Below are 72,089 nucleotides of genomic sequence, written 5' to 3' on the forward strand. Positions count from 1 at the left end.
GCTCAGGATTCCCTCAAGCCCATCATCCAAGTCATTGATAAAGATGTTGAACAAGACTGGGCCCAAGACAGAACCCTGTGGCACCCCACTAGTCACTACTCTCCAGGATGAGGAGGAGCCATTGATGAGCACCCTTTGGGTTCGGTCAGTAAGCCAGCTACAAATCCACTGAATGGTAGCATTGTCTAGCCCACATTTTACCAGCTTCTTTACAAGAATATCATGGGGCACCTTGTCAAAGGCCTTGCTGAAATCAAGATAGGCTACATCCACAGCGTTCCCTTCATCTACCAGGCTTGTAATTCTGTCAAAAAATGAGATCAGATTAGTCTGACATGACTTATTTTTCAGGAACCCATGCTGACTTTTAGTGATCACAGAGTTTCTTTCTAGGTGCTCACAGACTGTTTGCTTAATGATCTGCTCTAGAATCTTTCCTGGTATTGATGTCAGGCTGACTGGGCGGTAATTGTTTGGGTCCTCTCTTTTCCCCTTTTTGAAAATAGGGACAACATTTGCCCTCCTCCAGTCTGCTGGAACTTCGCCTGTTCTCCAGGAATTTTCAAAGATTATTGCCAGTGGTTCTGAAATCACCTCTGCCAGTTCTTTTAATACTCTTGGATGTAGTTCATCTGGCCCTGGAGACTTAAATACATCTAAACTAGCCAAGTATTCTTGTACTACCTCCTTACTTATCCTGGGCTGTGTTTCCCCTGCTGAATCATCTGCTCCATATTCTTCAGGTCGGGCGTTGTTTTCTTTCTTGGAGAAGACTGAGGCAAAGAAGGCATTGAGGAGTTCTGCCCTTTCTCTGTCCCCTGTTTGCATTTCACCATCTTCTCCTCTGAGTGACCCCACTGTTTCCTTGTTTTTCCTTTTGCTACGGACATACCCATAAAAGCCCTTTTTGTTGCTTTTAACCTCTCTGGCGAGCCTGAGTTCATTCTGTGCTTTAGCTTTTCTGACTTTGTCTCTACACGTGCTGGCTATATGTTTGAATTCCTCTTTGGAGATTTTCCCCCTTTTCCATTTTTTGTACATATCCCTTTTAAATCTTAACTCAGTCAAAAGTTCTTTAGATAGCCAGCCTGGCTTCTTTAGGCACCTTCCATGTTTCCGTCTCATTGGTATTGCCTGAAGTTGTGCTTTTAATATCTCCCTTTTAACAAACTCCCAACCATCATGAACTCCCTTCCCTTTTAGTATTACTGTCCATGGGATTTCACCCAGCGTTTCCCTAAGTTTTTGATGCTTATCAGTATCATATTGATGCTGTATGTCATGTCTTAAATACAAAATAAAGCCTCGTTGTTGTAAGTTCAATGCCAACAAATTAATAAGAAAAAGAAGAAACAATGTATAGAGTGTGACTCCTGCTTAATATTCTAATGATTGCAATGCTGCTCTTTCTACATGGGTAATTCCTTTTTCTTCATTCTTTCCTCCAGTCTCTTTAGTTAAACTTAATTCTCTAGCCTTTTATTTTAAAAGAATTTCAAATGTTTTCATTAGCACTTCATTATTCTGGAGTTGTCTGTTAGAAGCAAAATTATCAAAACTCTGTTGCTGCAATTAACATATAAATTATCTTCCATTTTACAATAAGAAGCTCCACAACCCCAAGGTTGGGTTTATTCCAGTTTCCTTTAGACTCTAATTTTCCTGGGTGCATTTTAAAGTTTGTCCAGACATAATCGTAGTAAACAGGCTCACACAATATGTGTGCATAAGTGTGTGTAAGTATGCACCCTCTAGTAGAGAACTCAGATAGTGTGCACTAACAGAACTGGAACAAAAAAGAAACATAAGAATGCTTTAAAGAAGTGAATAAATAATAAATCCTGAGGTTTCAGTAAGTAAGATATATTTTGATTAACTGTCAACAATTTATTGAAAATAATTTGTTTGGAATGGCAAGTTTGAGAAAAAGAAACGGGAACCTTTACAACCTTCCTATGTCAGGTTTGTAGGAGATAAGTGTTATGAGGATGTGAGACACTAGTGAGAGTCTTGGAGGTAGTAACTAATGGTGGTCCAAATCATAGCACTACACTCCCTGTGCAGTGGCTATAGTTAAGGTGTAATGAACAAACTCAATGAAGAAACTCAAGCAGACGACAATGTGGTCTAGAAATGACAACAACTTTATTGATTACAGGTGTAAGTGGAATTTTTTCTCAGGCATTGGGTGTATATCCATTTCAGCCTCCTGCCAGAGGGCTGAAGAAGCTTCAGCATTGTGCCAAGGAATGCCTAGGTTTAGTTTTGTTGCAAGAAGACTTTTCACCCATGTTGTATTTATTTATTTTATTTTATAATGATGTATTTATTGTTAATATTGTGTGTGTGTGTGTGTGTGTACATATGCACAGTTACCATAGTTATATTTATTGATTTTGGGGTTTTTATGCTAAAAATACTGCAGTTTTGTGTGTTTCCTCTAATAACTTTTGCACTTCACCAGGAGGAAATGCTTAAGAAGTGACATTGATGTAGAATAGAATGTCTCTATTTTCACCTGAGGAATGTTGGCAGAAGACAAGAGTTTGTTGGCAAAGGAGAGTAGTGAAAGGAGCAGGCCTCATCCCATTTCCGATTAGTATTGTTGGTTGTTTTGGCTTGGTTATGTTTCCTTGAGTGCTTGGGCTTGGAGGCTCAGACCTGGTGTTACGGGGACAAAGATGAGTCATCTTCAGTTGCCTGGAAACCAGTGGAGCTGCTGGTGGGTTGGCTTAATGCTGTGGGTCAAACTGTTGCTGTTGCTTCAGCAAGAGCTGAAACATGAGCAGTTTCCCTGGTGCTTTTCATCTGTCTTGGAAAAATTGACCTAGGTAAAATATCTGGTCTTCAATAAATCAGCAACATCTTGAGGGATGTTGGGCCCATTAAATTGTTGTTTTAGGGGAGTTAGGATAGCTTGTGAAAAATAGTCTCTGGGAAGGATTGATGAGAGGCTATGAATCCTGCTGGATTTAATTGGTCAAGGAAGAAGTCAAACTGGGACAAAAGCAGGATTGTTGTATGACAGGGGATGTGTCACTGAACAGCTTTAAACATCATCTTATCTGGGGTGATATTTGTTCTTTAAGAAAGGATGCAGCAATTGTTTAAAGTCCTGGCAATTGGGATTGGGGAGGGAAAAGAAACAGGAAAGCTCTAGGCTGCCTCCTTCCATGCCAGAAGCACTGGTTGCTGTGATGTTTGTTGTGTGTCTGCAGCTACCGTCTTGCTAGAGGACTAGTAAATAGATGCCACTGCTTGGATGGATTGCATGAGGAATGGGCCTGTTTTAAATTACCAAAGGGAGGGGAGGGAATAGGAGCGAGGCAGATAACAAACTGCAATTGAATGACAATGATGCAAATATTTCATAAATGCTACACCATTTGAGATAGAAAATTAGAGGCTGAGTTTGGTGTTTTGTTAGTTTTGTTTGGTGCAGCAGTTTCAAAAACTTTTTTTTGTGGGGTGGGAGTTTCAGGCATTAAATCAGTGCATGTTACTCTTCTTTTATTTTGCCAACCATTCTGACAGTGTCAGTGAAAGTCCCCTAGGTGGCTGTCTCTTGTCTCCCCAGAATACCTAGGATATATCATTCCAGAACATTCTGGGAAAAATTGGCAGCCACTAGGAAGCAGCTTCCAAGAGGTACTATACCTACATTTAAAATGCTTAAAGTATATTAATAAAGTCAAGGTTGTAAGCTTATGCTAAAATTTATAGTGCAAGCAAACAAACACTAGATGATTTAATGTAAAATATTACATAGTGATTTCCTCCTTTTGGTATTTTTGTTCATAAAGAAGCAAGTTATAGTATGAGTTGTATGATTTCATCATAGTAGTTTGAGCTAATTAGATTGCCCCACAGGAGACTTATTGACTAATACAGGAATTAGGGCCTCATAATTGCTGACGCTTACCAATAAACTCTGATTTAGCTGGCTGCACACACTTACACATGAGTACGTCTCATTCATCCCAAAGGAGTTTTCTTATGAAAAAGCATCATTTATATCTTACAGAACTATCTTACTCAAAAAGATTCCATTACCACATTTGGCAGTATAGTTTTAAGAGAAGCAAGGTTCACGTCATAAGAACACAGTGCAATAAAGTGCCCCTGACATAAAGGCATATAAAATTAGCATTTGATCTGGGAATCCTTAGCTTGTGCAAGCACGCCAATTCCTAGGAGCAGAGGTATCTTTGGCCCTCTCAATCTTGAGGAGGCTGAGCATAGAGCCAAGCACGGCAAGATTCAGTGGCTGGCTCCTCCTTAGCATAAGAGAGGAAGCTGCACTGTGCTGGGCTCCACGCTCAACCTCTCTCGATGATGCAATATTGTGCAAGCGCCACACATCACATGCATGACATCACCCACACCATGTGCATGATGTCACACATTTGAGATGCGTGCTGGGCCCCCTCAATCTTAGGTGCAAGATGGTGCTTCTGAACCTGCGGCTAGTGGAAGAGTGATACATCTGCTATAGAAATATATTCATGGTAACTTGGTTTGGACCTCCCAGTTCAACGTATCTTTTGGAATGTTCCTCCCTGTGTAAAACCTCTGCCTCATAATTTCATTTAGGATAATAAGAATGACCTCCAGTGGTAGACTCTCAAGTTTTGGTCTTCAAGAGGCAAGGACAGGATGTTTGTCTTCTAGAAAGATTTTGACTGCTGTTCTAACTTTGGTTTTAGGGTTGAGTCCAATGAAGTTATTTTGTTCACAGAATAGTTTCTACTTGTTAAACTATCCCTCCTCTGTAAAAAAGGTAAAGGGACCCCTGACCATTAGGTCCAGTCGTGACCGACTCTGGGGTTGCGCACTCATCTCGCATTATTGGCCGAGGGAGCCGGCGTATAGCTTCCAGGTCATGTGGCCAGCATGACAAAGCCGCTTCTGGCAAACCAGAGCAGCACATGGAAACGCCGTTTACCTTCCCGCTGTAGCGGTTCCTATTTATCTACTTGCATTTTGACGTGCTTTCGAACTGCTAGGTTGGCAGGAGCTGGGACCAAGCAACAGGAGCTCACCCCATCACAGGGATTCGAACCGCCGACCTTATGATCAGCAAGCCCTAGGCTCTGTGGTTTAACCACAGCGCCACCCCACAAAATCTGTTCCAGAGGATTGGGGGAAGGGGAGATTCCACTGCGTAAGCAGGGACATTTTAATTTATTTAGAATATTGGGTATTTTTTTTAAAAAAACCAGCTTTCTAAGTTCAACTGACATGATTTGTTAAAGAAAAGGTGAGAAAAATTCACTAACTAAACATATAGCAATCAATGTTCGAATGTACAATACAGTCCTGAAACTATAGTTAGGCAGTTAAGCATTTAGCTGTATTCTTATGTTCCATCAACTTTAATGAGACTCAAGTACAAGCAATTTTACTCCTGGAACATATTCCCTTATTCCACATTCTTCAAGGCATTGTGCTGCTCCTTTTTTATTGGTTGGTGGTGATGGAGCACTTTAAGATCACAGCTAAATTCAACATATCCACCCTCCAGTTCTCTACAACTGGAAAGATGGAATGATTCAGTGGAATATGAATTATTTTACAAAACTTTTTTGTACATGCAAATCACTGTTTAATATAAACTATTGATTCTTTGGAAATTTAGCAGTACCACATATTCCACTCTATTTTATTTGTAGGATTTTGCTGAAAGTGCATCTTTCTCTTAGAGTAATTCTGCACACCACTTATATCAGGAGTGGAGGGAGAAAAACACCTCTGCTCTGCCAGATGTATGGCAGCTGTACGCGATATGTTTTCTTTAGGGGAGGGGAAACAAAAACCACACAGCCAGCAAATACAGCCTGAAAAGGCAGGTGTGACTCCAGTGTCCTTTGAAACTCTACCAGGGCCCACAAATCAAGCACTGGGTGCCAGCCCTGATGTAAGGTTACCAGAATTTTTTTAATGAATCCGGGGACACTTTTCAACTTCAATAGGAATGATAGGATTTTGTCAGGAAACTGATTTGTAAATCTGGGGACTGTCCCCAGGAAACGGGGACATCTGGTAACCTTACCCCGATGCCCATATTCCACTCACTTAGAGGGAGAAAATGAACTTGCAAGGAGAGGAACATACTCTCTCACACACAACACTCCCTGTATCTCTATAGCAGGCATCCCCAAACTGCGTCCCTCCAGATGTTTTCGCCTACAACTCCATTGATCCCTAGCTAACAGGACCAGTGGTCAGGGATGATGGGAATTGTAGTCCAAAACATCTGGAGGGCCGAAGTCTGGGGATGCCTGCTCTATAGCCAGTCTACTGGAAAAAGGGCTTTAGCCCCTAGATAACAAGTGGGAAGGCCTTTTAGGACATACCCTGTTCCACCAGGAATATATTTCATGCTGGTGTGTATTTCAAGTTCTACTGGAGTAATGGGGCTTCTGTCAAAACCTGCACCCCTCTCAGGAAGCAGAAAACAAATATAAGATTGTGCTCAAAACAGGAGTGCTTTTTGACTATTCGACTGAGGGAGACTACTTGGGGAAACACCACGACTCGGAAGAAAAGAAAAGCAGAAAGATATAGAGCCAGAAACTGATATAAGTTAAATGGGCTATGTGATTCAAAATAAGCCCCAGTATTGGTATGTAACAGATATGTTTTGTTATCTGTTACATACCAATATGTTTCTGTGCTGAAAATACAATATGCAAAAGAGACTTGTATGTAGTTCTGGTTGAACAGTTCATCATAAATATTTGATGCTGAGAGCCTTTTTTTCTCCACTTTATAAATTATATATGGAGGATACCATAAACATTTTGATTTGCTATAGAAATAGATACTTACCAACCGATATTCACTTATGTGCAGATATTCACTTATGTGCAGATATTCACTTATGTGCAGATATTCACTTATGTGCAGATATTCACTTATGTGCAGATATGGCCAGCTTTCATCTTGTCTTCCTGAAGATTTTGCTTAGAGGGAGCTCCTGTGGAATCTGTCTAATACGTGCAACCAAACTCGTGTGTCCTGGAAGTATAGGATCATCAAGGTTGAATTTGCTGATCACATGATGTCGCAGGTGCTAGAGAAGACAAAGAGAAGGAGGCAACATTTCAAGTATCATTCTGGATTGCTCCCCCCATTCTACTATACAGGTACACATGCTACATGTGTTGAAGCAAAGGTGTTCTATGAATGGTCACTTAGCTGGTGGCTTGGTAGGAGTAACTAATTTTTTTGTGTGTTTTAGCAGACTGCAAGCTAAACAGCACCATAGTATAAGAGGGATAGAGACAAAATGGAGCATCTGCACAGAAGGGTAGGGAAGGTGTTGAGTGGCCTGGAGCCAAGGCCTGTGAGGAAAGTCTTAAGGGGTTGGTATGTTTAGCCTAGAGAAGAGGTAATCATGAGATGATATTTCCATTTATTTAAAGGGCTGTCACACTGATGGACTAAACCTTTTCCTGTTGTTTCAATGGGTTTAAATTTTGAGAGGGTTTTTGTTTTGTTTTTTTGACTGAACTAAATCAGCTTTCCATGCTAGAATGCTGGAACGGATGGCCTTGGAAAATAGTGGCCTCTCCTTTCTTGGAGTTTGCACTCTGCTCCTTAGGCAGCTGGTTGGTTGCTATGAGAACAGAATGCTGGATAATATGGGCCTTTGGCAGTAGATTTCCAGCATAGGTGGGGGACTAGGCTAGATGACTTTTGAGGTCCCTTCCAACTCCATGGACCTATGATGTGGGATGCTGCAGATCTGGCCAATGAGATAAAAGCATGCAGGAGGAGCTGGTGTTATGATATAAAGACTATGTTCTCAGACAAATATTATCTGGTGCTGCTATACTGGCTTCCTCATAGATTATGTGAATAGTGTTCTGAGGCTGAACTCCCATGTGCAGTCACCTGGGGTAAGCCCAACTGAACACAGGTGGATATACAGGTACTTCCAAATAAATATGCATTGGATTGAGCCTCCAGTGCTGCATTTTGTATTGGTAAGCATGTCAGCCTTTCCCAAGATCTGGCTGATGGTGTGCGCAGTGAAGAGGGATATGGGACTGGCAACTTACCATAGATATGTGATATACCAAGTCAGATGATGAGAGAGATAATATGCAGACTAGCATGATAGCTTTCAGGTGAGGAAGAAAAGATAAAATCACTGGCGGCTGTTCATACAGAATAGTTTGTTGTCATAGATTTGGGATCCTCAGCTGCTCTCTATGTGCATGTGCCTGTGCACATCTCTCTGCAGTGGAGAGATCTGAGTCAGCCACACCTCCACATTCTTATTAATAGATACACTTTAGTTCTCTCATCTCCTGCTGTCAATTCCTTAGATTGTTAGACAATCCTACATAGTGTCAAGAAAGGCAAGGAGACAGAATTGAGGGAAACCCACTCAGAGATTTCAGCTTCTTTCTGCTCTCCTCTTAAATGTCACATAATTGCATGCTGCTTTCTTTCCCCATTCTTTAGGGCACAGAGAATGGAAAGGTGCGCACACACAATCAGGGAGTTGCTGCAGCAGCATATGAACCTGTGAAGATGGCTTGTGCTGTGTCAACCCTTTGGCCCATCCGGTACAGTCCTATTACATCACACTGGCAACAGCTTTCTGCCAAGAGTCCAGACACAGGTATTTCCTAGCCCTGCTATCTGAAATGCTTGAGTGAAGATGCTACAAACTGAACTGGGATCATCCACATTAAAGCGGCCCCCTAATCCCAAGTAAGTTTCATCACGCGCAAGAAAACCTTTTCAATATTTATAGCAGGTGCCCTCCCTCTGCAGAATGGTTTGCATCCTCCCAGAAGTGAAGGGAGGACAAAGGAGATCAGGAACCAAAGTCCTGGCTATATTCTACCTCCATCAGCTATGTTTCACCTGCACTGTCAGAAGCAGTATGCCTCTGAATACCAGTTGCCGGGAACTGCAGGTGAGAGGAGTGCTGCTTGCAGACTTCCCAAAGGCAATTGGTTGGCCACTGTGACAATATCCTGGACTAGATGGCGCATGTGTGCACGCACGCACACACAGTGCTTTAGCTGAGATTCCTGCATTGCAGGGGATTGGACTAGATGACCCTTGGGGTCCCTTCCAACTCTATGATTCTTGTCTGTGATCATAGGCTCAGGTTGTATATATGTGTAATTAAACTATATATCATAAATGTCACACTCTCTGTTGTCCTTCATTTCAAGGAACTCGAACACTGGTTAAGCACTTGAGGTGGTGTTCAACAATATCTTTGAGTTTGCAAACTCAATCAACCCAAAAGCCTTGGGAAGACCCTGAATTCCTCTGAAGCAACCTCCTTCAGTTTGGAACTTGTATGAACCAAATACACACCCCTAATAGTCACAGAAAGCTGTGGGAAACTCTAAAAAAAAGGAATTGTAAGGGTAGGTTTCTAATTCCATAGACACCAGTGATTAAGCATATACAACTAGGGTAACAGATGTTTCAATTAATTAACAAGCGAGTAAGAAACAATACGCTTTTTAATACTTTTCAGCTAAGTGTGCCCAGCTGAGTTCACAGCTCAGGCAAAGTTCCACTCAAAATGTGCTTGATATAAAAAAAGAGGATTATGTCATATTCTTCTCTCTCTCCACCCCATAGCTTGTCCTCCTACTCACACTTCTATTTAAAGGCTCATAAATCAGTTCAAACTTTTCACTTAAAAAAATACCATTCTATTTCTATAAATGACTATTTCTTTAAATGATGATGCCTCATATTATTACGAAGAATGGTATTAGAAGACAAATGGATTCCTTTCTTCAAAATGCTCAGCATTTCATTGTTTTTTATTCCATTTTGTATTTCTTTCTGACATCATTTTATTTTTCCCATAGAAAGAAAGGAAATATTTTTATTTTTTCCAAAAACATTTATCCAATTATACAAATAATGGTTTGTATTCCAAAGAACCACATTACTAGGCTATGCTTGAAAAGTGTCCCAAAACTGCAACTAGTACAAATGCTGCAGTCAGGTGGCTGCCAGGTGCTAGGCATTTTGAGTCTATCTTCCAATTACTGGTCACAGTTTCCTAGTCACAAATGGTAAAGTGATATTAAGAGTGCTATGCCTACAACCATCTGCTTTATTCCACCATGCTACTTCCTTCTGTGTCCATAATCATAACATCTGATCACCCCTTAGATATGCATCAAGCAATATCATGAGCATAATTACATATGGATTTTATTTCACCTGACACGTCCCTAAGGTTTGCAGTCACAATCACAGCCCTAACAGCTCTCAAAAATAGGATGTCTACTTAACAGAGGACACTCCAAGAGGAAAACCTATGCTATAAAGAAAAATCTGCCAAACAGCTCTACAGGTCAACTTGATCCCAATGTTTGGGCATCAATTTGAATTGAAATTGTATGCTGTCAGTGACAGTTTAATTTAAGTCAAGCATCTTGCACTTCCAAAGCATAAGGCTTAAATTGCTAACGTCTTGTTTACAGATAGCAACCATTTTCTCTGCTACTAAAGCTGAAACAAAAGGAAAACATATACTTTATAAGCCGCACAGACTCAAAAAAAAAATGTTATGAAGGTGAAAAGCACTATCTATATAAAGGTAAAGTTAAGGTAAAGGACCCCTGGATGGTTAAGTCCAGTCAAAGGCGACTATGGGGTGCGGCACTCATCTCCAGGCCAAGGGGGCTGGCGTTTGTCCACATGACTAAACCACTTCTGGTTCAACAAAACGCCATGACGGAAGCCAGAGCACATGGAAACGCCGTTTACCTTCCTGCCACAGTGGTACCTCTTTATCTATTTGCACTGGTGTGCTTTCAAACTGATAGGTTGGCAAGAGCTGGGACAGAGCGATGGAAGCTCACCCAATCATGCAGATTCGAACCGCCGACCTTCTGCTCAGCAAGCCCAAGAGGCTCAGTTGTTTAGGCCACAACTGGTAAGGAATAGGGATCATTGAGGAATTTGCACATACCTGAACTGACCTGATCTGTACTTCTTGGATTAATCTATTCAATGCATTTTTCTGAATGCTGTGACATAGTTCTGCCTCTCTGTTTAGAAATGCATAGTTTGAGGGAGAAATTCTGCATAAATGTTTGCATACAAATACATATTTATATGTGATCCTTCCCAGCAGAAACAAGATGGTAGATTTTCAAGTAAACTTATGCGAATGACATGGAGCATGGACCAAATACATTATCTATCTAGCTATCTATCTATATGTAAACTGGCCATGTGGGTGTGTCTCCACTTTTCTCCGAAACCGCTTGACCAATTGTGTTCAAATTTTGATACAACGTCCCAAGCGAATATGTGAGTGACCATATACAGTTCGCGTAGACAGATGTCACACCTGGGCCATGTAAAAAAACCTAAACCCCATGTTCTAGAACTCACAACTCAGACGAAAGTGCATGCTGGGATATAGAACCCAGAAGCTCCGTCTCCAAGGCCAGGCTGAGATCGTGACACCACCAACCGACATGCTACTACCACAAAGGCCATTTCTCCACAAAGGCCGACACCGGAATCCTGCCCCTAGCCCCCCATGTCCAACTGTCACAGAGCGAGCACACCACGCGGAGACTGCGCTGAAAAGCAGACCATGCCCCGCCGTTCCCTCCCCGCCAACGCTGAATACCTGACATACAGGCTGGGATACGCTGCCACCGCCACCGGGGGGCTCATAGGGATGAGCTGGGGGGACCTTGGAGGGGGTGGGGGAAGTCACAGGAATGAGCTAAGGGGTGGGGGGAGGGGACATGATACCTCATGGGTCAGGACAGGATGGGGATACTCACAGGGATGAACTGGGGGATGGGGGGAGGAGGGGACAAAATATCTCAAACAAAATGAAGGGGGACTCTGAAACTGAGGGCAGTCTCAAGGGGGACTCTGAGGCTTCATTTAACAGACTGAGCCACAGCAACGTGTGGCCGAGCCAGCTAGTTAATACCGGTATATATGAGAACTTCCAATTAATAGTATATACAAAATCCAGTTTAACACCATGAAACATCTATTAATTTATCCCCACCACACAAATTCCTAAATACAAGCCTACATAACTAAAGGTGGCTCAAATGGAAAGTACTTATACTGATTTTAAATTATCAAATTAATGTTCACATTTGAGGTTTTTTTTAAAAAAATTAAAAAGTTAGAACCGATACAGTATTCAAATATTTACTAATGAGAGCAATTGTGTCTTGATTCCCTTTTCAAAGAAATATACCTACTCACGGTCACAGTTCATGATCCCAGTCTGAGGACACACAATGCTGAAGCTAAGCAGGCCTGTATCTGGCCTGTGCTGAGATGGGAGACCTCCTGGGAATGTCAGCTATGCTTGGCTTGAGTTCAACTGTGGAAGAAAGGTGGGAATATAAATGTACTTATTAATTTGATCTGTATATGCCCTGATACATCTGGGATGTTCCATTTATATGTTAATAGCACCATAACTTGTTACCATGGAAACACCTATGATGTTTTAAACAGTAAATGGTTAAAATTAAATCACTGAAGAGATCATCCCGAAGCAAACAAGAACACCTGTAGATATCTGTAAAAAAACACACCAAAAAACCCCAAGATTTCATAAGTCTGTTGTTTTTTTTAAAGGAACAGCACAAACAAGAAAATTAAGCCTGCAGTTATTTTAAAATGCATTTAAAAAAAGTTTGTTTAAGTCTTTGAGTTCTGGAGAAACACTGACATTGACAGATGTATTCACCCGTCAGTCTCTCTTAACTGACACTTCATCTCACAGTATTTAAATAACTTTGTATGGTACCATATGCTACATTTGGTACAAAATGCAAGATATTCTATAGATAACATTTCTGTTAGCGCAAGCAGGGAAAGAATGTCTGCACCAATGATGTGGTTGCCTTCATTGATGTGACTGCTGGCAGACTTGGAAAAAAAAATACTATAAATGCTGAATAGTCTCAATCCACATGTGTTATTTTGATTGCCATCAGCAATGTGTGGTTTAGCTGTCTGCTGCTGCGACATCTATTTTTTGCTTCCACCATCATTCTTTATATACTAGTTTCCTAATTAATTTTCCATTACACTCAGTGGTGGCTGCAGTCACGAACCACATCCTACTTGTGGTGAATGTGTGCATGTACCAAGATGAAGGTCTACCAGGCTTGCACGCTGAGCACACTGCTTTATGGAAGTGAGTTGCAGGCAACTTACAACCATCAAGAGTGACGGCCTCAACATCTTCCACATGGGCTGTATCAGGAGGATTTTGGGTATCACGTGGCAGAACAGAATTCCAAACAAAGATGTGCTCTCTCAAGTCCACATTCCCAGCATGTTCACACTCCTGTCTGTGACAGCTACACTGGCTTGGTCGCGTCCACAGAACATTCTACAGGGAGCTGGTTTCAGGCACCAGGCCCATTGGCAGACTGACTCTGCGATACAAAGATGTACGCAAACATGACATGAAGGTTGGCAGCATCAACCCTACCCTGTGGGAATCCCTTGCAGATGACAGCAGAGCCTAGAGACAGACAGACAGGTTGTGTGTCCGTAGCAATGGCCAGAGGAGGAATGACTGCTGGGAGTAGTGCAGAGAGAAGAAAAACCATGGTGCTTTAAAAGGTAAAGGGACCCCTGACCATTAGGTCCAGTCATGATTGACTCTGGGGTTGCAGCACTCATCTCGCATTATTGGCCGAGGGAGCCGGCGTACAGCTTCCAGGTCATGTGGCCAGCATGACAAAGCCGCTTCTGGCAAACCAGAGCAGCACACGGAAACGCCCTTTACCTTCCCACTTGGAGCGGTACCTATTTATCTACTTGCACTTTGACGTGCTTTCGAATGGCTAGGTTGGCAGGAGCTGGGACCGAGCAACGGGAGCTCACCCCGTCACAGGGATTCGAACCGCTGACCTTCTGATCGGCAAGCCCTAGGCTCTATGGTGCCACAGTGCCACCTGCTTTAGAAGATGATAAATGCCATCCACAGTCACTTTAGAATCACAGAGTTGGAAAGGACCAGAAGGGTCATCTAGTCCAACCTCCTCCTGAATCTTTTTGCCCAATGTGGGGCTCAAACCCAGAACCCTGAAATTAAGAGCCTCATGCTCTACTGGCTGAGCTATCTCTCTCTCGGTTGTGGTGTGTGTGTGTGTGTGTGTGTGTGTGTGTGTGTGTATTGCCAGTCTTAACAATACCCTTCATTACTTTCAGTTTCTTGCGTGTATTGCTCATCCAAACACATTCAGGAATGAAATGTCAGAGGTATTTTGTGTGAAGAATATAAGCAACATAAAGTGCACATTATCTCATATTGTCAAGTAGTATTATGAAATCATTGCCGTGGCACACTTTTAACTTCAGCTTACTTCAAGTGCTACACAATGAAATTGTCTTGGGAAAGTTTGGAAATGTTGAATATATGGATAATGAGAAGCATCTGACAATTATTCATCCCTTTGAGGAGTTTCAAAACTTGGGAAATATGCTGCTAGATTCTATGATGAATAAGGCAGAGAAAAGGCATCTAAAAAGACATGGTGAAGCATAGACAGAAATGTAGTTTTCTTTTTCAGCTACTCATTATATAAAAAGTGAAGTTATATTCAAGAACAAGACTTAAATGTAAATGAGATTCTATGTAGTGTCATAAGCTGCCTGCAGGCCCAAATATCTGCAGTATCAATATTCAGAATCTGATATGAAAAGAATAAATAATTATTTTGCTGAATCATAACTGTTGTATATGATACTTTCTACTATACTTCACAATATGAAAGGATCATTTTGAACACCTGAAGAGTATTATCAGAGCACAACTTGGATGACAAACCAAGGCAGGTTTGTAAGACTCACCTCAATATGAAGCAAACATCACAATCCTGAAAATCCTTTTCCAATTAGGTAGGGTTGCCAACTTTGGCTGAAGAAATTCCTGGATATCCCCCCCCCCCCCGCACCAAACCCAGATCAAATTTCTACATACTGCTGTACTCAGCTAAGTGCTGATTATCAGCAGTCATGATGCCTGGTTTGCTCATTTTATTTTTCCTCCCATAGCTATTTGCTACGGCTGTGCATCAACTTTGGACAAATCCCAGATCCCCAACTGAATCAAGCCCAATTGGGATTTGCTAGGAACATATTAAGGCAGCCCCAGATCACCTTGGGTCAGGCTGGGTCCACGCAGAAGGATCTGAGGCTAACAAAATGGGGGTGGCAAGCATATGTTTTGAACCCTAATTAAACATGTCATTGATGATGGGGGAGGAAAGGAGGAGATACAGGCAGAGACTCTCACCTGTCCTCGCCCTGCCAACTGCATGTTTAGTTAGAGTTTCGAACCTTGATTGAACACACAGGAGGAGAGTCTTTGCTTGCCTTCCCTTCTCTCCCTCTTTCCTTGATACCAACTGCATGTTTAATTTGGGCTGGAAGCCCTAAGTTAGACGATTAGGGCTCTGCAAGTGCCCAATTTGGTTTGGGGCCCAGATCAGACCTAATCTGAGGTTGCCCAATCAGGCTCTAAACCAGATCTGGGCTGTAAGTGACCAGCCCTTGCATTTACAGTGTAATTGTTAGAGAGTGCCACACACATAGCATCAAGCATAGACTGGATGGATCATTTACATATTAAAGATGCTACAAAATTCTCCTTAGGGATTGCAGGGTGATTCATGTCCTGAAGCACCAGCTGTTTTGAGTTTTAAAACCTTTCAAAGCTCATTTCAAAATGCCACAAACTTTTGCAATCTTAAGAGCATACACTGGAGTCCAATCTTATCCTAGAGTTAGGCTAGCTGAAGGGCTTTATGAGGCGCCACTATGCTGGCAGAACAGTAGATTTAGCATTTACATGCTAACGCTTTCGGAACAACCGTCATACATTGACAGAATGAACATAGCATGGTGGAGAAAGAAACTTATGCCTTATCCTGTACTCCTTCAATCTCCTTGATGGTGCAACTTTTACACCAGCCCAAGAATTGCCAAAAAGAATTTACCACTCATTTTCTTCAATGGGAAACACACACACACACACCCCTCCTGTGTTAATTGCTATCCCATCCACATCACAATGGCACAGCACAAAATATGGTGCAACTCGGCACCCAATCTCAGTATACCAGCACAAGTACATGAAACTCACACGGTGACAGCGGCGGAGTGTTCCCTGCCTGCGCCCGGGATGTGAAACTGACAAAAATGATGCTGGCCTCATGGGGCGCCACAAGCAGTTGCGTGCCCTGGCCCCCGCGAGCATAGCACCGCTCACAAAAGCTGCACTGGACTCGCAGGGACCAGGGCACATGCCTGTTGCATCCTTCTCAGCTGCCCTCCAGCTGGAGGGCGAAGATAAGGACACAAATGCTCATGATGGGGCAGGGCACTGTGATGTGCCTCCCCAACTGTGCCCATGGTGATGCCCCTCTCAGCCTCCCCCACACTTTGCCATTGCATGGGGTTACAATAACATGGAACATTTCTCTAGGGGGCTCTATTGAAGGTGGAGGAAGTCTACAAGGAAAAACATTTATGCACCACAGGGCAATGCAGGCAAACAGTTGTAAACAAGCTGGGCATTCTGTATTGGACTTTGTATTGGACTTACTTTCATTGGACTTAATGATTTTACAAAATATTTTGGTTATTATACCGTAAATTCATACAAAGCAACCTAACTCTTCCTACTCACTATTTCCCAGATTAAAGTCTTGATCTACCATTGTTAAGAAAGGATAAATGTTTTACCTACCAAGGTGTCCTTTTCCCCCCTCTTTGTCACTGCTGAAATTCCTCATGACCGATCTTAAACCTGGGCATTACACAAGTACCTTATCAATCAAAATGATTTCAGTAATTGTAAAAAAAAAAAGCATTGTAAAATCATAACTGACAACACAATTTCCAAGAAAAGGACAATATGGGGGGGCGGGGGCGGCAGTGCTCATGCTCGATACAAACCATTTTGTCAAGGCAATTGACAGAAATCAGTGTGTCTACAAAAAGGATGATGGATGGTGTCACTACACTTGGGAGACGGATTGAGAATTTCATGAGTAGCTGCAAATAATTAAATTATTGATTAAGTGGCAAAACTATATGTAAAATCCACCAGTTTTCTACATAGTGTGTGCTTGAGGATAGTTGGGAGTTGCATGTTATTTCAAGCACTGTGGCTATTAAACAAAATGAATTAATCTCTAACATGGGTTTACTTGAATGTCACTGGTGATATATTTGGCTCTTATTTCTGTCTATTCAGAGTTGGACACACACTGGAAAGATCCCGAGAAACAGGCTTCTGGGCAATCTAGTTTGAAAGTGGCATTTTGCTCTTTCATTCATCATGAACTAGGGCTTTACTAAAGTTTTGAGTCTCAAAGGAAACCCATTACATAGGAGACTGGCCTTTCGTATATGACTTTCTTCAGTGCATGATCTCAAACCATAGGAGTCGACTGATGTTCAAAGAGGCTTTGTTCTAAGGGTACTAGCTTCTGGGTGTTTTTACATTATGCTGTACTACAGGAGAGGGGACCACTCCAAGAGAATGGAATTAAAAAGTGAGAAGGAATATACTGGTATATTTTTAAAGTCTGTTAATCAGAACTGGCATACTTCAGCTTTAATAAAAATCAGATAAATGAAAGACAGCTGTTACACTGGGGCATACATTAATTTCACTGTAAAGGAAATCTGTAAAAGAATGGCCACACTTCCTAGGTATTATATGTTTGCTAAAGCCCAAACAGCTGATGAGCATAAGCCAGTGGAATTACTTTGTGATTTGATCAGAAGACACATTTGTTTCCATGGCAAGCTGTTTTCGTTGTGTATTCAGAAGTGGCAAAGCAAGTGCAGTAAAACCCTGATGCAAATGTTTATTATATGCATTTAATATATATAAGGGTTTGTATCCAATGTTAGTCATACTTAGAGTAGACCCACTTAAATTAATGGACACAATTAACTTAGGTACTTTGGGTGTTATTCAATGCTAGTTCTACTCAGCGTAGACTCATTGAAGTTAATAGACATGACTAACGTAGGTTCATTAATTTCAGTAGGTTTACTCTGAGTAGGATTTTGTTGACTTTATTAGGTCTAGTCTATGTAGATCATGAGTTTGACCAAACTGCGGGAGGCAGTGGAAGACAGGAGTGCCTGGCGTGCTATGGTCCATGGGGTCACGAAGAGTCGGACACGACTAAACGACTAAACAACAACAATGTAGAACTTAGTTGGATACAACTCAGGCTCAATGGACATTTTATTAATCCATGCCACAAAATAGATTGATGGTCATCACGATGCTAATTTTAGATTAAAACTTCATGATATTATAGATGGTGCTGTTGGATGGAGCCAACATTAGAGGACCTTGTGTTGCAAAGTAATTATATATAACATATATAACACACCACATACACACATATATATTCCACATTTAGTGAAATTGCTGCCATGCTAATAATAATCCATGTGTTACGTAACATCTCTCAAGACAATGTACATAAATAAAAGATTAAAAAAACAAATAATCTATTTAAAACATAAATACATCAAAATAGAATCAGAAGACTATCTATCCTCACAAAGCAAGAATTCAGAAATCATGCTATCATACACAAACTCTCAACTATCACACTATCTTTGCATGTACTACATCACCCACCCAACTCAGCGTTTAATGGAATAAAATGCTTAAACAATTAACAAACGATAATTCAGAAGGATATGTCTTCTGAATAACAATTCAACCAAAGGCAACAACCCCAAACAAAGTGATTTTTCACTTCATTTCTTACCTGGGGCAATACAAACACGCACTGCAAAGTTCTGAGGTTAGTGATAATTGCCTCTCTGTCTGCCATTGTTTGCAAAAGATGGAAACTGATCAGCTCAGTAATGATCCACTTTAGCCCTTGTCCTCTGGTTCTTGCCATTCATTTCATCCCTCTGTACGAGCAGCTCCCAGCTACATGCCAGAGGGAGGAACAAACAAACACATGCTTGTACCCAGCAGTCTCCCAGTTGTTTTCAATCCTCCTGATGTTCACCTGCGCAGGCATACATTCTAGGCACATGCATACATTCTGGTGATTTCTTTCCGAATTATTCTGTTCAACAGATTCTTCAGATATACGTTTCAAATCAGGCTTCATAAATCAATCTTGCTTTACACACTATCTGTTTCATGGCCCTGGTTGGCAATTACGTTGTTTGAGCTTGATCTTTACAGGCGTCACTTTGGTGCTGTTTTACGAGAAGCCTTTCTGTTCAGTATTTTCGTTGTAAATTGATGGAACCTGCTCATTCTTTACAACGTAAGAGAATGGCGGGAACATTTAGTAAAATTACTGAGGTGTGACAAATATCAAGACACAAATAGTGCATAAGCTGTTGCTATATCAGCATAAAATCAGCAGACTGAGTACCTTCGGTATATTAATCGTAGACATAAAATGTAGTCATGTGGTGGTGGTTGGAGGAGCGGGGTCGGAAGATGGAGTAATTTAACACAACATGAATACAAGGAGACCTTGCTAATAAAATGCCATGAAATGTAGTTCCCCATCAAGATGCAGCTTTTCCTTGATAGGAAACGGGGTGGCATGAAACACTATGATCCACTCCTATAGATTTATGTCATATCCAGAAGAAATCAGTCATCTATTTAAGCATCTATAGCTTAATTCTGAGTTCTATAATTGATGAAAACATGACTATCAGGAGGGATGATACAAAATAAAAAATTTCCTTCCAGTAGCACCTTAGAGACCAACTAAGTTTGTCATTGGTATGAGGTTTCGTGTGCATGCACACTTCAGATACACTGAAACAGAAGTCTCCAGACCCTTATATATAGTGAGAGGGTGGGGGAGCGGTATTACTCAGAAGGGTGGTGGGAATGGGTGATTGGCTGATAGGTGTGGTAAACCTGTTGACGACTGTTAACGACTGCAATTGGTCTTACAGGAAAAAGCAAGGGGTGAGATGGCTAAAAATAGCTTTATCATGTATAATGAGATAAGAATCTAATGTCTCTATTCAGACCAGGTCTCTCCATGGTTTTAAGTTTGGTAAGTTGCAATTCAGCAACTTCTCTTTCCAGTCTATTTCTGAAATTCTTTTGTAATAAGACAGCTACTTTGAGATCTTGTATAGAATGTCCTGGGAGTTTCAAGCGTTCTCCTACTGGTTTCTCTGTCTTGTGAGGGATGATATGCAGATTCATAGATCTATACTTTAATTCGGCACCACTGATTCTGTGCTTGTCTTTAAATTACTGAAATAATGGAACTAGCCATGTGAGTAAGCTTCAGCAATTACATAATGCTTTGGAGACAGTTGTTTGCTTGGACTAATGTTACATGCTTCATCTCCTTGATATGATCAATTCTTCAGAATTATTTAAAGTGAAAACTATTGTGCCATAATTTCATTTCATTTTTATTTCAGGAGGTAGAGTATTTAAACCTGAACCATCTTATCTCATTTCGGTTTCATTGCTGATTACAAAAGTGGTGCACCCATCCGTGTTAGCGTGCTGCTATACTTATCATACTTTGAACTGAAATTGTAATTGGGAGAGGAGAAACAAAATCTCTGGGTTTCCTTTACAAGTAGTAGATATATTCACTTGTACACTAACTGCATTTTCTTTTCTATTAGCAAGGAGAGTGTAAACATCATTAAAACAAACAAATCTGCATAACTGTATTTTACTTGAACTTATTTCCATTTCAGTAAAACAATATCCTTCTTCATGCTTTACTTAGTGAAGTCAGTTTGGCTACAGTGTTGAACTTGGACGTGGGAAACCAGGGTTCAATTCCCCACTCAGCCATGAAATTTTCCTTGAGCCAGTCCTCATTTATCATTAACCAGCATTTTAGTGCAAATTTCTCCAAAATATACACATTTATCCTGGGCATTTTCCCCTAACATAATGCATTTCTGTTTGACAGTTTCATTAATATATGCATTTCTATGGACACTTTGCTCCAGGATATGAGTTTCTGTAAAGATTACTTTGCTGGAGAACTGAATTACAGAATTCAGAGAAGCATGACTTTTGAAGGTTGGCTGTGTTTTGGTTTGTATAATGTTCCAGAATGTTCCGATTTGGTAGGTTAGCCTTTAAATGTGAACTGAATAGAATTCCTCCCCCATCCCTAGTAGTCACAGAATCATAGAACTGTGGAGTTAGAAGGGGGCCTTCCTGTCCAACCCCTTGCAGTGCCAGAATCTCAACTAAAGCATCCATGACAAATCCAATCTCTGCTTTAAAACCTCCAATGGAGCAGAATCCACAACCTCTCAAGAGAGTCTTTTCCACATAGTTCATTGTGGCCCAATTTGTGTTGAGAAGATAACTTCAAAAGTGAGAAGCCTTTTCTATTCATGGAGGGAACCTGCATGGTTTTGAGTCCTTCATGGTTAAAAAGAAAGTCTTTGGCTAGGAAGAGCCACACAGACTCAGTGGGGCTGAATGTGCAGCGCCACTTTTCCTTGTATCTGTGTTGTTCCTTTATGTGAATAATACATGAAGTGTGCTAATGTTATCCAAGTAAGTACACTGGCAAGATTAACAGCAGAAAAAACTTTCTAAGATAGGGGGGAAGCATGTTTCTATATACTTCCAAGACAACAGTTAGAAATAAGGGAGAAATTTGATCTGGCTCACATCTTAAGATGAACCTACCTAATATGTAATTTCCAAAACACAACTATCTTTTGAAATTTTCAGTTTCTGAATTTTGCAGTAAATCTCTCCAAAAAAAATGTGTGGGAGAAAAAAAAATTAAGGGAAAGGGTGCATTAAAATGCACATCTTGGTGAAAATAAGATATAAAAAAATCCACTGTAGTATGACTATAGTATGGGAAATTGCTTACGAAAAAATGTGCATATTAAATATAGACCTTTGTATATTAGGGGAAATGTGCAATAAAATGGCCTGGAATGCAATTCTTGTTCAAAGTCCACTTGGAGGCTGAAGTGGCTTGATGCCTGGCCTATTAAAGTCAATGGGAGGCAGGTCACTTAGCTAGTACCCTGTCTGTGGCTATACTTGAGTATGCAGCTATAAGCAAATCATTACTCCATCTAGTGCAGTACCATTATTGGGCTACCATTGAGGGCTGCTGCCTCTTGGATTTGGGTGACTGTCCAGGCTTGTGTGGGTGTTTGTTTCTGGCTGTGACCTTGTTTGTTTCTGGCTGTGACCTTTCACCTAGAAGTGTGAGTCAGGAAGTTCAGGTGATTAGCTGTGGGCGGAGCTAGTCAGAGCTTGGAGTGCAGTGACTGAGGAAGGAGCAGAAGGTGAGCTGAGCTTGGGAGACACTCTGTAGGTTTTGTGGTTTTGTCTTTTGGGGCTGTGTGTGAGTAAGTTTGTGTGCTTATTTGTTTTCTTACTTGTTTGTGTGCTTGTGCTGGTTTTCTAGGGCTGCTGCCTCTTGGATTTGGGTGACTGTCCAGGCTTGTGTGGGTGTTTGTTTCTGGCTGTGACCTTGTTTGTTTCTGGCTGTGACCTTTCACCTAGAAGTGTGAGTCAGGAAGTTCAGGTGATTAGCTGTGGGCGGAGCTAGTCAGAGCTTGGAGTGCAGTGACTGAGGAAGGAGCAGAAGGGCTGCTGCCTCTTGGATTTGGGTGACTGTCCAGGCTTGTGTGGGTGTTTGTTTCTGGCTGTGACCTTGTTTGTTTCTGGCTGTGACCTTTCACCTAGAAGTGTGAGTCAGGAAGTTCAGGTGATTAGCTGTGGGCGGAGCTAGTCAGAGCTTGGAGTGCAGTGACTGAGGAAGGAGCAGAAGGTGAGCTGAGCTTGGGAGACACTCTGTAGGTTTTGTGGTTTTGTCTTTTGGGGCTGTGTGTGAGTAAGTTTGTGTGCTTATTTGTTTTCTTACTTGTTTGTGTGCTTGTGCTGGTTTTCTAGGGCTGCTGCCTCTTGGATTTGGGTGACTGTCCAGGCTTGTGTGGGTGTTTGTTTCTGGCTGTGACCTTGTTTGTTTCTGGCTGTGACCTTTCACCTAGAAGTGTGAGTCAGGAAGTTCAGGTGATTAGCTGTGGGCGGAGCTAGTCAGAGCTTGGAGTGCAGCGGCGCGCGCCTATCGGCGCGCGCAGTTTTACCCATCTTTTTGACCTAGGGCAGCAAGTCTCATACGTTTGTTAGGGGGGACCTAGGCCTCTTCCTCTTTCCCCCTTGACCTCAAGGTTTTCAAGATGGAGGTGGAGGGAACAACCATTGTCACCTGCAATTCCTGTGCAATGTTTGTTTTCTTGCCAAAGGATGTGGGTAGCTACACTTGCAACAATTGCAAGTTGGTTGCCCTACTAGAAAACAAGGTTGCCCTTCTGGAAGAGAAGGTGCAGCAGCTTCAGGGGCGTGTATCTACGCTCCAGAGAATTAAAGAGCTGGAGCTTTTCTTGGATGCAGCAGAGCACACTGTCTGCACCAAGGAGGAGACAGGGGATCTCCCTGAGGAGGAGGTCAGTTCCCCAACACAGCAGCCAGATGTATGGAGGAACGTGACTCATAGAAGTAGAAGGCCCAGGGATCGCTCTGAGTGCTTAGAATTAAACAACCGTTTTGAAGTGCTCATGGAAGACGAGGAACAGACTCCACCTGAGGATCTCTCCCTCATCACAGTTGATGAGGAATATGAAGACGAGCAACCAAGTCAGTCCTCTGGAAATATGCAGGTAACCTTGGAAGGGACAGCACATAGAAGAATCCCAACCAAGCCTCTGAAGAGGCGTGTAGTGGTGATTGGGGATTCCCTACTGAGGGGTACAGAAGCAGTGATCTGTGGGCCTGACAAGATGTCTCGAGAGGTGTGCTGTCTACCTGGGGCCAAGATCAAAGATGTAACAGAACGGCTGCAAGGAATAATAAAACCCACCGACAAATACCCCTTCCTTTTGGTGCATGTGGGAACCAATGACACTGCAAGCCATAGCTTACAGAAGATCAAAAATGATTATGAGGCTCTGGGCAGGAAGTTGAAGCAATTAGATGCACAAATTGTCATCTCTTCTGTCCTCCCAGTTGAACGACATGGCCCAGGGAGAGAGGGAAAAATAGGGGAAGTGAACAACTGGCTTCGCAAATGGTGCAAACAGGAACGGTTTGGATTCCTAGATCACGGTCTGCAGTTTCTTGATGATGGACTTCTGGCAAGTGATGGACTGCACCTCACAAAAGTTGGGAGGAATGTTTTTGCCACAAAACTCAAAAACCTCATCAGGAGGGCTTTAAACTGACTTATGTGGGGGAGGGAGACAGTGGTCCTGAAGGTAGGAGTCTATCAAATGCTGAAGATGATCATCCAAATGTCAAGGACCAAATGGAGCAAGCAGCATGCAGACCTAGTGGTGGGACGAAAATATCCTTAAATAAGAGACATGGGGGAATGATCAACGGTCTTCAATGTCTGTATACTAATGCACAGAGCATGGGAAATAAACAAGATGAACTTGAGCTCTTGGTACAGCAAACTAAATATGACATAATAGGCATCACTGAAACCTGGTGGGATGAGTCTCATGACTGGAATGTAGTAATAGAGGGATACAATCTATTTAAGAGAAATAGACCAAACAGGAAAGGAGGAGGAGTAGCTTTATATGTTAGGGATATGTATACCTGTGAAGAGATCCAGGATTTAAAACTTCAAAGCCAAATTGAGAGTATCTGGGTCAAAATTAAGGGAGAGAAAAACAACAGTGATCTCATTGTGGGAGTTTACTATAGATCCCCAAGCCAAACTGAGGACACAGATGATGCCTTCCTGGAACAGATGGCCAAGCATTCCAAAGGAAGTGAGATAGTAGTAATGGGGGATTTCAACTATCCTGATATTTGTTGGATGTCAAACTCAGCCAAGAGCATAAGGTCGAACAGATTCCTCACTGGCCTTGCAGACAACTTCATTGTCCAGAAAGTGGGAGAAGCAACAAGAGGATCAGCCATTTTAGATCTGGTCCTAACCAATAGTGATGACTTGGTTAGTGGGGTAGAAGTGGCAGGATCATTAGGTGGGAGTGACCATGCTCTTCTGGAGTTTATTATCCAGCGGAAAGGAGCAACCAAGCATACTAAGGTCCAAATTCTAGACTTTAAGAAAGCCGACTTCAGAAAACTTAGGGAAACGCTGGGTGAAATCCCATGGACAGTAATACTAAAAGGGAAGGGAGTTCATGATGGTTGGGAGTTTGTTAAAAGGGAGATATTAAAAGCACAACTTCAGGCAATACCAATGAGACGGAAACATGGAAGGTGCCTAAAGAAGCCAGGCTGGCTATCTAAAGAACTTTTGACTGAGTTAAGATTTAAAAGGGATATGTACAAAAAATGGAAAAGGGGGGAAATCTCCAGAGAGGAATTCAAACATATAGCCAGCACGTGTAGAGACAAAGTCAGAAAAGCTAAAGCACAGAATGAACTCAGGCTCGCCAGAGAGGTTAAAAGCAACAAAAAGGGCTTTTATGGGTATGTCCGTAGCAAAAGGAAAAACAAGGAAACAGTGGGGTCACTCAGAGGAGAAGATGGTGAAATGCAAACAGGGGACAGAGAAAGGGCAGAACTCCTCAATGCCTTCTTTGCCTCAGTCTTCTCCAAGAAAGAAAACAACGCCCGACCTGAAGAATATGGAGCAGATGATTCAGCAGGGGAAACACAGCCCAGAATAAGTAAGGAGGTAGTACAAGAATACTTGGCTAGTTTAGATGTATTCAAGTCTCCAGGGCCAGATGAACTACATCCAAGAGTATTAAAAGAACTGGCAGAGGTGATTTCAGAACCACTGGCAATAATCTTTGAAAATTCCTGGAGAACAGGCGAAGTTCCAGCAGACTGGAGGAGGGCAAATGTTGTCCCTATTTTCAAAAAGGGGAAAAGAGAGGACCCAAACAATTACCGCCCAGTCAGCCTGACATCAATACCAGGAAAGATTCTAGAGCAGATCATTAAGCAAACAGTCTGTGAGCACCTAGAAAGAAACTCTGTGATCACTAAAAGTCAGCATGGGTTCCTGAAAAATAAGTCATGTCAGACTAATCTGATCTCATTTTTTGACAGAATTACAAGCCTGGTAGATGAAGGGAACGCTGTGGATGTAGCCTATCTTGATTTCAGCAAGGCCTTTGACAAGGTGCCCCATGATATTCTTGTAAAGAAGCTGGTAAAATGTGGGCTAGACAATGCTACCATTCAGTGGATTTGTAGCTGGATTACTGACCGAACCCAAAGGGTGCTCATCAATGGCTCCTCCTCATCCTGGAGAGTAGTGACTAGTGGGGTGCCACAGGGTTCTGTCTTGGGCCCAGTCTTGTTCAACATCTTTATCAATGACTTGGATGATGGGCTTGAGGGAATCCTGAGCAAGTTTGCAGATGACACCAAGTTGGGAGGGGTGGCTAACACCCCAGAGGACAGGATCACACTTCAGAATGACCTTAACAGATTAGACAACTGGGCCAAAGCAAACAAGATGAATTTTAACAAGGAGAAATGTAAAGTGCTACACTTGGGCAAAAAAAATGAAAGGCACAGATACAGGATGGGAGACACCTGGCTTGAGAGCAGTACATGTGAAAAGGATCTAGGAGTTTTGGTTGACCACAAACTTGACATGAGTCAGCAGTGTGATGCAGCAGCTAAAAAAGCCAATGCAATTCTGGGCTGCATCAATAGGAGTATAGCATCTAGATCAAGGGAAGTAATAGTACCACTGTATTCTGCTCTGGTCAGACCTCACCTGGAGTATTGTGTCCAGTTCTGGGCACCACAGTTCAAGAAGGATACTGATAAGCTGGAACGTGTCCAGAAGAGGGCAACCAAAATGGTCAAAGGCCTGGAAACGATGCCTTATGAGGAACGGCTTAGGGAGCTGGGTATGTTTAGCCTGGAGAAGAGAAGGTTAAGGGGTGATATGATAACCATGTTCAAATATATAAAAGGATGTCATATAAAGGAGGGAGAAAGGTTGTTTTCTGCTGCTCCAGAGAAGCGGACACGGAGCAACGGATTCAAACTACAAGAAAGAAAATTCCACCTAAACATTAGGAAGAACTTCCTGACAGTAAGAGCTGTTCGGCAGTGGAATTTGCTGCCAAGGAGTGTGGTGGAGTCTCCTTCTTTGGAGGTCTTTAAGCAGAGGCTTGACAGCCATCTGTCAGGAATGCTTTGATGGTGTTTCCTGCTTGGCAGGGGGTTGGACTGGATGGCCCTTGTGGTCTCTTCCAACTCTATGATTCTATGATTCTATGATTCTATGATTATAGTCTATTTTAGTGATACGGTTGTGTCTGAAGTGTCTCAGCCAAATATTTTCCCTAGACCCAAAGATCCTTTCGTAATGATAGTTAAAATCCATGGCACTTTAAATATGGAAAGCATTTGTACCATTATTGAACTTCGGCTCCTTTATCCAGTAAACATATACACAGAGAAGCCCAGACAGTATAGCAAGCATCCTTGACAGAGCCCCGCTCTTCTCTGGACCCATCGTTGAAAGAGCCTTCCCTAGTCTCATAATATATAGAAATTGATATGCAAATCAGAGGTCAACATATCAGACCAATGGGGTATTGAACATGAAAACACTTCAATTAAGGTTTACTTAGAGTAGACATATTGAAATTAATGGACCTAACTTAGTCATGTTCCTTGATTTCAGTGAATCTAATCTGTGTAAAACTTCATTGAATGCCACCCGAAATGCTATAAACACCCTCAAAGTGGTGTGTGTGTGTGTGTGTGTGTGTGTGTGTGTGTGTGTGTGTGTGTGTGTAAAGGTAGTAATAGAAAGACTGTTTGTTTCAGGTATTCCCCCATATACTTCTTGGTGAATACTTTGGGTTATAACAATTAGAATGATATGGCCTGATTTAACAATGCTGTCTATTATTTAATATAATGCACCAGCATTTATTGCAACTGCCAGCCGAGTTAAAGTTCATTCTTCAAAATTTCATTCTCCAAAGTATTATATAGTATGTAAAGATTCATTGAACAGAAACAACATTTAGTTTGATTTAATTCTCTGCTTCCTTTTAAAGGTCAAATATAGTTTGCAGCTTCTGAGCCTCATTATACCTTGTGGTTGAAGAATCAGAGGGGGATAGATTCCCTTTGACTTAATCCATTTTCCTGTATCAAGTTCAATGCCTTGTACCATTTCATTTCACCTTTTCCCATTAAAATAATCACATGTATATGGTAGATTGACTAAATGATCTACATTTTTCTCTGAGAGTTCTTCAGTGTGAAAAAGTACCAGTAGGATAATTCATTGGCCCATATTTCTGTTGCCTTGAGCAGAAATACCACTAAGCAATATAAAGGAGAGCTTTCCACTATGACAATCTGATGCATATACATCCACACAGAAGAAACCCAATGCCATTTCCACCCTATGTGGTCTGTGACATTTCTAAGGCTGCAGTCCTATATCTGGGAGGAACTTGATGGGCCATACTTATGAGTGGACACATATAGGATTGTGCTGTGAATTTCTTACTGCATGTACCAACCTAATCACTTTGAAAGTCTTTGCAACAGCGCCACTCATTCCTGATGAAATAGTAATTCATGGATATTTCAGGGCAGTATTTTAATCACATGAACAACTAGCCATTTCTAAATGTAACTAATATTTTGGAATATAGCCCAATTGAAGAGGATCAATTTTTACATCCTAAAGCATTTCTTAATTATCATAACAATCATAATCATTTTATATCTTGCCTTTTCTCCCAAAGGGGCTTAGGGAAGGTAATGGACCTAATCCAGATTCTGCTTCAAATTTTGCAGTTCTTTAGCTCTGTAATGGCTCCCAGATAAAAAATGATGGGGTGGATTCTACAATTGTGTTTTGGGTGAGGTTTTTTTTTGGGGGGGGTGGAGAAATTAAACTGCCAATTTTTTGAAAGAAGCTTGTTTTACTCCCCCCCCCCATGTTTTAATTTGTTAAATTGTGCATGAGTACAACAGTGCAATGATAATCAATGGTGGAATACTATTGCAACAGTCCTCATTTTCTCAAATAAAGACATTAGGTTAAAATGACAGCTTTTTCAAAGTTCTCTCACTCTAAGATTTCAAGAAAAGCCCAATGAACTCAGCTAAGGGAAGCCTTTTCCCCACCCACACCCCAAAAACTATGGCAGAAGCCAGAATAACAGATAAATAGATACTTAAACTATTTCACCATGGAACATTTTCTTTAAAAACAAAACAAAACCAAAAGTTCAAAATCAATAATAAAATTCTATTTTTGTTCTACTTTTAGGTATATGGTGCATGTGCAGAGTTTTGCAAGGTACATTCCAGAATCTGAATTTCCAACTAGAATTAAGCTGAGTGTCAGAATCTGGGAACAATTATGAATTGGTTCATTTTGCTTATTCCTAATGAGAGCTAACTCTCATAGACTACAGAAATAGTCACCCTTTCCCCCAACTATGTTCCACAGAAGAGAAGTAAAGTCCTCACAACTGCTCTTACTTATCTCAAACTTCAGACTTCTGTTTTCTTCCAAATGTGGAGAAAGCTTTGCCTAGCCAAGAAATCAGGAGGATGGTGCCTTTGGAGAAGGACACACTGGCTGGAACTAAGGGCTGCTGATTGATTTTTCTACCCCCAATTTCAATCACTGCTGTGCCTAATTTCTAAGGGAAACACAAACCCTGAATATTTATCTGGAAAACGCTGTGATCTCACACCACTCAGAGATAGAGGTAGTGTGTAACAATATATTCCCTGTCAGAGACAAATAGGGGTTTTTTTGTGCTTAAGTGAATGGAGAACCCAGACCAGCTTGGTAGATTAGTGCTGCCATCCAGATAGTTTAGAGAGCAGGAAATGACTAATTATTAACGAATTCCCTATCGACAGAAATGCAAATATAGCAAATAGTTAGACGAACTTGTTATGTTGGTCAAATACCTAGCAACCCCAAAGACCAATGTAATTCATTACATTGCTGTTCATGTGACAAACTAAACAAATTAGCTTCACCTTTGAAGTTGCAGGAGCAATACTTTTTTCAAAGCGACTGCTTTGTCATAACAGCTGTGACCTAGTTGTAATGGCTCCTACTTGCCTCTCACAGCATAGTTTTCTGAGTTGTATGACACACTTGCTGTTTCACCCCTGCAAGCTTTCCCTTACAGACACAATCACCTTGTACTTTGCTTTTGTTAATTATTTGCAAGAATGACTAACAAACAAGCAATTAGCCCATTATCTACAAAAATCCCAAAGTGATCAATAATGAGAGCTGCTCAGATTCTTGCTACAATTAGCATTACAGCTGAAAAAAGGAAAGTTAAGACACTGAACTGTTTTGGTGACATGCTTTGAATGCTTAAAACAAAGTGTACTCCTTCACCACCACTGAGAAGATGTGAATTAAAGCAACTTCCATAGCTGCCAAGTTTTTGCTTTTCTCGCGAGGAAGCCTATTCAGCATGAGGGAAAATCCCTGTAAAAAAGGGATAACTTGGCAGCTATGAACTTGTATCCCACCCACTATATCTCAGACCCAGTTCCTTCCAATGGAGAGGGTTCAGGGTCATGGCAAAGCAGGAAGTGGGCTTAATACAGGAAACACAGCAGCAGTGCCCCCAATTGTGCTTTTAGAAATCAATGGAAGCTTCTCCCAGCATGGAGATGAAGGGTCCATACGTTCTGTGACTAAATATTTCACAGCTCTATTTATATACAAGTGTGTTGATGGGGGAAAAGAAGATGGGAATAGCAGCCAACACTATTTTTGATGTCGAATATGTTCTTGCGTATTCCTTCTGTTCCATAGAAACCTACTATGGAGAAGAACACAGGTTGACTTGATTCAAGCATCATGATCCTGGCCCAATACACTATGGTTTATGAGACCAGTAACAAGCAGTGTGTCTGTACACTTCATCCTCATCCTTCCATCACATGCCAAGCTTTGGGGAAATATACCCCCATTTTTAAAACCAAGGTTTCCTGTAAAGTTTGAACTGGGCAGCTGTAGTTAAGGGTTCCTTCCGAAGTAGAACATGGAACCAGCAAGAGATGTGGCTTTGTGCTACTCAGCTAGCACATTTATGGGACATGTAGAGAAAACACGTATTTAAGTGGTAGTGCAATGTAGCAGAAGTGTAGTAGCAGTGTGGAAATACGTAGTGAGCTTTTGTGGGTCCATGTAAGAAATTGGTTGTTAGGGGAGGGGAAAACCTTCCCAAGCTACACTGCTGGGCAATCGGGTGTTAGCAGCTAACTTGCTGATACAGCTTTTGCATACCAAAGGAAATAAACAGATAGATAGATGATAGATGTATGATTGATAAAAAGGTAAAAGACCCCTTACAGTTAAGTCCAGTCACAGAAGACTCTGGGGTTGCGGTGCTCATCTCGCTTTACAGGCCAAGGGAGCCGGCGTTTGTCTGCAGACAGTTTTTCCGGGTCATGTGGCCAGCATGACTAAGCCGCTTCTGGCGCAACAGAACACCGAAACCCAGAGCAGCACATGGAAACACCGTTTACCTTCTCACCAGAGTGGTACCTATTTATCTACTTGCACTTTTTGGCATGCTTTTGAACTGCTAGGTTGGCAGGAGCTGGGACAGAGCAACGGGAGCTCACCCCGTCGTGGGGATTCGAACCGCTGACTTTCTGATCGGCAAGCCCAAGAGGGTCAGTGGTTTAGACCACTGAGGCTCAGTGGTTTAGACCACCCATGCCCCTAGATGATAGATAGATAGATGGATAGGTAGGTAGGTAGGTAGGTAGATGATAGATAGATAGATAGATAGATAGATAGATAGATAGATGATATAGATAGATGATATAGATAGATAAAATGATTGTTGTGATTATTTTCATAACAAACAAATGGAATCCAAAGAGGTATTTGTTCAGTAAATGTTTCTGATCAGAACAATGTGTGTCCCTATCTTATGCACATTGTGAGTGCCAGCATCATGTTACAAAAATGAATACAACTCATTTTATGATAGAGCCTCTCTCCAAAAAATGAAGCTTGTGCCATTTGAGGTCTCACTGCCTCCTCCCTTCTGTTAACAAAAGTCATTAATGGGGACCAAATGTCCAGAAAAATAATGTTGTTACCCTTCCCTCTCAGCTCCCAGCATGGGTTAGAACACAATGTTAGAAAGTTTAAAACAACTTAAAACCAGAAAAATAAGGAGGGTTCTAAAGATACATCTTCACCGTCAAAAGCTAGGGTAAAGTGATGTGTCTTCAGCATTTGCCAAACACTATATAATGAAGATGCCAGGTGAACCTCTGTGGGGAGTGAGTTCCACAATTTAAGGGCTGCCACAAAAAATGCCCTTTCCTGGGCCACTACCCCTAAAGCTTCTGAGCATGGTGAATAACCAAGATTACCCCTACTGTCGATCTTAGTGCCCACGAGGGACTGTAAGGAAGAAGGCACTCATTCAGTTACTCAGTGCCTAAGTCATTTAGAACTTTTTAAAGTAATGTGAGCTCCTTGAATTGGGTCCAGAAACAACTGGCAACCAGTGCAGCTGTTTTAAATGGGAGCTAGGTGATATCCCAATGGAGGCCCCACAAGGTCTTGGACGCAACTTGCCGTGCTTCACGAGGCCCCAGAAGTTGTGTCGGAGGCCCCGTGGTATGGGTGCTGAGTACCCACAACAATTTTGTGTCGGTTCCCAGGCCCTCAGGGGTCCCTATAGTTGGCGTCAGTGCTCCAGTGACAAGGTTGAGTCCAGCCCATTGCCATATCCAATAGCTATTCTGTATTAATCCTCTCATCTCTTAGGAAATACTGCATTTTAATGCATTTCCCTCCACATCAGCTTTTATACAAAATGAGAAAAGAGCTATATAGGTACATTTTAAATTGGTAAAACAACATATACGCAGCCTTAGTTCCCTTCATCTTACTTCAGCAGTATACATTTATGCAGAAGCCATTCACCGCTATCATAGGTTTCTTGAAACATTTGACAGCAATCAAATGTTGTTATCACTCGACAACAACACCTGAACACTCTTGTCAACAGCCTTTGGCTGTCAACAGCATTTAGAAAATCGACAGGATTCTGCTATTGATGCTTTCAGAATTTGACAGCATTCAACAAGATTAATTTAGACTTTTTAGAGCTGCTACATTTTTCAGTTACAACCACATTTCCTCCTAACTTTGTAGCACATGTCTATATAATTAACACATTTAGTCTACCACCAAGATCTTCAGATGGGGTAATTCTGGTGGTTCCCCATGCCCCTGAAATTCAGTTGGCCTTCACTTGGCACTGAGCTTTTAGTGTGTCATACCCTGCTCTATGAAACTCCATTTTTATTCGTATATATTGTATACCAACTTGATATATTTTTATGGAGCTATTGATTCTAAAGTATGCAACTAAGAAAGTAAATAAGTAAATAAATAAATAAATGAAATAACAATAACATTTTTGAATTTCAGGTGATGAATATTAATAGTTTGAAATTCCAAAGCAAACAAAAAAATTCAAAGATTTTTACATTGGAAAAGAATTTTGACAAGTTGGTTGCAACAAAGTGCTGCAATGTGGAGTGTTCCTGTTCACAGTACTTTCCAGTCTTCAATCATACTGCAATTCCCTCCCCCACCCATTTTTTTATTCATCATTCAGCAGTCAGCTAACATTCTCTGCCCACTGATCACACTCTGATCTTATAGGATAGTTTTAGTTTTCCTGCCCACTGTAGGGTTTTTGTTTTTGTTCTTGCTTTTTTTGTTGTTGTAGTAGTTCTGCAACTCTTTGGGCTCTCCCAAACCAGCTAATACCCACATCTTTTGTGTTGATGGTGCTATACAAATGGCTTATTGTAAGTTTGTTTGTTTGTTTATTGACTTACAATTTATTTATTGGCATACTTTCAGACTAATTTCCATTCTCAGTGTTGCTCACACTTAAAGTCATATCCCATATCTAAAAAATGCAGAGACCACCATTCATTATCCTCTAATTGGAGAGCAGTTTCAAACAAAATACATACAACATAACCCAGAGAATAAAACCACCATGTCAATGTATATATGAAAATATAAAAAACCATTGCAAAATAGCAGGAACAGATCAGACCAAAATAAGACCAAAATCAGCCTAACAGTTGAAATAACACCAAAACCCTGAGAGAATTGAAATGTGTTTTTTAAAATACTTGCATAGGATATATATTTAATTATGGGCAATGCTGAGAATAGAAATTAGATTGCAAATCCCCATTCTTAGTGACCACTTACATTTATTGTATTGCTAATGCTAAGGAAAAGAGACCCTATCAAATGCTTTGAATACAGAAGGTCTCAGGTCCCATTTCTGCCATATCAAGTTCAGAAGTAAAAGACCTCCTGCTGATACTTGGAAGAGTCACTACTAGTTGAGAATAGGCAATACTTGACTTGATGTAGTAATAATCTAATTTGATATTGCACAGCTTCCTACTTGGGTTCCGTACAAGATCCAACTCGTGTAGGGGGCAAGTTTAATAAAACATTCATGAATGTGGTATTTTACTTAAAAATGAGTAGAACATGATGGGTAAAGCTTCGGGCTGTCTTGGAACATGACTTTATGCCAGCAGGAATAATTAACTTTAAGACTTTCATGTCAAGGTAAGGCATTCAGGGGAAACGAAAATTGCTGACATGAGTGAGCAATAACTTATGCCAGTCTGGCCTTCACATCTCTTGTCACTGACTTTGATGTTGACTTCTAATAGACAAAAGGACTATAATAAACTGAACTCGGGCACACCATGGTTCAAGGATAGTGCAAGTAGCATATGTCAAGCGGAGGGGGGGGGGAGTCTCGAGTTAGCAGTGGTTGTAGAAGCCACTGGTTACAATAGATTGTAAGGGCAAGATCCTATGATCCCTGTGAGGGAGCCACAGGATAGTTCAGATCTACCCAGATAATACTGGAGACATAGCTTCAGTGTCAGAGTGGGGTATCTGATTCTGGTTCTTCCTTCCTCACCACCACTAAATCCTCTGAAGCCTTGGCTCAAGCACCCAATATCAGTAGGGCCAAAAGGAAGCCATACTGGAAGTGTGCCAGGCCGCCATTTTTATCCCAGGAATCCAAAGCCATCTCAGTCACCCAGCATGCCCTGAAATTAAGGAGAAATCTCTCCCTCCCTAATGAAAATATGAACAAAAATTAAAGCAAAAGACAAATACAGGAATACTGGATCATTGCTCTGCCCTGACTTCTGCCTTTCTGACTTGAGCCTACAGTCCATTGTTTATGATGGTAAAATGATATTTATATTCCCAATACAATGACCTCAGAATTGCAGCCTGTGGGAGTTTATTTATTAATTATCAATTTCTCAAAATTTATATAGTGCTTGTTACAATTAAATTTTGAGATATCTCTTCCCTGCTCTGCAGGTGATTTTATCCCAGTTGTGTTTTGACCTGAAAGAAACATTCCCAAATACAGATCCCCATATTTAAACCACCCCAGGTTTTAAGTTGATGTATTGTACTGCAATAGAAAAACCACTGATATAGGCATGATAGCCAATAATTCAGCTGTTGGAAATTTAACTCACCCACAAATTTGTTTGCGCAGAAAGAGCCATTCATAAAAGCTAAATTTCATTACATAATTAATTCTAAAGAAACAGTTTAAATAAACAAGAAGCTCTACTCATACACCTAGTTACCCTTTGAATGAGTAAACCAATGAAGCTGAGTAGGCGGGGGAGGGTGTTGCCATAAATTCATATAAAAAGAGTATAAATTATATGTTGCTTTCATGAAAGTGCAGGTGTGATCTTCTGTTCTCCTTTAAGTCACTAAGTATGATTTGTCTGATTAATTACTGCAACATCAGACCTATTTTTAAGGATAGAAATGTGCAAATACACTCTACAGCCTTTGATTTTTCTGCAAGACAAAAACTGCTGTTTGGAAAACAGCAAAAGCAGTCAGAAGCAATATAATTTAAAGGTCAGGTAGTGGGGCTTGCATATGAAGATCTAAATTCAAATCCTTGGCACACCATATGGATTATTTTGGAGCAAGTAAATATTGTTTGAGGCTCTATTTCTAATTTTAAACGCAAATAATAATGTAACCAATATAAAGCATCTGAGGATAACCCCCACATTACCTTTTATGGTTATTCTGGCCTAAATATGGATCAGAGGGGCCAATATGGTACACACACCCCAGAAATTGCAGATTACAACACCCCTCAGTGTCAGTCAGCATTGCTAATGGTTAGGGATGAGGGGAGCTGTAGTCCACAGCATTTGGAAGGCATCATACTTTTGAAATAGATTGTGGAAGGTTTTACACAGCAGCAGTTCTCAGGAATGCCCTTGGTAGCCAAAGTGTTCCTGTAATCAGGAACATCATAAGGAGAGCCCAAAGATTTGCAGGAGTACAAAGAGGTCATCATGATGAATCCCATACTTGCCCTTCCTCTGACTGTTTCTTTGGCCCTTTTATACCCCCCAAAAAACATCACTTTGCATCCAGGTGTCCTTTCCCATCTCTTTCTGGACGCTTTTTACAACTTTCCCCAGCAGATGACCACATCCTCTCCAATCCCCTCTGTTTTGAATTGCATCTACAGACAAATGCCCCAACGTCTTTCTTCTGAAGCCTACATAGATTTCCTACAAACAGCCACATAAGTGTTTCATACTATGCTTACTCTTTCATATTGTTTTATACACCAGCAGCCATGGCTCAGACCAGAGGTAGCCAACATGTTGAACTACCGTTTCTATCATTCCTGACCACTGGCAACAATATTTCTCACTATTTTGGAAGTAATTGTGGACATTGTAGAAATCACTCAGTCCACAGCCCTCTCCCCTCTCCACTGCCATGCCTTGGCAAAAAGGGATTATTTGATTCAAAGGTTAATTAGCTGTTCTAGCTCCAATAGCACAGCACTCACCCAGTGCTCCCGAGGACTCAACACACTTCTGCTTTGTTTTAAGGACAGGTGTGCTTTCCTCCCCCCTTCTTCTCTCCACTTCTAGCTTCTGCCCACATTTCTTTGGGACTTTTAGAATAGTTAGGGAATCTTTTACTCTTTAATCAAGGTGTGTTTTGTAATTTGCTACCTGCTTGGTATGTAACTTTGCTGTCTGTAGCCGCATTTTTATATATTCTGTCTCTACCTTTTTCATGTAATAAACCAAACTTTCTTTATTTCTTTATGTGAGAGCTTTTTGTGGGCATAGGGTTAAGAGTTAGCATATGCCCATAAAAAGCACACACCATAATTCGAGCAAAAGAGCCTAAACCTCTCAGCAGTGTGTATATGAACATATACGAGTGCTGGCTGTGAGTCCAGGTATAAACTTGTAACAGTATTATAGTGTGTACACTGCCCTGATATGAATGAATGAACCACATTTACCACTCCTGCCTCAGAATATCAAGCTGAGGGGAAAGTTTTGATCAGAGCTACGTTAGAACCTAGTTGTTGTAGCAATTGCAAAATTCATAGATGGTTATAGCCATCCAAAACGGAATGCTTGTCAATAACCTTTTGGATCTAAACTGTTTTAGAAAAATGGATTTGACTTTGACTATGAAAGGTCACTCGATGTTTCCATTGTCATCTTTCCAATGCAGCCTGCTTAACTAAAACGCCAATGTGGAATCCATGACTGTCCTCGCTTTAGTTGTTTCTGCTAACACATAAATGGTCTTGGGTCAATAGATCAAAAACAATGTAACTTAAAGCTGATCCCATGGATTACCGTAAATACATGTTTGTACAACGTGCTCAGGAAAATGCCAGGGGGGTTAGATGCTGTGGCAGAAGGTAGGAAATAATTTCCCTGAATAATAGGCAATACCTCAGAGGCTCTTCACCTTCTAACAATTATATAAATGCAACAATAGCAGCCACATTTGAGAAATAATCAAATATTTAAAAGGTTAATGTGAAGAAACTATTTTTATGACAAGCAATTTAAACGTTAAAGGTTGTTCTGTTACGAACACTGTTGGGATTGCAAATAGTTTACTGCATGAAGGTCTTTTACTCCTATCCGAAGCCAGAGAAATACATTGTGCTGGGATTCACCTGGCAGTCTGCCAGGAAGCAATTAAACTGATACTGTTGCTAAGGAGATGACTATGTAAACAGTGGGACTTCAGTTATGATACTTTGTGAAAGGACTCAGCATTTACATGAGTCAGGTTGTGATTGGTCAGCATTACACTCAAATGTATTGAGTCATATTTAAAGGTCCATGAGGTTTCAGTACAGTGGTACCTTGGGTTACAGACGCTTCAGGTTATAGACTCCGTTAACCCAGAAATATTACCTCGGATTAAGAACTTTGCTTCAGGATAAGAACAGAAACCGTGCGCCAGTGGCGCAGCGGCAGCAAGAGACCCCCATTAGCTAAAGTGGCACCTCAGGTTAAGAACAGTTTCAGGTTAAGAATGGACCTCCAGAACGAATTAAGTTCTTAACCCGAGGTACCATTGTATTCCACTGAAAAACTGGTGACTGGTTGGAGGGTTCGGACTGGAAAGAATAAAAGGGCAGGCGAGCACTATTGGGGACAGTTGGATACTTGGTGGGCGGAATATGCAGAGATTAACTGAATCTCAAGCAGCACTTCCTAGAGAAGTGCTTCAGTTTCCTTCCTTGAAAAAGTCAGGAGTAGGCTAGGGACCATTGCACCAATCTAACCCCATTTATTAAAATGAAAGCATTCAGTTGATTCTGAGCATTGAATGGACGACTATAAAAGCTCTATAATAAAACACTAATATTCTTCCATTCATCTTGATTAATGTTTATGTTTACATACCTTTTCTCCATTAAAGTATACTGCAGAATGGGGTGGGGGGGGAACATACATCATTAATCAGGTTGTCATGTAGACAATATCATGACTTAGACAAACATGACTACAAATCAGATTCCTTCATACTTTGGGTTGAAACACAAGAGTATCATAGATTTGCAGAGATCAGTCAACTTGACGGATGTTGTTATGACCCATAATAATGTTGTCCATTACATGAGCTAAAGAGGCAGTTGCATCATTTATAAAAGGCATGCAATTTGTGTGATGGTAGTACTAATGGTGCACAGTAACTCAAACAAATGAGTGGTGTGATTTAGAGAAACCATCAAGCAACTAATAAATCAGCAATACAACCTTTAATTCAGAAGCCTGATTTGTAAATCAGTCAGCTCAATTTTAAACATGCGTGATTTATATAACAATCTGATGATTTATTAAGGTTATTGGTTGCCCTGTTTTGAAAATTAAAATAAAAAAGTTACCAAACACTATAGAAAGATACATAAGACTAAACATTAGTGTTTTAAGTGCTCACATTAGTGTTTTAAGCCCTAAATGACTTAGGCCAGGGGTCCCCAAACTAAGGCCCGGGGGCCCGATGCGGCCCAATCGCCTTCTAAATCCGACCTGCGGATGGCCCAGGGATCAGCATGTTTTTACATGAGTAGACTGTGTCCTTTTATTTAAAATGCCTCTCTGGGTTATTTGTGGGGCCTGCCTGGTGTTTTTACATGAGTAGAATGTGTCCTTTTATTTAAAATGCATCTCTAGGTTATTTGTGGGGCATAGGAATTCATTCATATATTTTTTTCAAAATATAGTCCGCCCCCCCCCCCACAAGGTCTGAGGGACAGTAGACCGGCCCCCTGCTGAAAAGGTTTGCTGACCCCTGACTTAGGCCTTAGATATATGAAAGACCATTCCCATTCCTATTGACCTCTTGGTAGTTCTGTCAACCTTAGAAGTGTGGGGAAGGGGTTTTTCTCTGCAGCAGGCCCTAAATTGTGCAACTTCCTCCGCAGAGAAGTGCATCTAGCATCTTCATGAGACACTTGTCACCATATGCTATTTACTTTGGCCTCTGACAGTGAATGTATTTTGTTGTTTGTGACCTACCTCCTTTGTTGAATTCATTTTGTCAGGGCTTTCTTACAACTCACTGGAACTCAGTTTCGCCACCTCTCAGATGGGCGCCATTGCCATTCTAAGAGAACAAAGGAGAAAAAAAAAGAGGGGGAAAAAGAAGGACTATATCAACAGTCATCTCTTATCTACATTTGTTACATCTTATAGTACTTCCACCGCACTGAACACAGAAATAAACCTTTCAAAACTTTTATACAGTTGTCCTCTAAGTAACAATCACGGTTACATATACTACGAGACAAAGCACTTTTCTTTCTTTCTTTTTTTCTCTTTTTTCTTTTCCAATCTCTCTTTTCTTTTTCTTCTTCTTCTTTTTTAACTTTCTACTTCTTTCTCTTTCCTTTCCCCTTTCTTTTTCTCTCTTTATTGCACATTAGTCTTTTTGGGATTTTAAACGTATGTAAACGCTATGAAAATTGAATTCATATACTGTATATATATGTATGTATTGTTCTTTGCAATAATAAATATATATTTTTTAAAAGAGAACAAAGGAGGTGTTCATGGAGAGTTCTGGCACCTCTTTTTCTAGAAAAATAGCACTGCATATTGATCTGTTCCATTTTGAAATGGTTTTATGCAGTCCCCCCCCCTTAAAAACGTTTAGGGGTGCTCTCATTTTCCTACTCATATCGAAATACTGCCCCTCAATGAGTCACAAAATGTTTAGGGGTATGCGTACCCCTGCGTACCTCCAGAAAGAAAGCACTGGTTTTATGTGTTTTGAAATTGCAGTGGTTTTCATCTGCTTTAATATTGTGTTTTCTGGTGGTTACAGTATAACCTTCCTTGGTAAAGGGTGCGTAATCAATCTTTTAATGAGGGATGCAGGTGGCGCTGTGGTCTAAACCACAGAGCCTAGGGCTTGCTGATCGGAAGATCGGCAGTTCGAATCCGTGTAACGAGGTGAGCTCCTGTTGCTCTGTCCCAGCTGTTACTAACTTAGCAGTTTGAAAGCACACCCATGCAAGTAGATAAATAGGTTCTGCTGTGGCGGGAAGGTAAATGGCGTTTCCGTGCACTGCTCTGGTTTTGCCAGAAGCGGCTTAGTCATGCTCACCACATGACTTGGAAAAAAACAGTCTGCACACAAACATCGGCTCCCTCGGCCAGTAAAGCGAGATGAGCACCACAACTCCAGAGTCGTTCGCGACTGGACTTAACTGTCAGGGGTCCTTTACCTTTACCTACTAGTGGGGAGATGCAAAGTCACATGCCACTGGGCAAAGTTGCTGCAAGCTCTTTTGTGCCTGGCATGAAGCTTCTATGAATGCTTACAGTTTTTCTTTTATTATTTTTAGATCCAAGATTTTTTTTAAAAAAATATTGCAGGCGCCTGCGAAGTCAGATAAAATCTGAATCACATCTATGTGAACCTACAAATAGATGACACATTTGGACTGTGTCTATACAGGGGCATGAGCATGCATGCGGGTCATGCACATCCTTGTGTGTGCATTTGTCTATACACAAACACTTCATTCCCCCCTCTTGATATTTATAGTGATGCTTTCCAACCATAGAGGTAGGTGGTACTTGTGCTGTCCCCTGCCCTCAATTACTACTTCCCCATCCTCCATTACCTCCACTGTCTTTTTACCAACTGTGTGCAAGTATTTCTCTAACTGAATGCACTACAGATGTTATATACATAGTTATAAGGCCTGGTGTGTTTTACATTTTACTTTCTGTGTAAAATCCTGCATTGCTTTAAAAAGGCCTGTAGGATTAGATTTTGATCTAATCTAATCTACGCCAGCATGAATAAGATATTATTCCATTTCAGAATGGAATGTGTGCTGTGGTGGCATTCTTTCACAGCATTCCTTGTGTGTCCTCAACACAATATTTTAACTGAGGCTTAGCATATTTTATGATCACATTTGATCCAAATTCCTTTTCATATTTTAATTCCACCGAGACTAACTACAATGTATTCAGTGAAACCAGGGGTGGTGTCTTTAGCATTTCATGCCATCGACAATTCGTTAGAAATCCCAACAGAAATCAGAGAGCATTCTGTCTTCAAAAAATCTAAAATAATGCACCATATGACCCCCCCCCCAATTGATTTGCCAAAGTAACACAATGAATAAGGACTTCCACGGTTTGGCACTAAATGAATGCACTGCTTTGAATGTTATCCAAAAGCTTCCTTGCACATAATTTTTCAGAAAATAAATGAATAAATAAATGGTCCCATAATGTAATCAGATGAGATCAAGAGAAAAGACACCAGCACAAAAGAAGATTAAAATTCAGTAGAGCATGAGTCCCTTAATTTCAGGTTTGTGGGTTTGAGCCTCACATTGGGCAAAAGATTCCTGCACTATTGCCAGAATGGTCAATGTATAAATGGCTGACACTGAAACTGCTCCCCCGTGGTATAGCTCCACTGATCCTTTGCGACCAGTTCCAGTCAGGCTGGCAGACAGCAGTCCTGAACATTCTTCAGAAACTGGGCTTTGCCCCTCAAGCCCTTTTAAGCCTGGGCTTGGGCCAAGCCAAAGCTATGGTCAGGCAAAGAATTATAGACACCGAGGGACAACTCCGAGGGCCTAAGGTGCCCAGACTACAAAATTATAGAAACCAAGAGATATGTTGCTTCACCGGCAGCATATCTCTATTTTCTTGTATCCAAAAATGCAAGAAGAGCCTTTGCCCTCTGCCCTCCCCAGTCCTGGAAGGATCCTTCAAAAAAGCCCCATATGCCCAGAGACTTTGTGCCTGCCCATTGGGGGATATAGGAAGCCCTGAACATCTATTTTTTAGATGCCCTTTCTATAATTTGGCACATAGAGATATTATTGACCACTTGCCAAAGAGGCTTGCTGACCTCCCAGAAAAAAACAAATTCAATCTTCTCCTTTTAGGTAAAGATCATAAGACGACCCGGATGGTCGCCAGATTCTGTCTACAGATCTGTAGGCGCAGACCATCCCCCAATACAAATTAGCCTGTCAAGAAAATCCCCATACAGTACTCGGACCCATGGCTGACTCTGGGCCAATTTTCTATGGTAGTTTCCCCCAAAGATTTTATGTGTTTAGCACATTTTTTAACATGTAAGCCATTGCTGTATATTGTTTTAAATGTCTGCTTTGCTTTTGGGAGTGTAGTCCCATTATGTGTTTTACAAGCTGGTCTCCGACCGTAATAATAAATTACTATTAATTATTATTATTATTATTATTATTATTCCTGCACTACAGGGCTTTGGACTAGATGACTCTCGTGGTCCCTTCCAACTCCACAATTCTATGATTCTGTATTGAAATGAGAGGTCTTCCACTGCATATAAGGAAGAAAAACCCACAATCAGCCAATTGCTACTTTCACACTCAAGGTAATAGTTACAGGTAGGTAGCCGTGTTGGTCTGCCACAGTTAAAACAAAATAAAAGAATTCCTTGCAGTAGCACCTTAGAGACCATCTAAGATTGTCATTGGTATGAGCTTTCATGTGCATGCACATGACAAACTTAGTTGGTCTCTAAGGTGCTACTGGAAGGAATTCTTTTATTTTGTTTCGACTCAAGGTAATGTGAACGTTATCATCCCCATTGTGACATTTTATTTGACATTCAATAATATGAATTAAAATCTGCTACAAAAGTAATATATTTGACACATTGAATTACAATCCTATCCACATGCTAACACACAAACACACAAACACACAAACACACACACACACACACACTATGTGTGTTATGCATTGAACACGTTAAAAGGGCAATGCCAGAAAATATGGAGCATAAATCTAAATTCATTAGAATGATTGAATAAATCACAATCCCGGTGAACAGCGGAGTATTCATCTGGGAAAAAGAAAATGTAAGTCTGTAGAACAACATTGTGTAAAGAACTAGCTCCACAAAGAGCTCTGGGTCCCAAAATGGTAGCTAATCTTATGTCATTCATTCTACTATATTTTGTTACCTGCATCTTTTAGCATTCTGGTCTTTTTAAATATCCTGCTTTAAAAGAAAATCAGAATGCTGCACTAAGGTGATGCACGTTTTGTGCCAAGGGGAGCTGATTAGTGCCACCTAGATATGTAATTCATGTGCAACATGTTTGCACATTGTTTCTGCAAAGTTATTCTGCTTCTACCTGTCTTGGCTAGGTGCAAAGAACTGTGAAGGCCATTGAAGGTGGTTCCTCCACCCACTAGAGATGTTTTACAGCTACGTACCCCAATCAGTGGATTCCGAGATCTCAGCATACATCACCACTTTTCAAACTTATCTCTTCAACAATATGGCCTGGAAACTTCTTTTTTTGAAAAGAAAAAGAACAGATGTAAACTGAGCTTCAGCATGTTGATTTATGCACTCATCATTTTGACAGTTCTGCATATATACTTACGATGACCTTTTATGATGCATTAACTAAAAGCAACACTTTCCTTGCCTACATTTAAGAAATTGCTACTCTTTGTGAACCCCTAAAGAGATGCACGGCGAAATGACACTGTACAAGTTTTACACTTCATCACTTCATCAGAATAATAAAATGCAGCAGCAGGCTTTCAGCCAGTATTTGCTCTCCCAAGGCTACAGCTTCCTGTGTTGCTGACTCATCTTCACTATTAAGTAGATGGACACAGGAGCTCTTTATTGTCAGCGTATTATCAGAAACATTTAGAAGCCACTTAAGAAAGTGCAATAAATTTTGAATTTCTAATTAAAAAAATGAGCACGATGCTTCTCAGAATACGGAATGCGAGAGGAGGAGGAGATCACTTGTTTAAATGGTGCTCATATTTATGCCCTGTTTTTCTGGCTTGCTAACACTCCTTTATTGCTTGAAAAAGAAAAACAAGGTGAAGAGGGCTCCGTTTACCTGGAATCCTACTGGGTATGGCAGCAAAACAACATCAAAGAAGTGCATTTAGACAGAGAAATGTGATGGAAACACACTTTATTTTTCATTAAAGTGGGATTGCTCTGCTTGTGGCTTTTTGCACATTTGGATGCAGTGGTCGTACACCTGATATCCTGGGGATCTTCACCTCTTCATTCACAATTATTGGAAATTCGGACATTCACTGCCCTTGAGATCATATACAAGTCCTTTAGAGATAGTAGACTCAAGGCCTTCAGAATTGGAAGCTTGTCCATGTAAAATCCAGCTTACTAGGAAAGATCAAAGCTCTATACTGCTCAGCATGTGTCACTTGCAGCATCATTGCCAGCTGCTAAAGGAATATGGTATCTGCTAAAAAGATGTGGCAGACTGGTCTCAGTTCAATTTTGAGGTGAGCAATCCTAATCAGACAATGACGCTCCTTGAGGTGGGCTTGATGTTTGAAAGAATGCAAAAAGCAGCTTTCTCTCCAATTCCGCATAGTCCACAAAGGGGGAAAGTTTACCTTCGGCATCATGATAGGGTAGCAAGCAGAGGCTCCAAATGCAGTATCAAAGAGGCTCTGTGGCAGCCTATTGCCTCTTTTTCTTCCACCTAAGAACAAGTAGATTGAAATACAACTTTCATCAATCCTTGGTGGAAAATCTCTATCCACATGATCCCACGTGGAAGGACATGCTGCAATGTCAATATACTGGCAATATTTTCTTCAGTTTTCAAATAAGCATGGTGTGATGAGAAGACGCCCAGCAAGCCTCTCCCATTTCTAGTAACACTTCAGGAGCCACCAGCTGCTACCCCATCCTGAACCCCCTGGTAAATTTTTCCTTATGGGGATCTAGACAGCCTGGCAGGTAGGGTGCATATGCAAATAGACTGGGGCTCACTCAAGATGGGCTGTCCTACCCACCCAGAGAAAGAAGTTGAGCAGGAGTGCTTACCTGTGAGTACAGAGGTGGCTACTGAAGGAATGTCAGGGGCAGTTCTCTATCTGAAGGTGTTGTGTGTTAGAATGGCTTTCTTGTACAAGCCCAGTGTGAATACAAAGGACCCCAAGAAGAGAGAGCAGACACCATGAAGCAGAGATCAGACATCAATTGTAAGCACCTGGATAAGAGAATGAGTAGAATCAGGTCACCTGGCCACAGTCATTTCACCCAGGTGAAGAAAACAAAACTTTGATAAGAGCTGTTGATTTGGAAATGAAGCAGCTCAGACTGGGAGCTTATACAGGAGCTAGAGGCTTAACCCCTTCCTGGCTTTCAGTCAGGTCCTGATCTGAGATGGTATTTCCCATTAGCTTCCCCTTACTCACCAGCAGCTAATTAAGCACTTTGATGGCAGTGGTTCTGCCGTTTCTACCTGGCTCACCACTTCCTCTGCTCCAGTAGTCATGGGGTTGGCCAGTTAAGAATCGAGCCAGCTGGTTTGGGGACCTCTAGTCCTGGGACAAGGATGTCCACATCTGATGGCTTTCCAGGGTGGTGGGAAGTGTGGAGACTTGCTAGAGGGTCCCGCTCCTCGTCTAAGGAGACCTCAGAGTCAAGCTCTGAACCCTATCAGCAAAATCCCCATTCTTTTAAGAAGCTAAATGGAACAGTGGGCATTCAAGAAGAAGCTTGAACAAAGAATGGGAAGGAGTTTTGAGGGAAGAATATAAAACTTTTATAAGCAAATTGCAACACACAGAGAGAGCATGCACACACAAACTTTGGGACTTTCATGAAATAATCACCATAAGGTTCTGGGTCACTGCAGCAGTTTAGGAACTTGCAGTTAATCAGATTTAAAAGAGTACTTGTTAATTGGCTGAAGGCTATATAAATGTAATATGGTAGGGATGGTAGTGCTGTTAGAGGAGACATTCCCTTCCCTTAATGTCAGTCTCTTACAACAATGAGAATGAGATTCGGCCAAAAAAGAGAAAGAGGGTATCATACAAACTCAAAGAATCTTATTAAGCAAGGTACTACTCACAAAGGACTGACTGGAGGTACAAATTTATTACACGAAATATTCAAAGACTGAGAGCACTGTGGGCAAATTCCACTTAACTCTGTAATTTTTACAGGCCAATATTCTTTCTTCAGAATGTTACTTATGTAATCATTCTCCCAGTGCCCCACTAATGATTTTAGAATATTGGTTTTTTAAATACTTACTAAGCTATTTGGATGATTTCCTAAATATTAGTTTGCTAAATTATCTACTTTATTCTTTTTCTGGGACAGCACAAATGTGGGACCAGAAAATAGGATAGCTGTAGTAGTGCAATCCTATACATGACTTCCCAGAAATAAGTGACACTGAATGAGGATTACATTCAGGCAAGTGGTGTTAGGGCAGGCACCCCCAAACTTCGGCCCTCCAGATGTTTAGGACTACAATTCCCATTTTCCCCGACCACTGGTCCTGTTAGCTAGGGATCGTGGGAGTTGTAGGCCAAAACATCTGGAGGGCCGCAGTTTGGGGATGCCTGTGTTAGGGTCTCCCTCCATCAATTCCTTTTATTTACCTGCTCGAAAGAACGTCAATTGAAGGTGTGGGGAACCTGTGGGCCTCCAGATGGTGTTGGACGGCAGCTCGCATCAGCCTCAGCTAGGATGGTCATAGGGAAAGGATGATAAGCGTCACTTTCAACTACTCTCACATTCCCCTCTGGGCATGTGGGGAATGTTAGATCAGCTTACTGAATGGAGATGTGATACAACAGTGAGGTGGGGGCTGTGTGAGTGGGATGGGACCACTGGATTGGCTTCAGGAATATGCCCTTGCAGCCACAATTTCACCGCTGCCTCATCCTTCCCCCTCCTGGTGAATGCCATTGATGCTGCTGCCAGAGGCTATTGCTATGGCACTGCCCCACTGGACATTCCGTTCCTGTGTTAGGCTGATAGTTTAGGAGTGGCTGGATGTTTGCAGACCATGCTTCGTTCTAAGCGTAGAGCCAATGAAAAGTGACAAGAATAAATGAAAAGTGAACAGTTTCCAAGACATTACATCTCAAAAGATTGTCAACAGCAACAGAATAGTAGCACAGTAGGTGCAGAACAAGTTCTTGTTTAGTAAAAAAAAAACAGCCAGAGCGAGATGTACAAACACCAGGTTGACTTCTAGCCTTGGCTATGCTCCATGGCCCAGTGGTGTGCCAATCCCTACGAAGAACTGAACAACCACAGCAAGATGTCTAACATTCCAGCTTCGGCAAAGGGACGGATGCTGCAGAGCTTTAATAGTGAGCAATAGCAAACACAACAGGGAAACTGACACTGATGATCTAAACATTGAGGAGACTGCTGGGGTTGGAGTGAACTGTTGTTCAGTCAAGCTCACAACTTGTGAAGTGGGTGTGAAACAGCAGCACTATTCAAATACTAGAGCGAGGAGGAGACCTACAACTTGCCGAAGAAGCATTTGGAAAGAACAGCCTGGGACAAGAATTTAAGTCTGGGAAAATGGTGACTATGTACTGCTTCACCCCCACTATATGGCTGCAAATGGGGTGGGAAGCTGCATTCAAATTGTAGAGAAACTGCAACAAATCCAAATTCTCTGGCTTGTGTATAACACACATCGTCATTGAAAGCACACAGCTGTGATGGACACACATGTAAAAAAATTGTACAGGCTGTTGTAAAAACCCATTGTATGCAGCCTTGTAATAGTAATTAAATCCTATCTCTGCTGTTCCTGAAAACAGAGCACATAGCGAGCTCTTAGGCTCCCTGCCTCAATTCATTGCTACAGCTAATGCAAACAGAGTATGTCCTGCCACCCTACATGGTTCATTGCTAATGAAAAGGAGTTGCCTAACCTCTTGTAAAATTAGTAGTTACACCAATTTTAATCAAGTCAGGAATTGGCTAGTCTTATTTACATTAATATAACCATGCCACATGACTATGCCATCCCAAAAACAGCATGTGGAGCAGCACCCACAGATTTCATGTTCTCAGCAGTAACCAAACAGCTAGAATAATGTGTTTATTGGTTGATTTGATTTGCATACCACCCTTCATCCAAAGGTCACAGGGCAGTTCACAACATAAAAATACAAAATGAGAACAGAAAATCAAGAACAAAACAACCCGATAAGCCCCTCCCACAAGGCTTAGCCAAAGAGAAACATTTTCATCTGGCACCTAAAGATATGTAATGAAGGTGCCAGGTGAGTCTGGCACTTAGGCCATCAGAACCCAGCCCTTGTAGGCATGTATCCTAAAATCAAGGCTTTTTGCTATATACAGTAAAGCTTTTGCCAGCTGCAGCCTCAACTCATCTGTGCCCAAGCATTTGGAGTTGGAGGGAACAGGAGGAAGTTCTGGTGTGTGTGAAGCATTTATATCACTACACGACTCTGAGCCTACTTACTTGGGTATAAGATTGACTGAACATACAGTAGAAATACAGCCAAGTAAGCATACATAAAATTGGACCGTAAGAGCCAGTGTGGTGTAGTGGTTAGGTTGCTGGGAGACCAGGACTTAAATCCCTACATGGCCATAATGCTTACTAGTGACCTTGGGCCAGTCATAATCTCTCAGCCTAACCTACCTCATAGGGTTTGTTGTGGGAGGGAGGGGGCTGAGGAGAGGGAGAGCTATGTATACCACCTTGAGCTCCTTGGAGGAAAAAGTGGGTTAGAAATGCAACAAATAAAGCAGTGAATTGTACATTCATTCATTTATAATATTTATATTATTCTTACTGTCAAAACAATAAATGGCCAGCTTTTTCTTATTTCTAACAAGGTGGTGCAAGATAAAAGGAAATGTCTTTGCTATGTATTTCATTTCTGCTTATTTTTATCAGTAACCTCTTAGAAGAAGTCACTCTGTGATTGACTTGTACATTAAAAAGTCTGCCAGAAGAATTGATATACCCTTTGCTTAAAGGGTGGAGCTGTCAAATATTCCACTTGCAGTCTTTCTATTCTGCTACATAGAGACTGAGGTGGTTGAACTGCCAAAGGCTAGCCTTTCAGGCCTTGGTCATTCACGATCCACAATTTATTTTTTATTGTGTTATAACTTCATCATGTTATGCATCTCATTACAACCACTTTGTAGTCGTTTAGTCATGTCCAACTCTTCGTGACCCCATGGACCAGACCACGCCACTAATTACGATCACTAATAACCACTAATAATCAAATGTAGCTACAAGACATAGTCCAGTCACTCACAAACAAGCATGTAACCAATTACATGTTCAGAACATTTATTCATTCATTCAACCAACCAACCAACCAGCATTCAATTATATCTTGATATCATTCACACTTCACTTGTCACTGACATTAAATCTACTATATATTAGCATCCAAAGGCTCTGCATTAGTAGTGTTCACATTGGATGGTATTTGGCTCAAATAAGCAGCCAAAATGACATATTAGACAAACAGTTTTTTAACAATAACTGGAAACTGACATGCTGTACATGTCAACATTCAACTGTATCTGATAGGCAGTATTCAATTTTTTTTGACATAACATGACCTTAGGCTTTCAGTTGGCAATCCTTATTTGACAATATTTGATAAGTGACATGCAGCAGCAGCACTTAAAAGTATAAGACATGCAGCAGTCAACACCTGAGTATTCGTGAACTTATTTATTTATTTTATAAGCATTTATGAACCAAAATCTCTGAGCAGCATACAATATCAAAAACCCAAACAGCATTATTAATAGAAAAATACAGCCCAAAACTAGTATAAAAGCAGTATAAAAAACATGTAAAGCATATAAAACCAACAAAACAGGGTTCAGTCTTATGGGTCTGGGAAAACCTGGGCAGAAGGATAAGCCTTTACAAGGTGTCTGAAGCGAACGTTGATTGCTGCTTTACATATGACAGAGGAAAGGGAATTAGGTAGTACAGGGACCACAGCAGATAATTCTCATTTTTGGGTCACCACCCTATGATATTCTGTAGGGTGCAGTGCTACAAGTAGAATTTACCCAGATGATAAAAGTGAACTTCAGGCCTGTACAGGGACAGGTTTTTCAGGTATCCTTTTCCGGAGTTGCTCAGGTCTCTCTTTGTTAACAAGAGCTTGAATATGGCCCAGTAGCTGATCAGCACAGTTACCTCGGCATTTGTGCAGTATGTGTTCATCCAAATGCTCCACTCAGCATCCTGTCCACAACATTCTGCACCAACTACAGCTTCTGGACCAATTCCAAGGGAAGCCCCACATAGAATGCATTACAGTAGTCCAATTGTTAGGTTACCAAAGCATGAATCACAGTGGCTAAGCTATGCCTGTCCAGGAAAGAGTATACAGTGGTACCTCTGTTTACAAACACACTTGGTTCCGGAAGTCTGTACTTAACCTGAAGCGAACTTAACCTGAAGTGAACTTTCCCATTGAAAGTAATGGAAAGTGGATTAATCTGTTCCAGACAGGTCCGCGGAGTACTTAAACTGAAAATACTGTACTCAAATTGAGGCGTACTTAAACCGAGGTATGACTGTAGCTGGTATATCGCCCTAAACTGATAATAGACACCCCTTATCACAAAGGTCACTGGAGCATCCACTGACAAAGATGGATCTAGAAGAATCCCCAAACTATGTACCTGCTCTTTCAGAGAGAGTGTACTCCCCAACCCCAGAACCTGGGAACCACGCTCACAAAGATTCCATCTTATCAGTATTCAGTCTCAGTTTATTGGCTTCATCCAGCCCACCACTGCATCCAGGCACTGGTTTAAAGCTGTCACAGGTTCTCCTGAATCAGAAAGAAAGCTGGAAGTCAGCATACTGATGGCATCATGTCTCAAGTCTCCTAATGACCATTCCCAGTAGCTTAATATAGATACTGTACTAGGCAGATTTCGGGATAAGATAATGCCCTGTGGCACCCTACAGCACAACTGTGGACACATAAACCCCCAACTCTATTCTCTGAACCTGACTGTAGGTAGGACTAGAACCACTGCAACACCAATTCCCAACTCACAGAGATGATCGAGGAGGATATTGTGGTAAATGATACTGAAAGCTGCTGAGAGATCAAGCAGGAGCAACAAGGTCACAATCCCCCCCCCCAGCTCCCCATACATCATAATGGCAAATACTGATTCTGTCCCCAAACCAACCCTAAACCCAGATGAAAATGGGTCATGATGTGTGTTTGCAGCTGGACTGCCATGACCCTCTCAAGCACCTTACCCACAAAAGGTTATTTGTGACCAGTATTTGTGACAGTATTTGTGACTGTATTTGTCAAGTACCTCAGCTACACTACAGGCTCCTTTAAGGTGCCAGACACACGCCTACACACACACACACACAGAGAGAGAGAGAGAGAGAGAGAGAGAGAGAGAGAGAGAGAGAGAGAGAGAGAGAGAGAGAGAGAGATGCATTAAGAGAAGAGGTTTGGATTTGATATCCCGCTTTCTCACTACCCTAATGAGTCTCAATGAAGGGACATGAGTGGCGCTGTGGTCTAAACCACTGAGCCTAGGGCTTGCCGATCAGAAGGTTGGTGGTTCGAATCCCCACGACTGGGTGAGCTCCCGTTGCTCGGTCTCAGCTCCTGCCAACCTAGCAGTTCGAAAGCATGTCAAAGTGCAAGTAGATAAATAGGTACCACTCCAGCGGGAAGGTAAACGGCGTTTCCATATGCTGCTCTGGTTAGCCAGAAGCGGCTTTGTCATGCTGGTCACATGACCCGGAAGCTCTACGCCAGCTCCCTCGGCCAATAACATGAGATGAGTGCCGCAACCCCAGAGTCGGTCACGACTGGACCTAATGGTCAGGGGTCCCTTTACCTTTACGGAGTCTCAAAGCGGCTAACAATCTCCTTTCATTCCTCCCCCACAACAAACACTCTGTGAGGTGAGCGAGGCTGAGAGACTTCAAAGAAGTGTGATTAGCCCAAGGTCACCCAGTAGCTGCATGTGGAGGAGCAGGGAATCTTAACCACTACACCACACTGGCTCTCTTTGGATTCACCTGGCCTACCCCCTTCAGATAGCTCAAATTAGTCATGATGAACAGGAGAAAGGGGACCATGTTGTGGGTCAAAGTGATGCAAGTTCCTTGTGCATATCCTGACCTCATCGGGGAAGATACTGCTCTTGGCTCTGCAACAATGGAAGCATTCAACTCAACATGGAGAGGAATGATTTTATCCTCATAGTGGATTGTCACAGCTGGCCTCTGTGTCGACAGGTGTCCACAGCCCCCTCACTACATGGAAAAGTTCTGCTGGCTACTTGTCTCTTTGCCAAAATAAAATTTTCCAGACACACGTTTTAAAAAATATACACATACCTGCAGTTACCTCATTTGACCTAAAGGCTAATATATTGTCAAGGCTTTGAATCTCATCACACCTGATTTACTTACTAAACAACACCTGGAACCTGGAATGGGCAGTTTTCACAAAGCGTTAAGTTCTATTCTGTTTTCCTTCGAAGTTAGGTGATACCACAAGATGAGATCCTAAATATTTTTCCTAGCATGCCCTGAGGCAAATCTATGGTCTGAATAAGAGAAATGAATGTTTGCAACCCAGCAAAATTGAACTATTTCTCTCGGAGAACTGCAGATAAGCGTGACAATAACTGTGAAGAGATAACTGAAGAGCAAAGGGTAGATCCTCTCATCACTTACAGTCCTTGAGAAACATCAGTCTCACTTAGATGAGCTGTTTAGACAAGTGCTATAGTAGGCTAGGGAATAAAACAAAGGAGAAAATATTCTACCCCTAACAAAAGGAGGCAGGCAATTTAGTACTGTAATAACAAAAGAAACATTTTGCTGTTGAGGGAAGCACAATTATTTTTGATTTAGCTGCACTTCATAAACTAGATACCCAATCTACAGCACAGCTATATCCTGGTTATCATTACTGATATAGAAAGCTTACATTAAAGGACATAATAGAGCTGAACTATGCATTTAACCACAATATTTCACAGGAAACCGCGATTACTTCCTGGATGATGTTTGATTATACCCCACACCAACTTAGTAAATGAAAATTGTAATCATGCCATGAAACTTGGTTCAGGTCATGCTTACTTGCCTTCATAGCTGCCAAGTACCCCGTTTTCCCCGGGAAACCCCTGTATTTTCTTACCTTTTCCCGCAGGTGTCCCAAATGGCAAAATACTCCGTATTCCCCCGGATTACGGAGCTCCTGCCGGAGGCCATGTTCGTCTGGTGCCGCACTGGCGCCAGAAGTCGCTTCTATGCATATCAGAGTTTGTTTTCTTTCCAGACAGACTGTGTACCATGAAACAGGGACTTAGGCTGCAGTCCTAACCCTGCTTACTTGTGAGTAGGTTCCATTGAATTCAATAGAAATTCTGAGGAGACAAGCTTAGGCTTGCATCGTCAAATGGAAATCCGTATTTGTTTTCGTTTGTCATTTTGGTATGTATTTTTATATTGTAAACTTCCCTATGATCCTTGGATGAAAGGTGTTAGAGAAATTGAATAAATAAAATACTATGAATATAAATAAATATCCAATTAGCAATAGGCTTAAAACCGATTCATGCAAGCAAACTATCGTATTTTTCGCTCCATAAGACGCACCTGACCATGGGACGCACCTAGTTTTTAGAGGAGGAAAACAAGAAAAAAAATATTTTGCTTACTTGAATTGTCCTAGGCATAGCAGCCAACTCTTATAGGCCTATGTGCCTTTGCCCCCCCCCATTAAATATTTGAGGAAGCTTCTTTTCCAAAGGGGGAAAGCTCCATTTTTGAGGATCAGCTCAAAGTTTTTCAGCTTACATTGCAAAGGGAAAAAATCCTGTTTTATGGGGTTCAACTCACAATTCTGCAGCTTGTTTAGGAAAGGAAAGGGACCCGTTTCCACAGTTTTCAGACAGATAATCTAATCAGCCAGTCACATGTCTCCCTCTGCAGACAACAATTGAGGCCTAGGCAAGGGGCCGGGAAGGGAGCTAGCTCTCTTATCTCCCTCCCGGATCTCTTGCAATCAGCTGCTGAGCGGGTTCCTTTAAGCTCATTCCCTCTTGTTAGCCTGTAGCTCTTTCTTTCTTTCTTTCTTTCTTTCTTTCTTTCTTTCTTTCTTTCTTTCTTTCTTTCTTTAAAAAAGAAAGATCTGCCTTTACCCCCTGGGCAATTTGGCTCCAGGGAACACACATTCACTCCATAAGACGCACAGACATTTCCTCTTACTTTTTAGGAGGAAAAAAGTGTGTCTTATGGAGCAAAAAATATGGTAGTTTCTTATTTTCCCCATGTGATCCCTCTCATTTTGGGATGATGTGGAGAAACCTTTGTGCCTAATCAATGAAGCATTTGCAGCCATTTCAGGGACTGGGGGGAGCTGGGGGAAAAGCTCTACTTTTATTATTACGGTGACTTCTAGAAACATATTGGTTCCAGCGCATTCCTAGCCAGTATTTGCACCTTCTTAGGAAGCTTCTCTTTTAAAACACTTGGAAAACACTGGCCTTCTGAGGATGTTGCTTCCTTGTGGACTGCAATAAGTTTTCTCCCCCTTACATAGGACAAAATAGGAAACTACTCTGCCATATCCCTGTTTAGAGAGCAACCACTACAATATTTCCAGTCACATAAGCATCTGAAGGAAGATTTTGGTCTTAAGAGGCAATATGGGCTGAGTGAACTCTGCTGGATGTCCTTTTATTTGCCATGACACTCACCATCATCAAACTATAGGATCATTTGGCCTGCCTTATTAACTTTTGCAGGAGACGTACAGCTTTGTGGCTTGGTTTTCGAAAGTCAGCGGGGGGGAAAATGCAGACAGATGACTTCATCAGCAGAGCAAGGATTGAAAGACAAAGGGAATTCAATGAGGTGTAAACAAAACAAAACAGCAGATTGAGCTGGAGGGTTAGATTGGAAACCGAAACACATTAGTTCCAGTAACAGTTTTCCTAGAGGGTCTTTCCCCTTTTTTAAAAAAGAAAAAATGTAAATCATTTTAATAACCAAAGAAGATTGTGCATATCTTCAAAAGAACAAGACAAACATGAATCTAAAAGCAAACTGCAATGAAGGCTCCCCGAATATGCACTACACTTAAGTATAGTGAATTTTACTTGCATGGCTAATTTTTAAGAGACTTTACAAACGAGCCTATGCCTGTTAATTGGAATCAGCCAGATTCTACTTTGCTAAATGATCAGAAATTAAATTGCATGATGTTCTTATTGTGCCTTGATAAAATTCTCTCTATCTTATATAATATTACTTGAAACTTTGCAAAAACGCTCTTTATGCTTAAGATATTTAAGCAACCTTTTTACCCTACACCATCCCAAGGCAAACTAATAAAAAAACAAGATAATTTAGAGATGAGTGCATACCTCTAAAATAACTATATATGATGACCACATATAGGACACCTTTTTTGGATTGACGTGTGCATTCACAGATACATTGACAAGTAAATTAGAACTATGCTGGTATAAGCATTTTTTTTATTGTATTACTAACCTAGATGGAACATGAACTATCCAAGTTAACTGGCACCATAGAAATATTAGTTGTCAATGGAAGCAAATCACAAAATGTTGAAATCAGCGACATTAACTCCCATTTATTTTAATATCACTGGTTTACAAATAAGATTGCCTGTCACTGGGCTGTATGGTGCATTCAGTTCTAACTCTAGATGGGGGACTGAGGCATTAAAAACTTGAATAATATCCTTCAAATATTTCAAAATCATTAGTACCTGAAAGGGCCCTCGCACTGTTAATCCGGACGGGACTCTTAATCTCAGGCTCATGGGTTTGAGTCCCAAATTGGGCAAAAAATCCCTGCATTGCAGGGGGCTGAACTAGATGACCCCCACGGTCCCTTCTAGCTTCACAATTATATGATTCTATATCCCAGCAAAACAGCAAAAGTGTCCTTACACTGATCGTCTCTGTAAAATCTTGCTTAGGAATACTTTGGTACACCTGGGGTGAATGTAGGCGTTGTGACACCCGGGGCGGGGCGTCGCTACATAGGGCGCATGTGCGAAGTCACTATGTATGACGCATGTGGCGTATGTAGCGACATCGCACATGTGCTGTACATAGTGGTTTGCCGGCAGCGGCGCCCCAGTGCCATACGGATGGTGCCGGGATCCTCTGCTCGCGGTTGCAAACGCAAACAGACAGATCCTCTACATGTGGTTATAGCTGTGATGGAGAGATCCCATGGCCGTCCGTGTGGCACCGGCAGCAAACCACTATGTACAGCGCATGTGTGGCGGCATTATGTACAGTGCATGCATGTGATGCCGCACATGTGCTGTACATAGCGGTTTGCTGCCAGCGCCGGGATCCTCTCCTCATGGCTGCAGCTGAGAATGGAGGATCCTCCACATGCAGCAGCGGCGGCATAATGGCTGCTCGCGTCGCGGCGGTGGGGTAAGCCCCCTCGGGATGCCTTCTTGTAACTCCCACAGACATGGCACCCAGGGTGCACCGCCCCCCATTGTGATGCCACTGGGTACACCACTATACTTGATCCATAGAATGTCACTGCTGTAATTATTTCATGAACAAAAAATCCCACTGATAACAGACAACAGTACTGAGAACTATTGAAGTCACAAATGACATGGCTATCATTTGCACTGGAAAATGGGGAAGGGAGTCAAAATTAGGACTGGGGAATCGATGAATCGATGAATTTCGGTATCTCTCAGCCCCCCCCCCCAATCTTAAGTACTGTTTTCCACATTTCCACCTTGGTTAAATTTTATGAAATAAAATATGGTTTCAATTTTTTGAATGTTCCATCGAGCAAAATGTAAATTTTATGAGAGAAATAAATCGAAAAATAAATCAGTTTGCATTAAAAAAAAGTTCCTGTGAAAATTCAGAAAAGTAGCTCTATTGGTCTGTTGTACTCCCCCCCCCATACTTATTTGACAATGACCCTGTAAAACCCAGTGGGACCCCTGGTGCTAATGGATTGGGAAGAAGGCATAGGGTGATGTTCTTTCTTCTCCTGCCAGTCTCTAAGGGGCCCTGAAATGTGATGTTTGGGGCAGAGTTGGGAGAGCCAAGGATCTGCTAGATGCTATGCTGGTCTATTGTCAGCTGAGGGGCCCAATCTGGGTCCATCTCTGCTGCTCTATCCCAGCATAGCACAAACTCCAAGAAACCTGCACCTGTTCTGCCTTGACTGTCAAAGCTTCAGATGCGGTGATGGCTCTGCTTCTCTGATCATCTCCCAGGGAGGGTTAGCATTGCTGGGCAGACTTGTATAGGACTGGGGAATCTAATCTGAAACAGGCTAGATGAAAATAGGAACAGGGTAATCTTTGTTCTGAATCACTTAGTCAAGAACACTTTTGTCTCAGGCTCCGTCATTGATTCTTGATTTACAGAGCGCTGGCAACGGATTGCACTGGAGGGAGGGTGGCTTTCAACAGAAAAATGTTGCCCACCCTAATGTATAGCAGCTGTTAATCAAATCCAACCCATTGGTGGAAAATAGCAACTACAGTACAATTAGCTGCCTGCTTTAAGCTATACTCTGTGCTCTTACAGGCCTGTGATAGTCAGAAAAGAAATATATCTCATTCTCTTAGCTGCTGTCAGTTCCTCAGATCTATCAGGGTCAAAACAACCCTCAGCTCTGGGCAGTGGAAGATGAAGATGTGACTCAGATCATGCAGAGCCCAGAATCAGATGAGAAAGCAGTTCCTTTATGAGCATAACTACAGTTCCCAGTGTCAAGTGGGTTAGAGCACATGAAAGTGTTTGGATTTCAGTTCAGAGGGTCAAGCATTTTAATATCAGCTCCGCTATGGAATTTATTGACTCAAGCACATGTTCTTCCTCCTACTCCCTCTTTTTCCAGCATTCAGTTCCTGAAATATATATGATGATGCATGCAGCCAAATAGCAGGTTGCCATAGGAACTGTCACAATCCCACATCATCCACATCTTTTTAAAAGATGGTCGTTTGCGCTTACATAAAACAGCTTGTTTCCATTGCATTTGCAAATCGTTCTGGAAAGATGATCTCATCGATCACAATTTGACTAAAGTGAGTTTATGCTGATTTGAATACAGTCTTATTTTCCACTAGTTTTTGTACAAATCACACATCACCAACTTTCATCAGCACTTGTGTATTGATTAGCAATGAAGGTTTAGTGTCTAATGCTATTTTCATCCGATACATGAAAAGGTGTTGGGGCTAAAAATGTAACGGTTAGAACTAGAGGGGAATGTTACTAATGAGTTTCTTGGGCATGTAGCTTACAGTGTTTAATGAGCTCCTACTATTAAATAATCGAAGTAACATGCTTATCATACTTTCCAGAAGAACTAGCAGCTTAATTATTTGAGATATCAGTATGTAAGCAGATATATGAACTACGTATCACACAAGATAACCTGGAACAAACTGTGTGGAGTTCTCCTGTTCATTGAACAAGTCAGCCAGCCCCGTTATTCTCCAATATTCTCCATTGCATTTCTTATATCCATGTTTTTCTCAGTCAGCATTCAATCAGTCACTGAGGAACTCAGTCCTCATTGAGCTAATTTGGTGGGTTCCCCCTTTGGTTTTCCCCCACCTTTTTTTGTACTTCTGCAACCTTGGGGTTCCTCTAAGCCAGCTGATTCCTCCCTTGTGTGTGGACGGTGCCATTTTGGGCACATAAGGACTGGAATCTGTCCCTGAATTCTGGAAATCAGAAGGGTTGATTTAAAGTGTAGAACTGTCATCTTGGAAATAATAGCAGCCATCAAGTAAAATATATGATAGAATCTATTGGATGTCAGTCCTTTCTAGAGGTTAGCCTATATAAAATCCAGGCAATAGTATGTAATAAGTAGGGTATGGGAATAAAAAGTGACAGATACTGGTATCAAGGTGACTGTAGAACAGATAGATCCAGTTGACTCAAGAAGAAAAGCCATGTGCTGCCAAAGATGGCAGAAAAGCAATTTGGGGAACAATTACCTCCTATCACCGAATATGGCAAGAACATTATAGCTGGTTTACAAGTGTATGCACATCATTTGATATATTCAGCACTTGCTCACATGTATCTGGATGTGGAAACATTGTATAGTATAGTATAGTCTTGCAGTTGATTAACCTGTAGTGATCAACCTTTGATACTTATTCATATATGAAAATCATCCCCCTGCAGCCAATCTAGGCTTATAATGGGAGTAGTGTACAAATGTGTGGGATTCTGCTATAGTATTGCACTGGAAACTGGGTCTCCCTGCCTCTTCCTCACCAAAGCTAGCTAACTATCATGGAGAAAAAGAGAACACCATTCCTGTTTTAGCAATACGGTGGGACAGATACAGCTTTGTGGTGCTGTGATGTCACCATACTTGCCAACTGCCTAACGGAATTGTTGGAGTGGAAAATGATTTTTTACATTTATTATCACTCCTTATGGCTTCTTGCAAACCACCCCGGATTATATTTTCCAGGGGTGAGATTTTAAACATCAGAGAAGCCTTTTCGTGTACTTACGCTCCAACCTTAGAGGGAAATTGTGAAGACGTTTTGGATGGAGGAGTTGTAGCTCCTTGCAGGATCTGGAGACGGCGTCAAAGAGGGAGGGGTGCTGGCGCTTTGAGTACGCTATTGAAGGTGAGGAATGAGATCGGCTTTACCATCTATTCACCTCTCAAATCTTTGCTCACTTGCCAATAAAATGGATGAACTGCACCTTATTAATCAAGAAAACTCAAGAAACTCCAGTATGCTAAAGAGGAGGCTTACAGGAAAGGAGACAGATTTTTGTACAACCAAGCTAGGAATGCACTGAAGAAGGAGATTAAAGTGACAAAACGAACCTATGATTCAGACTCAATTCTCAAACAGGGACTCAGCTACTCTTTGGAAGAATTTACAGAATATTACTGAATATAAGAGAACATCTTCTTCTGCTCCAGAGAGTCAAAAAATTGGCAAATGACCTGAATCAGTTTTATAGCAGGTTCGAAAGTCAAGCATCATCAACTAGTGCCATTCAGTTGGCGCCAGAGGCACCAACAACCACCTCAACCTGTTCTGAAGTCACTCCGCTGGTGATCTTGAAATAGTGTTCTGTACACTTTTTATAAAGTACTTTTACATTGCAATGTAGCCAAAACAAAATTCCAAGTACTGTATGTTAGTACTTGACCAATAATTACCGTTATTCTATTCTATTCTATTCTATTCTATTCTATTCTATTCTATTCTATTCTAGTTTCTTGATCCCTGATTGGATCATGGAAATGGTAAGAAGACTCCTAATCATAAAAAGTGCTAGAACTGCTGTCAATAGGAATTGTGAGCAGGAAGAGTGAAACTCACACACCCCAAGAATGTTCACCTATGAGAAATTTCAGCTCTATTTTTTTTTTTTTTTTGGCTCGGCCATTTCAAGTAACATCATTTACAAGGTCAGAAGCATCTGGTTGTTTTAGTGGGCACATTCCCATCCCAGCAAAAGTGAATTTCATTTTCTGTTTTCTGTCACACCACTTACTTAATTGAATTGTCAGCCATTTTCACTTCATTATTTTCCCCATTTGACTTATGGATTTAAATTATGGTAACAATTTGACACTAATTAGAAGGTAACTTTATAGAGACCAATATAACTTGATGAATTTGCAATTGCAACAGCAGCGAAGGCAGTGTGTAAGTACATTTGGTGACACAAATGTTATACATTACAGGACTTAATTTCCGCATATGATGTGCTTGGCTAATGTATATCTGGACACCCAAAAGAATACAGTATAGTGGTAAACATGTCAAGCTTGTATGCTGTCACTCATTTAGTTTGAGCTGCATTTTGCTGAACCATCTTCAAGCTGACAACATCCTGAAAATGTAATACTGGATGAAATGCAGATAACACTGTTGCCCTTCTCTGTGAATTGTGCAATACACACATGTTGTGCAATTGGGCGTTCAGTACACACCAAGACCAGAAATAAGAGATTAATGTGGGAGAAGGATGAAATGGGCACAAGACTTATTTATGTATCTCTACAACAGAATACAGTGTACATGGAACAATTTTATTTTTTCCCTTCATCACCCACAGGACTGCAGCCTAGACTACATATAATATAGAAATGGATTAACCTTTGTTAATAAATACTGCCTGCCTTCATGAACCTTCTTCTTTACTAAGTTTATGAAGAAATTAATCAGTACAAAAAGCAGGGAAAATAAAATCATATCACATTTGGAAAGTAATAAAATAGATTTTTAATACCACAGCTCGAGTCACATTCTTATTGATTTGGTGAATTTTAATAGACACAGTTCTAATGCAGATAAATTAAAAAGGGGTGGCAGAAGAGGAAGGAGAATTGAAAATCTTCCATTGCTAAGAACTTAAATGCCAAGATTTTTCTTGTAAGGAAGCACAGAGTGATAAAAGATATAGAGGGAATAACAAATAAGAGAAGAATAGATTAGTCATCTGGTCTAACAGAGAGGAAAATAAATCACATTTGTCTCTCCCATCCCATGTGTTTAGCTTCTATATGCATTAGTCACTTCTCTTGTGGATCAACTGACAGACTCACGGATTTATTAATTGCCTCTCAGACAGTCAGAGGAGCAATTTGTGTGGCTGCTCAGAGGAAGTAGTATAGGATGCTCTTTTAGAGAGTAAGATGAACCTGTTTAAACAGCCTCCAAGATATCAAAGAGGAGAAAGTGATGATCAGAACACAAAGCAGAATTAAACTGCTGTTGACTAGCATACCCACAGAAAGAATTATGTTGGGATCGAGACCACGCTGGGTCAGACTATCTTTGGTGTGTGTTATTGAAATCCTCTTGCTTCAGAAACAGGCATACTGGCAAACAGAACTAGAACATTATTTTCTTCTTCATAAAAAAAAAAAAATTCTTCAAAGTTTATGCTATATAGATGTTTCTATGGCAACTATCCTTTTTATTGACTAGGCAAAGATTTATGTAAAGCAAAAAGATATGCATAAATTTTCATTGCATAAATTATTGCTGGATTAGATTTCTAATCCATGTGTCTATATTTGTATTTTTTTAAAAAAAATCAGAAATGAAGTTTGCAGAGTAAATGAAGTAACTTTAACCTATCAAGGGGGAAAGGCAGAAGAATCTAAGGATCAATATGGTATAGCACTTGATGACAGCTGAAGTCTGTATTCAACAATGTTAAGACTGTCAAGATAGGGATGCTCACAGCTTTCCTTGCTTCCACCCTCTCCCAGAACGGCTGTGGTGCTCCAAAGTTTCATTCTAGTCCCATGTAGGCGATGCATCCCGTTTCGCCACTTGAGACAAAATGGGACTTGCCCCTTTGCCTTGCTGCTCTTGCCACTCCCACCACCACCTGCTTCTGCCGCACACCCTGCCACACCTGCTGGTGATGGAGAAGCGGCACCACCATTGGTGCTGATCTCGCCCAAAATCATGTGAAACATTGTGTGCACCACAAATCTCACATGCCGCTGGCGGTGGTGCTTCTCTGCCACTGGTGGAGGTGGGGGGGGCAGGAGGGCACCAATGGATGTGCCACCTGGGGAGCTTTTGCTGCCTGAAACAACAGCCTCACCTTGCCTAATGCTTGGCTGGCTTTGTGTGTACGTCTCACTAAGTCCAACACTTACCTGTGTGTTTCCTTTGAAATTGCTTGCAAAGTTGCTCAAATGCTCGTGCCACACCTACAGCTCACTTTTACACACCAAGCATGGCCTAGCCAAATTTAGTTTGCATCACTTCTATTTTAGGAGAACTATAATCAGCAGACTTTTCTCTCACACACTATTTTTTTCTTGCCCAGCATCTAGCTTGATGAATTGTTTTGAACTAAAAAGCTTAACTTAGAAAGCTGTCTCTTTTTCTTTGCATTTTTGTTGTCCCAAAAGAATATATTATTCAACTATTACTTTGGGATTTTCACCCTTAATCGTCCAACTTGCAAAATTTTCCCTAGTACATGTGGACAAGCCAAGCCTATATTTACTCTTCCTAAAAAGGCCCCAAAATCCTCACAGAAATTATGACGGAAACAATTGTTCCATTCTAAGCCACAGACTTTTATGAGTTCTGGATGCAAGGAAGTGTTTATTGTGTTGAAGGTGATGTCAAATTGAAGGGCAGGCCATATAATGTGTTCTGCTTGTCTTTGCAGAGAAACTAAACCAGTCAATCTTAAAAAAAGAGCTCTAGTGTTTGCACAAGCCTTGGCAAAACAAAAAGTGATGCTCAGTATTTGATCTCTGCTATATTTCTGAAATCATTTGAACTGCACTTTAGACTTCAACATGACATGCTGGCAATGAAATATGTCATTGTCATCTTCTCTGTGAACCCAGGAGAAGAAAATGGTGACTTTGATTCTATATAGCAGCCTTTGCCAACTTGCTCCTCTCCAGATGTTTTGAACTGCAGCTTTCATCATCCCAGCTAGCTTGTTGAAGTCCAAAACATTTCATGGCACCAAGTAGGTGAAGGCTGACATACCACAAAGCCAATCCTTGGTTTCTGTCCCTTGCCCATGTTGCACATTTGGTACATCCCTCTTGGGATGTGCACAAATCTGAAGCCTTAGGACTTGAAAGGAAGGGGTAGGTCATGTGCCTCAATGTATCATCATCAACAACAACAACCATGTGTAGGGCACTTCAATAAGAACAGGTATACCTTGTGTCTAGGGCTAGGCAATCCAAAATAAGGAAGGGAAAGGAAGAAAGTGTATGGAGGCAGGTAAAGAATAGGGGATTATTTCTATTACACATACCCTGTCTTAGATATAATAAGGCATAGGTGCTAGGGGGATGAAGAAACAGCAGTTCCAGGGGCAACAGGGGAGGGAAAGTCACACATGGTTTATAGATGTTTAAAACAGCAAGAGCAGTCTGTGCTACTTTCCAGACAAGGAATGGCCATAGTACATGGTCACAAACTTCACATGCAAAAATGTGAAATGCTTTGCAGGAAGCTCTGGGACCAATTGAAACATAGCAGTAAGCAGGCACAAACATCAATGAAAGTGGGAACAGGTATCCCCAGCGTCTGGTGCCTTTATGAGCACAAATAATCATGAATGCCCAATAAAAATGGTTTCTGGGGGGACCTTTCATATCTGCCTGCCTGCCTTATGAACACAGGAACATGGGAAGCTGCCCTAATGCAAGTCAGATATTTGGTCTCTTATTCTCAGCATTGACTAGCAGAAGCTCTTCAGGGTTCCAGACAGAAGTGATTTCTGGTTCTACCTTGAGATGCCAGGTATTGAACATGAGATTTTTTGCATTCAAAGCATATGCTCCCCTACCAACTGTTTGCTTACAGAATTGTCTTGTTTTGTGTTGTCACTCTCATTGCAACCTCCATTAGTTGCAATGTGGACCAGCTCCTACATTCTACTTTGTCCTACAGCAGTGTTTCCCAAACTTAAAATAACAGTGTACCCCTTTTGAGAGTTTAGTCACTGGTGTACCACTTCTCAGCTGAAGATAATTTGGGGGTAGTTTTAATAATGCTATTTTCTGTATCTTAAAAAAACACTATGATAAAATAGAATTTTAAAAATCTGTCATGTACCCTTTGAACCCCCTTTACATATTCCCAGTGGTATGCATGCCACATTTTGGAAAACACTGTCCTATAGGCTTCAACCTGCCAAGCTAGGACATTATTTGTTCCTGCTGGCAGTATATATGTGTCTTGTGGCACGCTTTCCTACAGATTGAGTGGAACTTAAGCACAAGTGCTTCCTTTTGAAGAAGGTGCTACAATGGGCAATCAGATAAATTGGCTTCTCTGAAATATGCACTACTTTTGAAGCAAAGGAGTCCTTAATGATAACATTTTCTTACTGTCACATTTCAACTTCCATGTGCATAAGCAATTAGTCTTTTCAAAAATTATTTCTTAAAAAATATGTTTAGCTGCCTCCAAGGCACTTGAAAGGAGTTTGAGTATTTTGAGCTATTTCATTAAGTTTGACATATTTTACTGACTATATTAAAAATTAGTTCCAACCACATTTCCTCCAACGTTTTGAATCATTTTGCTCTTTTGCTAATTGTGGGACACCATCCCCGATTCTCCAGATGGAATTGTGAATTGTAAACTCCAACTTAGTTATTTAAAGTGTATTCACACTCAAATCAAAATGGCATGCGTTGTCAAATCATCACATGTAGCAGACTTTGCCACCACCTGTCCTTCATTGTGAAAGACAGCTTGACATTTTGCATCTAAATTCCTCTCTGTTTTCGATCTGTATATTGCCAACACTAAAGCTCTTACATTGTTTCTGCTCCTATAATCTGTTAAAACTATAGATTAGAACTAATACTATATTATAATCCAATAATCTAATTTTTAGAATGTTCATTTGTTTAGCAGTGGCATTGTCTATTTGTGTAAAAGCAGTTATCTGAGTCTGAGTTCAAGTTCAAGTTCCAGTCTTCATAGATGCCATTTAATTCTTTAGCTATTGAATCTGTTAGGAACTTAGTGAGCTCAAACCTATCACCATCTTGATGTACCTTTAAAGCATCACAAACTTCAGTCACTTTGCTAGTATGTCTCATCTGTGGGGCTACAGTCAGAATTCCTGTATTAGTGAAGACAAGCAGTGTACCAATGATGACATTCAGACCAGAAAGTTCCTTTTATAATGTGTCAGTTCTGCTAGAGATTCCTTCTACTGTTTGTTTTGTCAAGAGGCATTAGTTGCTTAAAAGTTCCCACAGTGAGGGAATTTTAGTCTGTTGTGGCCAAGTCTATTATGCCAAAATTGTTATTATGCATTGTTGAAGTTTTGTTATATGGGTGAAGCTGAGGTTGCCTGGAAGCATATGTATCAGCTCCATCAAGTCCAGATCAACTGATGAGTTAGCTAAACTTTCATCAGAGGAATATGTAGTAAAATATCTTACTTGGGATAAGAAATCTCTAGCCCTATTTCCTGTACACTCGCCATATAAGGAACCAGGGCTGAACATGAATTAATTGTTTTGCAGTTACCTCTGCCTCCCTTGTTCCAGCTGCTGATTCACAATAGTCCATCACAGATTTCTGGACTAAATTTAGCAATGGTGTTCCAGATAATTTATCTGAAGTACTGTGGATCTGTGCTCGTGTGGTAACCATATTAAGACTTTAATAAATTGCAGAGTCTTCCTCGTTGGAGATGAGCTTCTAATATTTCCTTATCAGCTCAACTCTCCCAGTACCTGTGCTTCAAATTAAAATAAATGGCTTTTAAGCCCACATAAAAGTAAAAGCCCACTTCTTCCTAGGGATGTTAGAGAATTCTGACAAAAAGAAAATGGGAGCAGAAATTGCCGGTGTTTTCTTATTCATCCCATGTCTGGCACAGAAGTCAAACCAGTTAGTACAATCAGTATTTGTTGCTGTTGTTGCTTTCAGTCGGCAAAAGATGCATAATTATGTCCTGCATCTATTTGCACTGCTTTTCCTTTGCATTAAAATGAATGTGGAAAATGGAGAAGATGCTGAAAATGGAGACTAGGAAGAGCAAACCCCAAGCCAAATGACCACTCCAATAGGCTCATTATATCCCCTCAGGAAATCCCAGGAGGCTTCCTTATTCATTGGATGGAGTAAACTCACCCCCAACTAAAGGTTGGGAAAGGTATCCTTCAATCCAAAATGGCATAAAACATTGCACAAACACATTGCATACATTTCCTTATGTCTCAATATTTTGTGCCACAGAATAGGCAAAGGTACCCTGCACCGCAGAGGCAGCTATACAACAGATTCCAGAGAAGCCGGTAGATTAATGAATAGTCCTGATTTGTGGAAGAGACAGCTTTTTAAAAAAGAAAAAAAATGTTATCCTAATTAGCAATGCACAAACTTAGCTCAGCTCAGTTTTGAATCATTTCTATCTTTGAAAATTCTCAGGAAAAGCTAGCCTTTGAGACTTCTCAATCAGCTCACAAGACCAGCATATTGCCTGCCCTTAGCACTTTCAACTGCCTATCAAAATTTAATCACTAATCATTTATCACAGCTCAGACAGAGATCTGCAAACTTCCCAATCTAGCTTTGCCCTCAGCTTTCAGTATAGTCGCTGGCAGCAGTACAGCCCCAGCAGCAGTGCTGCTCTGATTTCTCACAGATCATCAACCCACATCACTTGTTCTTGTTTTGTTTTTGTTTGCCTTTGTGTCGTCCAACTGCCTGTCACATGCAATGTCCCTGCCGAAGGAGGGCCTTCAGAAAGGATCTAAAAGGAAGTTGCCGAAGCTTCAGTTTATTTAGGTCAGGGAGCTGTGCCAATCTCCATCAGATAAGCAAAGAGACTGCAGAGTTCCCTAGATCCCAAAGCTCAGTATCTTTGCAGAGCTAAGTTCTGTGGGCAACAGCTTAGGGACCCTCTGTTCCCCAGAGCCTCAAAAATCAGCCTTTGGGGGTGTTTGCACAGCTGTGTTACAGCTGTGATTATTGGTGTCCTGAGCTTGAAAATAAGAATAGACTAAAAACAAAGGAAGCTTGTCTGTTTTATTGACTGTTCAATTATTTATTTTTCCAAATATTTTTGTGCATCTATGTACATGCCAAGTAGGCTCATCAGCTTGAATACTGACCATGTGCATGCAGAGCCTATAGAATCCTTTTTATGTTCCAGATTGGAGAATATTTTTTTTGGGGGGGGGAGGGAGATATATGTGTTACCAATTAAGTGCCATGTTGAGCATTCCAAGCTCAATAAACTAATATTTTGAATCAGGCAATTTACAAACTCCTATGACATCAATAACCAGTATGACTCTGCAACTGATCCCTAAATTATGCAGTCTGGGGAAAAATTCACATTAATTTTTATGTATGTGCAACTGAGAAACTAGTCCTTCCTTAGCATTATCTATTTGGAATTTCAGCAGCAGAGGTGAGCCATTTTGAACAAGGGCTCCCCTGCAACCAACACATGGAAAACTTAGGGGATGGCAATGCCACTGAGGTTATGAGGCCAAGAATCACGTCCATGCTGCCTGTCCTCATGAAGGCAATTGTGCTGGCGGATGAATGCCTGAGCAGAGTTTAGATCAGGCACCCCCAAACTTCGGCCCTCCAGATGTTTTGGACTACAATTCTCACTGGTCCTGTTAGCTAGGGATCATGGGAGTTGTAGGCCAAAACATCTGGAGGGCCGCAGTTTGGGGATGCCTGGTTTAGATCATTGGGTGAAGGAGCATCATGCAATCCTCATGAAGATCCACAGATGACAGATCTGCAGGAAGAAGCAATTTGTGCAATACTTGACTAACCTTTCAGGCACTTGTTCAGTCATAACCACTGTCATCTTCATTATTATCAGGATCATTGTCACCCTATTGCATTTATTAAAATGGCTAGCTGTGCTGTACAGCAACACTTTAAGACAATTCCCTGCCTGCTTGCAGTGCAAAATTCCGAAATGTCGAGTTATGAGTCATGCAATTAATTTCAACATTCTGGTTGGAGGATGGGCTGTGCCTAATTTGCGAGTTTGTGTTATGATCTGGACAGTGAAGATTGCTTTAGGTTTTAGTACCACCTTCCTCCACCTAGTGCCCTTCAGATGCTTTAGATGCCAACTTCCATCTGCGATCATTGACAATGTTGCCTGACGTTGATGGGAGTTGCAGTCCCAAACATCTGGGTGACACTGGATTGAAAGTTGGTTTAGTGCATTGCACATTCTAATCATAGACAGCTAGCTGCAACGACAAATTGTAAACGTTAGGATTACTCTAGCCTCGTAATGAAAAACCCCTCAAGGCAAATATATTGATTCAAATATTTTCTCCTCCTAATAGAACAGTCTTTCCTCTTATAGAACGTGAATGAGCTTTTTTTATTTTTCAATTAGACTAAAAGCATGTGAAATGTTTTTGCCTTTCAACAATGCATTTCAGGTATTGTGTTAGTAGTAATTTTTAGAATGCGGTTGGTTTTCTTCAGCATGCTTGGACTTTAAATTTCCTATCTTGAAATATTCCCTTGAAGTGTGATAATCAGTGAGAATTTCAACAACTCATTTATCTTTTTAAAATAAAGAGATGACAGGTAAGTGTACTTGGTTCATGGGCTTGAGCAAATGACACCATGTTGTGTCACAATCCTGCATTTTAATTATCTATTAATCTGTTATGTACTCATATTAATTCATTCTGTTTTAATATATTGTCTTCCTGATATCTTCTACCGTAGCAAGCTTGTGTGTTTTTGCATTTTAAATCAAAGGCCTACGTGTTTAAACCAAAAAAGTCTAAAGTTACATCTAAAACAAATCTGAGTTACATTTCCTGTCAGTATGGCTCTGTCTTCCCCACATAGAATCATAGAGTTGGAAGAGACCAGAAGGGCCATCCAGTCCAACCCCCTGCCAAGCAGGAAACACCACCAAAGCATTCTTGACATATGCCTGTCAAGCCTCTGTTTAAAGACCTCCAAAGAAGGAGACTCCACCACACTCCTTGGTAGCAAATTCCACTGCCGAACAGCTCTTACTGTCAGGAAGTTCTTCCTAATGTTTAGGTTTCTTTCTTGTAGTTTGAATCCATTGCTCCGTGTCCGCTTCTCTGGAGCAGCAGAAAACAACCTTTCTCCCTCCTCCATCCTTTTATATATTTGAACATGGCTATCATATCACCCCTTAACCTTCTCTTCTCCAGGCTAAACATGCCCAGCTCCCTAAGCCGTTCCTCATAAGGCATCGTTTCCAGGCCTTTGACCATTTTGGTTGCCCTCTTCTGGACACGTTCCAGCTTGTCAGTATCCTTCTTGAACTGTGGTGCCCAGAACTGGACACAGTACTCCAGGTGAGGTCTGACCAGAGCAGAATACAGTGGTACTATTACTTCCCTAAATCTAGATGCTATACTCCTATTGATGCAACCCAGAATTGCATTGGCTTTTTTAGCTTCTGCATCACACTGTTGACTCATGTCAAGTTTGTGGTCTACCAAGACTCCTAGATCCTTTTCACATGTACTGCTCTCAAGCCAGGTGTCACCCATCCTGTATTTGTGCCTTTCATTTTTTTTGCCCAAGTGTAGTACTTTACATTTCTCCTTGTTAAAATTCATCTTGTTTGCTTTGGCCCAGTTGCCTAATCTGTTAAGGTCATTTTGAAGTGTGATCCTGTCCTCTGGGGTATTAGCCACCCCTCCCAATTTGGTGTCATCTGCAAACTTCCTCAGGATGCCCTCAAGCCTATCATCCAAGTCATTGATAAAGATGTTGAACAAGACTGGGCCCAAGACAGAACCCTGTGGCACCCCACTAGTCACTACTCTCCAGGATGAGGAGGAGCCATTGATGAGCACCCTTTGGGTTCGGTCAGCCAGTTACAAATCCACTGAATGGTAGTATTGTCTAGCCCGCATTTTACCTGCTTCTTTACAAGAATATCATGGGGCACCTTGTCAAAGGCCTTGCTGAAATCAAAATAGGCTACATCCACAGCATTCCCTTCATCTACCAGGCTTGTAATTCTGTCAAAAAATGAAATCAGATTAGTCTGACATGACTTATTTTTCAGAAACCCATGCTGACTTTTAGTGATCACAGAGTTTCTTTCTAGGTGCTCACAGACCATTTGCTTAATGATCTGCTCTAGAATATTTCCTGGTATTGATGTTAGGCTGACTGGGCGGTAATTGTTTGGGTCCTCAATTTTCTCCTTTTTGAAAATAGGGACATTTGCCCTCCTCCAGTCTGCTGGAACTTCGCCTGTTCTCCAGGAATTTTCAAAGATTACTGCCAGTAGTTCTGAAATCACCTCTGCCAGTTCTTTTAATTCTCTTGGATGTAGTTCATCTGGCCCTGGAGACTTGAATACATCTAAACTAGCCAAGTATTCTTGTACTACCTCCTTACTTATTCTGGGCTGTGTTTCCCCTGCTGAATCATCTGCTCCATATTCTTCAGGTCGGGCATTGTTTTCTTTTTTGGAGAAGACTGAGGCAAAGAAGGCATTGAGGAGTTCTGCCCTTTCTCTGTCCCCTGTTCACATTTCACCATCTTCTCCTCTAGGTGACCCCACTGTTTCTTTGTTCTTCCTTTTGCTACGGACATACCCATAAAAGCCCTTTTTGTTGCTTTTAACCTCCCTAGCAAGCCTGAGTTCATTCTTTGCTTTAGCTTTTCTGACTTTGTCTCTACACGTGCTGGCTATATGTTTGAATTCCTCTCTGGTGATTTCCCCCTTTTTCCATTTTTTGTACATGTGCCTTTTAAATCTTAACTCAGTTAAAAG

At 41.2% G+C, this 72,089-nt stretch overlaps 1 long non-coding RNA gene across 1 annotated transcript; it reads right to left on the minus strand.

The window, feature by feature from the left end:
• Positions 1 to 12,246: 12,246 nt before the first annotated feature.
• Positions 12,247 to 44,268, minus strand: LOC118084771 (uncharacterized). The gene is made up of 3 exons (XR_004692571.2): positions 44,186 to 44,268; positions 39,959 to 40,046; positions 12,247 to 12,367 (listed from the first exon to the last, which is right to left on the minus strand). It is a non-coding gene; the product is annotated as an uncharacterized LOC118084771 (long non-coding RNA).
• Positions 44,269 to 72,089: the final 27,821 nt, after the last annotated feature.

The sequence above is a fragment of the Zootoca vivipara genome, chromosome 4 (genome assembly GCF_963506605.1).
Source record: "Zootoca vivipara chromosome 4, rZooViv1.1, whole genome shotgun sequence".
Taxonomy (NCBI): domain Eukaryota; kingdom Metazoa; phylum Chordata; class Lepidosauria; order Squamata; family Lacertidae; genus Zootoca; species Zootoca vivipara.